Raw genomic sequence first — 72,089 nt, forward strand, 5'->3', positions numbered from 1 at the left:
AATCTGGTGTGTTTGAGGTTGGTGATGTGAGGTGTATTTTTGTGACTTTAAGACCTAAATTAGATGTTTTCTGAAGAAAAGAAGCGAATAGGCTTTCAAACAACCCCAAGAAGATTCACACAAAAATAATTACTTCCCAATAAAACAGTATGTAACAGTGTATATTAAAGTACATTGAATGAACTCGAGCGGAAAAATAACACACATAAAAAAACATTCATTTCCTTGTCGAAAAGCGCCCTCTCTAGTTTTTTATTAATTTATTAATAATTATTATTAATTAATGAGTAATATAAACATATTTTTAACATTTCATGCTGGAAGCTGATTCTACTCCAAACAAAGTTTCATACCTCCAAATTTCATCAACGTATTCAAAGCACTTCAATAAATATCACATTGAACATTAAAAATTAGGGTTATGGATAGAATTCTGCTTAAAACATATACAAAAAACATCGATAACAAATATTTTTCGTATTCAAAAACATTTGATACTTGGTATAAATGTTCAATATAGGTTGCTCCATCTTCTAAATGTCGCTTTGGATCCAGTTTGTAAACGTTTTCACTCCACCAATTCTTCTTCTTCAACAAACTCAAATAAAAAAGAGTGAAAAATTTCTAAAATAATGTTAAGAACGTATTCTTGCTAAATTCGATTTCTTGGTACCTACCCTGCCTTTTCCGGGGCTAGGTTATTTTATCAGTACACAACACTCGAACTAAATTATTGCATGCAATACAGTGCTAATCCATTATGTAATGGGCATGCGGCTAATACACACCTCACCCCTAAAGAGATTAACAATGACCTCCAATGATAAGATATATAAGTAATTCATTACTGATTAATTTCATTAGAAACATTTAGCTTAAACTCATCAGCAACATTTTCTTGAAGAAACAGTGAGTATTCTATAATTGCAATCATTTTTTATTGTTTTTAATTTTACCGATTATTTTAAACATGTATTTTACTTTTACCGTACTGTTTTGTACTGACGTAACATAATCATGGACCTATACATTCGAAAGTTCATGGTTCAATTCTTGTATGATTTTCTACAGTTTTTTCACTTATTACCTTTAAATTGTAGTTCACAATTGACCCAAACGGGTTTCGTATACAGAACTACTAGTAAGTTATAATTTAATCTAATATCTTCATCGTATTTTTTTAATCCATTGCTATGTCTTAAATGCTCGTCAATGCTTGTCAATAATACATATTATATATAATTTGTTAAAGTTGATTATGTCATAGATTTTAATCAAGCCTGAATCCTTTTTTTTTAAATAAAAACACTGAAAAAATTTAATTGGTTTTTAACCCAATTTAAAGATGTATTGTCCCTTTGACTAATTCCAAATTAGTTTAATTTATTTGAAAAAAAGGGGGTCATTTTGAAGTATCATAATAGTTATTAACTTTCACCAAAAATTAGTCGGGAAAAAAATATTTTAACCGAAATACAGATGTTTTTTTGTTCCAAAAATAACTTTGACTTCCAGTCAAAGTTTTCAATCAAAACATATCTCATAATGCAACGCGCTTGTTTGGCTACTCTGTATGCATAATCATTAAATTTAAAAAGTTTACCTTAATAACTGGTTTTGAACTGAATCGGTTGATGTCTTATCGTTGTATGATGTATGATTAGGTTTGGTTTAAAATTATGTTCGATAAAGTGCGTATGCGTATAGAATGAAATGCTCGCGTTACGATGTACGCGTGTAATGTTGTTTATATCGTATAACAGATAAAGGATGAAAATATAGAAGGTATAAATGGTAGAAAAATAAAAAGTAGTTTAGGATGTAGAAATAGGAAAAGTTTGTTAGTGCAAAAGTGTAGATTTTGAATGCGAGAAATGACTTGATGGTACAGTCCAACTAGAGTCATATGTCGGCACCTAGGCCTATATAACGTTGTGAGGTAATTTCCCGATTGATCGTAATCAAAACGGTACTGGGTATGGTCTACTAGTTTTTCTGCTCCCAACCAGTACATCCATTCATAGAAGCTTTGATGAGGTAAGCCTACCTGGTGGTGGCCATAGAACGGTCCCGAGATAACGACTATACTTCGGCTTTAGTCGATAGAAGATTGAATGAATTGTTAGAGATAGAGTATACGATGTTATGATTATGTGTAGATATGTGATTTGTTCTTTTTATTCAAATGATGTTATGTATTTAATAAATTTGTTATATCAATTAATTCAATTATCGTAGATTGCATATTATGCGATAAATATTATTTAATAAATGTTTGATATATTATTATTATTATATTAATAAAAAGATATTTGTTAGTTTAAATTAAAAATATAGATATAAGGAAGAAAAGCAAAGAGATTATGGAGCGGCTGTACCAGAATATACAACACTAAGTATTGTAAAGTTAATATTATATTAAAAATTTAGGCGATCTTGTCAAAGGTCAAGCGCCTTCAGCCTGCCACGTTTCGATATTCAATATTGAACTTCACCTGACGTGGTTCCACAATATCTTTATATTATGAATATGGTAGAGTGGATAGAAACAAAAATTAATTTAAATTTAAAAAGTGTACCTTAATAACTGGTTTTGAGCTGAATCGGTTGATGTCTTATCGTTGTATGATGTATGATTAGGTTTGGTTTAAAATTATGTTCGATAAAGTGCGTATGCGTATAGAATGAAATGCTCGCGTTACGATGTACGCGTGTAATGTTGTTTATATCGTATAACAGATAAAGGATGAAAATATAGAAGGTATGGTAGAAAAATAAAAAGTAGTTTAGGATGTAGAAATAGGAAAAGTTTGTTAGTGCAAAAGTGTAGATTTTGAATGCGAGAAATGACTTGATGGTACAGTCCAACTAGAGTCCTATGTCGGCACCTAGGCCTATATAACGTTGTGAGGTAATTTCCCGATTGATCGTAATCAAAACGGTACTGGGTATGGTCTACTAGTTTTTCTGCTCCCAACCAGTACATCCATTCATAGAAGCTTTGATGAAGTAAGCCTACCTGGTGGTGGCCATAGAACGGTCCCTAGATAACGACTATACTTCGGCTTTAGTCGATAGAAGATTGAATGAATTGTTAGAGATAGAGCAGTATACGATGTTATGATTATGTGTAGATATGTGATTTGTTCTTTTTATTCAAATGATGTTATGTATTTAATAAATTTGTTATATCAATTAATTCAATTATCGTAGATTGCATATTATGCGATAAATAATTATTTAATAAATGTTTGATATATTATTATTATTATATTAATAAAAAGATATTTGTTAGTTTAAATTAAAAATATAGATATAAGGAAGAAAAGCAAAGAGATTATGGAGCGGCTGTACCAGAATATACAACACTAAGTATTGTAAAGTTAATATTATATTAAAAATTTAGGCGATCTTGTCAAAGGTCAAGCGCCTTCAGCCTGCCACGTTTCGATATTCAATATTGAACTTGACCTGACGTGGTTCCACAATATCTTTATATGAATATGGTAGAGTGGATAGAAACAAAAATTAATTTAAATTTAAAAAGTTTACCTTAATAACTGGTTTTGAACTGAAGCGGTTGATGTCTTATCGTTGTATGATGTATGATTAGGTTTGGTTTAAAATTATGTTCGATAAAGTGCGTATGCGTATAGAATGAAATGCTCGCGTTACGATGTACGAGTGTAATGTTGTTTATATCGTATAACAGATAAAGGATGAAAATATAGAAGGTATATGGTAGAAAAATAAAAAGTAGTTTAGGATGTAGAAATAGGAAAAGTTTGTTAGTGCAAAAGTGTAGATTTTGAATGCGAGAAATGACTTGATGGTACAGTCCAACTAGAGTCCTATGTCGGCACCTAGGCCTATATAACGTTGTGAGGTAATTTCCTGATTGATCGTAATCAAAACGGTACTGGGTATGGTCTACTAGTTTTCTGCTCCCAACCAGTACATCCATTCATAGAAGCTTTGATGGAGTAAGCCTACCTGGTGGTGGCCATAGAATGGTCCCGAGATAACGACTATACTTCGGCTTTAGCCGATAGAAGATTGAATGAATTGTTAGAGATAGAGTATACGATGTTATGATTATGTGTAGATATGTGATTTGTTCTTTTTATTCAAATGATGTTATAATAAATGTGTTATATCAATATTAATTCAATTGTCGTAGATTGCATATTATGCGATAAATATTATTTAATACATGTTTGATATATTATTATTATTATATTAATAAAAAGATATATGTTAGTATATAAATTTAAAAATATAGATATAACGTCGTGAGGTAATTTCCCGATTGATCGTAATCAAAACGGTACTGGGTTTGGTCTGGTCTACTAGCGTTCCTGCTCCCAACCAGTACATCCATTCATAGAAGCCTTACCTGGTGGTGGCCATAGAACGGTCCCGAGATAACGACTATACTTCGGCTTTAGTCGATAGAAGATTGAATAAATTGTTAGAGATAGAGTATACGATGTTATGATTATGTGTAGATATGTGATTTGTTCTTTTTATTCAAATGATGTTATGTATTTAATAAATTTGTTATATCAATTAATTAAATTATCGTAGATTGCTTAGGCCTATTATGCGATAAATATTATTTAATACATTTTTTTTGATATATTATTATTATTATAATATTAATAAAAAGATATTTGTTAGTATAAATTTAAAAATATAGATATAAAGAAGAAAAGCAAAGAGATTATGGAGCGGCTGTACTTAGTGTTGTATATTCTGGTACAGCTGCTCCATAATCTCTTTGCTTTTCTTCCTTATATCTATATTTTTAAATTTATACTCTATCTCTGTATAGTTCACTATGTCGGTGGGTCGGTCTGTCTGTCGGTCTGTCGGTCTGTCTGTCGGTCTGTCTGTCGGTCTGTCGGTCTGTCTGTCGTTCCGGTATCACTATGCATTGTAGCACGCGACTTAATGGCTGTTGGCCTTGTTTTTTTATTATTCAGGCATAATTCCGGTGTTAAGTTCATAACAGCATTGACCAGGCAACATTCTGACAACTTACGTAGTTTTGAAGAAATATTATTTTCAAACACAGACATTTTAGATTTTTAGTTTTGTTTATAAACTTTTGATAACCTTTGATAATGTAAAGTATGAAAAAGAAATAGTCATACTGATGCGTTGGGTATTTACATAACGTAGTGTTCTACAGTATAACATACTTCATGATTATAAAATTTGGTACTCATAAATTTCAAGTTAGATTCTATCACTATGTCGGTCGGTCGGTAAACATTAAATTTCGGTAAACAATAACTTAAATTAATATTTTTATCGTAATTTTGACAGTGGATATTAATACTTATAGGCAAATATAAATGTTTTTAACATTGTTTCAACAATTGTTAACATTTTCAGCAATTTCGGTCGGTTGGTCGGTCGGTAAACACTAACTCATATTCATAGTTTTTCGTTATTTTGACAGTAGATATTAATACTTGGATGCAAAATAAAGGTTTTTACAAATTTTTCAACATTTTCAGCAATTTTTAACATCTATCAATGTAACTGTTTTTTTTTTGTTTTTTTAATTATTTTTCACATTTTTCAACATTTTTAACAATTTTATTTATTTTCACCTTCTTTAATCCAACATCACTCCAATTTTATGTTTTGAGTGTTGAATGCAATATTCTATTTTGCCTAAAACCTGAAAATTAATACATGTTGCTTTAATAACTCATTGATCAACAACAGTATATTGTCACTTGCATCCAGCAATACATCAACTGATTCTTCCATCTTTGAAACTAACCTTATTCAAGTTGCTTTATTTAACGCCAGAAGTGTGGTGAATAAGATCGAAGAATTCCATGCGCGTATCGCAATTGATGAATTGGACATCTTGATTGTCACAGAAACGTGGCTGGACTCCTCTATTGATAGTACGGAACTGTTTCCAGACTCATTCGTTGTGTACAGAAAAGACCGTTCAAGACACGGTGGTGGTGTTCTATTAGCTTTGAAGAACGCATTTAAATCCTCTATTGTTGACTTTCCTACTAACATTGAGGTCAAAATTATTGAAATAACTGTAAATAACAATTTTAACGTTTTAATATGTGCTGTTTATAGGCCACCGAGTTCAAATGACGATTGGCTCAATCAATTCCACGATGTCGTTGATTTTATCCTATCTATTTTACATAAGTACTGTGGTATAATTTTAACTGGTGATTTTAATTATGATTACGGTGTTGATAGTCCCTTAGTTTATAAGAAATTTAAAGAAATTATTGCTCCACTTGATACTATACAATTTGTTGATTTTTTTACTCGTGTATCTAACACCAAAAGTAGCATTATTGATCTGGTCTTGTGCAATAACCCTGACATTGTATGTAATTTCAGAAGTCATCCCGGTCTCAGTACAAGTGACCACCTTGGGGTTTATTTTAATATTAACGCTAGATGCAGTAAAGTTAAACCTGTAGATAGATATTATTATCAATATAGTAAATGTGACCATGACGATCTTTTTACAACGTTGGGGGCGGTTCATTGGGGACTGTGCCTGGAATAATCAAACTGTGAGGAAATGTGGGAAAATTTTAAAGACCTCTTTCTCGCCACTATCAACGATTGTATCCCTAAAGTCAAAAGTAAAAAAAGAAACAGGCCAGCTTGGATAACTCAAGAAATGGTTATCATGGCTCGTAAAAAGAAACGAATGCTAAAAGAGGCTTATCGTCATCTTCATAACCCAAGTAAGATGGACAAATATAGAAAGTTTAGTAATAAATTAAGAAACCTAACAAAAAAAGCTCATATACAATATATTAGGAAATTAAGTGCCGCCTGTGTAAATGGTGACTCCAAACGTTTTTTTAGTTATGTTAAGACTAGGCGTAAGACTGGACAAGTCAAAAACTTTGTTTTTAACGGTATACCCTTGGTTTCCGATATTGATGCGGTAAATGCATTTTCCACATTCTTTGCGTCAAACTTTAACGAACCTAATCGTAATTTCAATGTTAACCATGAGATCTGTAATTGTGTTCACCCAGATATTGTTCCCCTTAATAACATTAATATTACTGAAAAAACTATTTTCGAGGCTCTATTGTCATTGAAACCCAACAAATCCCCTGGACCAGACGGGATTACACCTAAAATGTTATCCATGTCAGCTCCAATTATTGCCCCAGTGTTGTGCAAAATGTTTAACAAGTTCTTAACGGATGGCTTTGTACCAAAAGATTGGAAACTCGCGAATGTCACTCCTATTTTTAAGTCAGGTAATCGGAACGATGTTAATAATTATCGACCCATATCGCTATGTTCTATTATAGGTAAGGTTTTTGAACGTATTATAGCAGATAACATTCTTTTTCATCTTCAATTTTTTGGATTTATAAGTCCCACGCAACACGGGTTTTATCCAGGTAGATCGTGTATTACACAGGCCTCAGCGTTATATCATGATTGGTCACAAACAATGGATGTTAGACAACCTCATGTAATTGATGCAATATTCCTTGATTGGGAGAAGGCCTTTGACCGTGTTCCCCATGATTTAGTAATCAAGAAACTGCACAACATGGGAGTATGTGGATCTCTCCTAAAGTGTCTTCACTCCTTTCTCAGTGACAGATTCCAACGTGTTGTTCTTAATAAGGAGCATTCTGATTGGGATAGAGTGGGCTCGGGTGTTCCTCAGGGATCCGTGTTAGGCCCGCTTCTATTTAATCTCTTTGTTTATGACCTACCTCTAAATACCTCTTCTGTTATGAAGCAGTATGCAGACGATACAGTAATTTATAAACCTGTATTCAGTCGTCATGATGCACTTACCTTACAACAGGATCTTTGTAAAATTTCCAAATGGTGTGAGGATAATAAAATGAAATTAAATGCAAAGAAGTGTAAAGTCATGCACATAACTAGGAAACGTAATTATATCCCTCATTTTATTTATACAATCGAATCCAATCCCGTTGAAGCTGTTAATTCACATAAATATCTTGGTATTAACTTCTCACGTGATTTAACATGGTCTGCTCACGTTAATGATGTATCGATGAAATCTATGAGAATGCTTGGGTTTATCAAACGGTTTGTAGGTTTCAATGACACCGAAATTTTACTACGACTTTTTAATGCACTATGTCGACCTGTTATTGAATATGGTGCTCCTGTGTGGGATCCACATCAAAAACAACATAATATAGCTATTAACAAGTCATTAAGACGGGTTACTAAATTGTGTGTTGAAGGCGATTTCACTGACAGGCTTAAGATTCTAAATTTACCAGATATGGTTCAAAGAATGAAATTTCATAGTATAATTTTTGTAGTTAAGTGTTTGCATAATTTAATTGATTTTGATATATTTGAATACCTTACAATTAATTCTCGGTATCCAGAGTCCCTCACCTTTAAACACATGTATGCTAGAACTAATGCATTTAAATACTCCCTGTTTGTTAATTTCCCTCGAATATGGGAATGTATCCCGCATGAAGTTCGTAACAAAGTCCTGTTTAACTTTGGGGGGTTTAGAAGGGATTTGAAAAAATGTATTACTGATATCGAATTCATCTAGACTATCACTGTGTTTTTATGTCTATTGCGTTTTTCATACTATTAGTTGGGAAAGCCACTCGACAGTGCAGTTCTTTTGAACTGATCCACTTTTGGTTACCCGCAGGTGCTGATAGTACTTTTGTTCTGTTTTGTTGAATGATGCCGTGCCTTGTTTATGATTTTTGTATGTTACCTGGAAATTGAATAAAATAAAAAAAAAAATAAAATAAAAAATAAAGAATGAGTAGTATAGGCTCTATGTTTGCTTATCAAATAATTATATCTGGATTTTTTTTTTATGTATAGGCTTTCACAAACTTAAAATGAAGGTAACGATTGTTGCTATGTTTCTGCTCATCGCTGCAGCACTGCCTACTGCAGAGTCATGTCAACCATGTCCTATCTTTTGGGTTCCTTACCTAGGCAATTGCTACCGAATCTTTGCGGAAACATTAACTTGGACAGCAGCTGAGAACAAATGCCAAAGTTTCACAACCTGGTTAGTATAACAAAATTATTTCGATAAAATCAGGCCTACAATTATGCCTCGACCAACAAAGGCTTCTTAAATAATTTTGTTTAAAATGGTAATATCTTGGACGCAACTTTAGATGGAAATAGACTAATAATACATGATTTAATATTTATTTATAAATATACTTTATCAATGGAAATAACTTTGCTCGTGAGTGTCACAAAACACCAATAATCTCAGTTATTTTTGAAGTTCTTTATTATTATACTTTACTTTTTAACAATTACATAGTTGTTCTTAAATTCAATCTTATAAATAAGGTGGATGAATACAAAGCTTTGCTCAATTTTGACTAGTGAATATTAATGTATTTATTTTACCGCCATCTTTCATTTTTACATTTTAATTAACATCGTATCTAAAGTTTTAAATGAAAACAAATATGTTTAATACTTAATTCAAGAATCTTATTATGTAAATATACCTGTATTTTAACTACTTTAAACACTTACTTTAATTGTCACAAATGTACATATCTACTGTATACAATATATTCCTAACTGAGAATTTATATAAACGTAAACTCACACAAGACAAAAAAAAAGTGAATATTAATGTTTAATAAAATAGTATAAACATACTTTAAATACAGTAGGAAAGTCCTGATTCAACGTTTCGATCTTTAATGGACCATTTTCAGGATGATGATCGAAGTCCAAACGGAATAAGGTTTAATTTGTATTAATGTCTACAAATAAAGTAAAATTACCTTTTTAATCAAAGGATTGCAAAGGGACATCTTGTGTCCATTCGGAGTAAGGAAGAAAACGAATTTGTTTCAAGACTTTGGAATTCAGCTACTGACGGATTGGTAACACGTGAACCGTATGCCACCTACTGGATTGGTTTGACCGATGCAAGATACGAGGGTACATGGAGATGGAGCGACACTAATCAGTTGGCAACTTATACAAACTGGGATCGAAATCAACCTGACAATCATAGTGGCAACCAAGACTGCGTTACAGTATGGAACCGAAGTGGTTTACAGACGATATGGGATGATAAACAATGTAACGCTGTACAAGGTTATGTTTGCAAACTTCCACAGAATAATTATTAGAACATGAATATAAAATTAGATTGTAGTTCATGATTTTTACAAATATTCAGTGAATTTCACCTAAAAAATAAAAAGTAATAAATGGATACGATTGCATGATAACTGTACTATCATATATTTTTGTTCGTGTTTGTATTCTTTTCAGTGGGTTTCAGATGGAATTGTGTGAATATGAACCTAGTCATAGGTTTAATTGGCCTAAAGGTCTGTTTGCACATTAAATTCATTTGAACTAAAACTCGTGTACTCGTATGGAATGCATAGACCAAAGATCCAAAACTAATGCTTTCTTTTGTAGTACGTTTATAAGATTTTCCAGGGTCTCTGAATTAATCCCGTGTGTCCAGGCCATACTTATTAAAAATATTTCCGTTAAGTTTAAAAAAGTAATCTGTGAAAAAAAAATTTAACTTGTACAAGGCTCTGTCTAGAGCCATCACATTTTATTTGACAAAAAAATGTGATGTTCCCATATGATGATGATTATGTCATATTACTACCATATTTAGATATATCGCTACCATATTTGGGCACATCGCACAATTTTTGTCTAACTAGTTTGATAGTGTAGACAGAACTTTAAAATGCTACTATATGTAAAAGGACGGCATGATGGAGAACGATGATTTACTACAGGTGAACTGTAACTTCTCTGTTTCATTTTTCAATTAGTTCATTTAAATAAACTATTTATATTTACTCGATGGAGACAGTAATCATGTAGTATATTATACTGTATACTGTATACTGTAGCGTTTATGTAAATACCCAACGCATCAGATCAGTGTGAAGGGAACTATGACTGCCTTCTTTTTTGGGAGACACGATGATTGATTCTACCATAATGAAATTTAAAGCTTACTTCTATTTTGTACAGTCTATTTTATATAGTTACCTTTTAACGGTTATTTGTAGACTACAGTATTTAACATAGACTCTTAGCATTGTACAATATTTGCGGTCATCAGTACTTGCTTTTCTAAATGTCGCTTTGGATCGATTTAGCCAACGTTTTTCACCGCCAATTGTTCTCCTGTCATCGTACTTCTTCAACAAACTATAAATAGAAAACAGAGAGGCAAATGTCTAAACTAGTTTTAAGAACGTTTTGTTGCTAAGTTCGATTGCTTACATGTCGACATGAAGAGATAGATTATCTTGCCAAGTTCACTTCACTAAAAATTTCATCCATTTTGTTTCTATTCAACTTATAACAATATTCAACAGTTTCCGTAGGACATTAGCATTTGTTTCATTGAATTGAATTTTAAAAGCCAGGTGTGGCAAAAAGTTCTATTGCTTCTCAGTGACTGTGACAGTGTCTTTTATTTGTATTTAATTTAATTATTAGGATTTGTATTTATTTAAACGCTACAAAGCTCACTAGAAAGCATTAGCAATACTATAACTTGAAAGAAAATCGACAAGATGCCGTGTTTATAAATAATAGATGGATTCTAAATAATTATAGGCCTCATTCGAATTCAAGGCCAGGTGTGGCGAAAAGTTATATTGCTTTTCAATGACATCTTTTTTTGTATTTTATTTGTTTTAATTATTATTTGTATTTATTTATATGCTATATTTATTTAATAACTATCTAGCATCTGCTAAAAATAACAGATTATAAATTATGGATAAATAAATAAATAATGGATGGATTCTAAATAATTATAGACCTATTTCGTACATATGCTTCATTCATTGCGGCAAAAATTTCTATCGCTATTCAGTGATATCTTTTATTTGTATTTATTTTGTATTTGATGTGTTTTAATTATTATATTATTTGTATTTATTTATATACTATATTCATTTAATTTTAATTAATCTAGTGTCTGTTAAATAATTATTTAATTTAAACAAATATTCTGATTTTATTAAATAAGTTCATTTGGATCTGATAATGTAATGTGATAAAAAGTTACTTCTATATGATCCAATAATAGTGTCAAGTTTGTAAGATGATATCGGTACTTACATTTCCAGAGAACTTGGAGATCTCCCTACTCGAAAAGGGTTTGAATTTTTCCGTTACAAGCTGCTAAACTAGTTCCTAATGTCGAAAAAGATATAATATGAGGGAAGATGACGTCAATAATAACGTCCACCTAGTAACATTAACAGACATGAACGAATAGCTTTGAAATCACTAAAGGAAGATAAAGACATAATAATATTGCCTGCCGACAAAGGAAGAGCAACTGTAATTTTAGATAAGAAAGAATACGAAGATAAAACGAACACAATGCTGAATGATATAACAGTATATGAAAAACTACACAATAATCCTACACAAAAGTATAAAAGGAAACTCGTTGCCATCCTAAATAGACTAAAACAAGAAGAGAAAATAACACCAAAGCAAAAAAGAATATTATTCCCTACAGCAGAAGTAACACCACGCATTTACTGCCTTCCAACAGTACACAAAATGAATGTACCGCTTCGTCTTATTGTTGACTGCATCAACTCCATATACTATGACTTAGGAAAAAGCCTTGCCGATATTTTAGAGCCTCTAGTTGGAAACACTATACATCATGTAAAGAACTCCAAAGACTTAGTAAAGTTAAACTTGCGACGTTAAATGTCCCACAGAACTACACATTTGTCTCGTACGATGTTGTATCCCTATTCACCAAGACACCCACAGAATTAGCATTAAAAATCATACGAATAAAACTAGAAAATGTTGATGACTTAAAAGAACGTACAAATCTCTCCGTCGATGACATTTTAGAATTTCTGTCCCTTCTGATAAATACCACCTATTTCAGCTTCAACGGATACTTCTATAAACAAATAGAAGGTGTTGCGATGGGAAGCCCAGTGAGCCCTATTGTGGTAAACCTGTTTTTAGAATGGCTAGAAGAGGAAGCACTCAAAACAGCTAATACAGAAATTAAGCCATTGATATGGAAAAGATACGTAGATGACGTGTTAGCAGTTGTTCCAGAAGAAGCTGCTGACAACCTTAATTATCATCTTAACTCAATTGATCCCACACACAACATTACTTTCACAACAGAACATATGACTAATAACACTATACCTTTCTTAGACGTCTCCATTTCACTCATCAGTTTACAGAAAACCTACTCATACCAACCAATATTTACACTTTCATTCATGTCACCCATTACAACATAAATTGAGTGTTGTTTCCACGCAGAAAGAGCAAGAGAATGAAGTTAAAATCATAAGAACTGCTCTATCTACATGTGAATATCCCAAGTGGTGTGTTAACAAAAATTTAAAAAACAAAAAACAGAACGACAAAGCAGAAAAGAATGAAAACATAGAAAAACAAAAAGTATTGGAATTCCATATATCCCAAATATGTCGGAAAGAATACGAAGATGCCTAAAAGAACATAACATTAACACATAATTTATTCCTGAAAACAAGTTAAGAAACCAGTTAGTACACCCAAAAGACAAAATTAAAAAAGAAGACACGTGTGGTGTTGTATATCAAGTGAACTGTCATAACTGCGATAGCATGTATGTTGGAGAAACAGGACGAGCGCTGGAGACCAGGATTAAAGAACACAAAACAGAAGTTGTAGAACAATGCAAAGGTGTTTCAACCAGATCAAGCAGAAAGTCGGCGTCAGAAAAGTTTCACAGCCCGGCTATCACGGATCATATGGCGACTCTTGGTCACACACCCAATTGGAACAACATCAAAATCTTAGCAAAAGAAACTGAATGGAACACAAGAAAAATAAAAGAAGCGATACATATAAGATTACACCCTAATAATATGAATAGAGATGAAGGAGCATATGAACTATCGCACATTCTAAAACGTAAAGATACCGACCCCCGCACATCGCTTGGATAACTCCAAGCGGTAAACTTCACAATGGCTCCTTTCAACCGTGTCACCGTCACCGCTACGTCACCAGAACGTATTCACTTATGATTATGCCTTGCTGTTAGTAGGCGAAGTCAAGTTCTCTGGAAATGTAAGTACCGATATCATCTTACAAACTTGACACTATATTGGATCATATAGAAGTAACTTTTTATCATATTCTGATTTTGTACCGCAATGAAAACAGAAATATACCATATAAAATCCACGTCCAAATTGAACTAACAGTTGTGTACTTTCATCAAAAGAATTTAGCATGGTATTATTAATTATCAATATCATTTCCAATGAGTTCAGGAAGTTCAGCAGCAAACACCGGAGAGCAGATCCGTACTGTAATTACGTTTTACCTCACCAATATCATCATCAGAAAATCGAAATTTATATTCTCTTGTTTCATATTATATTTCGGGTAGCAAGTACACCATAGACAAACACATAATAGTTATCCACATCGATCAAAAATTGGATCGAATAAATATATATTTTACCTGAAAACTGTAATTTAAATATATTATGTCGACAAAAACATGAATATTATGTCGACTTGACTAGATATTATTATTATCTTCACAAGCCGCCACGTGGATGGCACTTAGACGCCTTTTTCGTGGTTAGGTTATTTTATCAGTACACGACAACTGAAATAAATTATTACATGCAATATTCTTCTATTCCATTATTCATGTAATTTGCACATGGCATTAAATTAATCCAAACAGTAATATTAAATATAAAATAAAATAACAATGCCCTCATTGTAATGAGAAGATATATAAGTAATTAATTATTAATGAATTATTTCAGTAGTAACATTTTGCTCAACTCATCAGCAACATTTTCTTTGAAGAAGCAGTGAGTATTCAATAATTGCAATCATTTTTTACTGTTTTTTATTTTACCGATTGGTTTAAACATTTATTCTTTTACCTTTACCGTACTGTTTTGTCCTGACGTAACATAATCATTGACCTATACATTCGAAGGTCCATGGTTCAATTCTTATATGATTTTCTATAGTTTTGCCACTTATTATTACCTTTAAATTGTAGTTCCCGAACGGGTTTCGTATACAGAACTTGGGCCACTAATAAATTATAATGTAATCTAACATCTTCATCGTATTTGTTTACTACATTGCATGCTATGCCTTAAATGCTAAATTGTCAATAATAAGTGACGTATATAGTATCAAAGAGTTTTTGCACAACGTTATTAGAAGTTTTCAATTTGTTAAAGTTGATTATGTCATAGATTTTAATCAACCCTGAATTATTTTTTTAAAATAAAAACAGTGGGAAAATGCTATTGGTTTTTAACCCAATTTAAGTTTTTCAGGTTCTCAATATACGTTTTCTGTTTTCGAAAACCCGAAATAGAAACTCCCGCTAAAACGTAGAACTTATATACATTATAAAGTGCTGTTCAGAATTTGTGATGGGGTCTCTGAGACCCCTTTATAAACCGCTTTCACCATAATTTTCAGTTGAGGTCTCTTATTTCGAGTTATCTGTTTTCGTTTCCCCGGCGGATGGGATGAGAAAAATCTAAATTTACATATACGGTGATGTATCTGTAAAGTTAAAAGTGAGTAGGCCTACAGGTATTCTCATTTATAGAGAAGCAAATATTTTTTCTATAATTTATCGTAAATATTGTGAAATTTATAGGCATACATATCGACATAATGAAGAAGATGCTGTATATTGTGTTTATCGCAGCACTAATACTGCCTACTCACCCGATTCTGCTACTGTCCATAGGTGCTATCTGTAAAACTATAGCAAGTTATACACGTTGTTGTCTGCTATAAATGCTGTACTTTTAACACACGGTACACTGTCTGTAGCACAGTGTCTGTTGACAATTTACAATGATCAGGCCCGTAGCCAGGGGGTTTTTTTGGGGTTCGGGCGAACCCCACTTTTGCGCGAACCCCCCTTTTACCAGCGAACCCCCCTTGAAAAACAAAGGCCCCACTTCCAAAATCGTGCAATTAATTATCAATTATAGCAGATTTTTTGGTCATTTTACTTCTATTGACTATGTTTAAATCGATCGAATATACAGATTGTCCGATGTCAAAGTCACTGCTGAGCGTGAGATCGAGAGATTGTTGAGAGATGATGGTTATAAATATGAAAAATGGACTGACCAATCGCGTGCTTCGGCCGGGCTTTTCGGAACGCACAAGATCACGTTCAGTTCAGTTCAATCTTTTTGGGGATTTTTATTTTTTTCCTGGAAATATTTTTCATTAAACCAAAGAATTTCACTGTGTAAACTTGAATAAAAATGGTGCTGAGTTAAATTGGTATGTGTACGTAGGCCTACCGTATATTTCGGTATATAAGACGCACTTTTGACACGCAAATTTGACCTCTAAATGTTACCCTAATTAATTTAATTACCTACTAATACTTAAATTAATTAAAAATAGTGTACTACTCTGCAATGTAGGCCTAGCTAGTTACTCACTCCTGTCTAACCACAGTGTGGTAACAAGTTTATTGAATTTTTAGTTAAGGTAAATTGTCATCCTCGACTGTATTAATTAATATTACAGTACGCATTAGATATTCTAGCCAGGCCTAGTAATACTCTCTGAACTCGCGGGTGTGTATTCTAGCAGCATGCAGCATCACAGCGCAACACATTTATGGAAGAGTCCATTAATTACGGTGGTGTCACATTTTAATTACACAATAACTATTTCCCTTGATCACGGTGGTTTATTTTTATTACATCTCTATGTCAACAGTCACATAATGTTATAATCATGTAGGCAATAGTTCGTATGTCAAGCGATATCTAAAAGAGTGTGTTGTTATTGTGTTAAGTAGCTTCCCCTAATCTCATAGTGTATATGGCCAACAGTGCTGATCACAAGGAGCACATGGTTAGTGCTCTCCTCTCCTCATATTGCTGTAATGCATGCATGGAAATAGGAAAAATTTTCATATAGGCCTACCCATCCTGATATTCCTGGTTCATTATCAGCCCAAAAAACTGAACATCATTTTAATGGTCATACACACAATAAGAAGGTATATATTTAAATAATATGAAATTAAAGTTACTTAAATAGACATAGGCTAGCCCTACCCACACAGTGCATCGTAACTGAAACAATATGGGGATTTCCCTTTTCATTGAACGTTCAGTTGAAGTAGAGACTGTTACGATGTAATAAAGGCAATCAAACAAAATTATATCATTTGATTCTAATAAATATGTCTCAAATATCGTTGTTTTATTATTAAAATACCATTGTTTTGATTGTAAAATGTTTAAATTTCGGCCTAGAATAAGTGCGTCTTATGCATCGACTACATAAAAAATACTAATATTTCAGTCTCCGTTATGGGTGCGTCTTATACACAGGTGCAACTTGTACACCGAAATATACGGTACTATTTGTTTTTTATGTTTATAGGATAAGAAATTATTTAAGGGCCTAATATAATATACTTTTTTGCAACAATAAAGCTGTATTTCATGATCAGTACTACTAACTTCCATAATACTGTACTATATAATTTATCTGCATAACCTGGGGCGGATCCAGAGGGGGGGGGGGGGTCCACGGGGTCCGGACCCCCCTAAATTTTAATGGTGCCCTTTTTTAGAGGTTCAAATATTTATTCGTGTGACATATTTGTGTGTATATTAGTATGCACAGAGTAGGCTACACTAACCCCAAAAATAAAAACAGAAATTTATCACAATGAGCGCGATGTTAAGTTACGGCGGCCGATCAAAGAGCTTCGTGAGAGGTGGTGACGCGTGATGATCTCTACTTAAACTTCTAAAAATAGATCGTTTCACATACTACAGAGGGCGCATGTAAACTTTTTACGATTCAACTCCGCGTACGTTACCATGCGCGCTATGTCATTGACGCGATTATTTGTCTATTGGTAAACACATTTTTATGTATTATTATTCTGAAAATAATTGGACTGTAAACATAATTCTTTTGAGTATTTGTTCATCCTTACACTATTCAACCTTGTTTTTAGTCGCGTGGAAGCGACTCTATAGTTCACTATGTCGGTCGGTCGGTCGGTCTGTCTGTCGGTCTGTCTGTCGGTCTGTCTGTCTGTCGGTCCGGTATCACTATGCGTTTTATCGCTTTCTGACCTTATCTTGATATCAGTTTAATCTAGCTAGGTCAATTTTTCACAGTATATTCCTTATGGCCAGGAATCAATGTGGTTATGTTTTCACGGTGCGCAATAAAAAATTACTCGGTCTACGCACGATTTAACGAAATCACGTTTGTAATCATATCTTCACAACCATGAATCACAATTAAATAAAATTTGGTACTCATAAATTTTAGGGCATAAATCATCATATGGCAATACAATTACGTGCGTAGCGCATGTAACGCATGCGTACGCGCGCTTAACATTTTCAAAATTTATTTTCGATGAAATAAGAGTACATTTCAGGCAATTTTAAGCGTTTACAAAATTGCCATGAGTGCGCATATTTTTGCGCGCGCACTGCGCGTTAAATGTTATTGCGCACTCTTTTTGCCCGATTTCTGTTTTCTTGACTTACTTTTCAACTCGAAATTACGTTATACGAGCACGTCGAAAGTGACAGGCTACGCACGTGTAAATTAAAAAAAAATAAATGTTTTTAAACACTTCAACATTTTTAAACATGTTCAGTAATTTCGGTCAGTATAGTTCACTATGTCGGTCGGTCGGTCTCTCTGTCTGTCGGTCTGTCTGTTGGTCTGTCGGTCTGTCTGTCGGTCCGGTATCACTATGCATTGTAGCACGCGACTTAATGGCTGTTGGCCTTGTTGTAGTTGAGCCTCTCATGACCTGGGATTTGTTTGTCTTCCTACGCCAAGATAATATAGTTCTACAAGCCATGTGCTTTTTTCTCTGAGAAATATTTATTATAAGTGCCAAAAAAATGTTTTTTTTTCGATATGAAGCCTTTATTATTCAAATCTTTTAATGAAAAATCACACATACCATAAAGAAGGTTAATTTTTGAATCAATATTTGTGAAAATTACGTGAGGCTCAACTTCAAAACCACCATTTTGTGATATGATGTCATCGTAAGCTAATCAAAGCTGAACTTTCCCGCGATCGGCAGAGCTCACGGTTGAATGATTTTGGATTCTGGCTATTTGATTGGTGGACGCGAATCACCCACAGCGGAATGTTTTCTCTCGCGTGTACCAAGAAGTCACGTGATCTCTCTGTACTGAACGGTACTACACAAATTTAGAGCAATGAATTTGTACGAATTCCGTTAAATAAACAACTCTATATATTTTATAAACATTTAATAACATATTTTATTGATATTTCCAATGTTGATATATAAAAGAAATTACTATAAAACGTAATTATATGTAATTATTTTAGCGAAAAATGGCGCAATTTGTTTACAACGTTCGTGACTAAAAACGATCATTTTCGGAAATGTTTTAGACCCTATATTTCGAAAACCACAAGTCAGATTTTCGTAATTCTTTCTTTATTGGAATATTGAAACAAAATACCAACAGATAATGTTTAAATTGGTTGAAAAATAACAACTTTTAATTTTGCATCGTTATCCCTGCTAATAAAGTGTCATTTCCGGCGAACTAGAAAGGTGCCATTTATCATGGATTTTGCGTGCGAGAGTGCCATTTCCGGCCATCTAAGTGTGTCCTGTAACAAAATTCGCTTCGCCACAACCCCCAACCATGGGGGGGGCTGTGGCTCAAATACTCAATATCTGATGTGCCCTTTTTATCTGCGGACCCCCCCCCCCTCCCCCTCTCAAAAAATGTCTGTATCCGCCCCAGATAACTCAGATTTTAGTAGGTAAAAAATGTCTCTGTAAGCTTATTAAAACAACCGAAATTGCTCTGAGAGCCAAAGCTTCCAGGGGCCTTCTCCTCCTCGACCCCGACCGGGGGCCCTTGGCGGCCCCCTGGCCCCCAGCCTACAGTTGCTCGCAAAATACTTGGTGTCAAGAAAACCCCCCTCTGATGCATTCTGGCGGGTAGTAACAAAGTGCGAGGCAGCGAGGCACGCGTGGCAGGGAAGGCATGCGAGGCAAGTCAGAAATTTATGCGAGGCATCGTTTTACCATCATCAAAAAATGCGAGGCATCATTTTATCATTTCTCAAAATTGCAAGGCAGGAAATCACCGAAATTGAAGTAGCCTAGGCCTAGGCCCGCTAGGCTAGTTTCCTTTTGCACCTGCCTTGTATTTTAACCAACTTTATCCTGAATACCACAGCTTAGAATTAGTAGGCCTACTTTAATGAAGAAAAATCACATAAAAGTAACAATAAATCCATTAAATTGGTGATTTTACAGACGTTGTTTTTCTCGCATTTCGCACACTCAATGTTCAATATTTTGGTTTCTATGGAACGCCAAAAGAGCAAAATTAATTAGAGGGCTAAAAACTCTGTTGTTGTTGCTAAGGTTTTCCGTATTCCGACATTACGCTTTCCACAATGTAACCAACCACTTCCAATGCTACATTCTGAAAGACTGTCGTTAATTTGGTCCATTTCTCTTGTGGTTCCAGGTCCTGGATGTTTACAGATTGTATACATCTCGATACCTCTCTTTGATATGTTTGTCTGTTTTGTTGTGCTTGAAGTTTTGACACATCTATTTGTTTGGTTTTCTTAGCGTTACTATTTAATTTATACCATTGTAGTGTTAAAGTTGTCTTGACTAATCTATGATCAGTGTATGTTCTCGTACCACTGTATGCTCTTGCGTTAGTGACTAGCTTCATGTGTGAATTCTTAACTAGAATGTAATCGATCTGGTTTCTGTAGGGGTTGCGTCTGATCTCTCCACTCTTCTGATCGTTATGCTGATCGCGTCTCTGCGGGCATTCCCACGTAGTCCTATGTGACATCTTATGTTTAAACATGGTATTTGTTAGTACTAGATTATTTCTTAGTGCACATTCAACTAGCTGAGTTCCATTATTGTTCGTTTTTCCTTTACCATATCTTCCTACACATTGTGGGTAATCATGATGGCTGTCCCCCGTTTTTGCATTCATATCTCCAGCTAATATTAGGATATCTCTGTTTTTTGCTTCATTTAATGCTTCTTGTACTTCGTCATAGAACCTATCTCTATCCCAAGGTTGTTGTTTACTATGTTCTAAAGTAGGTGCATATGCGCATACGAAAAGTACATTCCTGGGTTTTGGCCTACGCCTCGACCCAGGCTTACCTCCTCTACTTTCTATGTTAATTCGGGCTGTAATTACTCTCTCCGATATTTCCTTTAAATTCTGCTTTAAAACTGCTCTCAACTAGAATTCCAACGCCATGTCTTGTGTTGTTTGCGGGTCCAGTGTAGAAGAAATCATATCTGCCTTTGTTATCGTCAGGCCTGATTTGAATGACATCGCTACCCGCCAGGTGGTGCGATTGGACCCCGAGAATGTCAAGCTTGTATTTAGCTGCATCGCTGGCTAGTTCTCGTTTCTGAAAATCGCTTCTAATACCGCGAACATTTAAACTTCCTGTGTTTAAAGACTTTCTACACCTTCCCAAACACATCCTTAAAACCTTCACATAAATATTTGGAAACAAATAAAGTGTGGAAAAAGACTATTTGATGTTATTTTCCCTGATGTTATGTAGTGCGGCGTCACCCAGCACTTCCGGATTCCGGAACTAAAAACTCTGTGGAATCCATTTATATTTAACGCATTATTTGGTAAAAATCAAGTACAATTTCAATAGATTTTGTCACTGTCAGTAAGGAAAAATGTTACTGTTGATAATGTACACGGTTTCGTTAACCTTTTAAAGAATAAAATAGAAAAATTCATCATAATATCCTTAGTAGGATGTCCTAGGTCTAGACTAGGTAGTGATGTTGATTTAGGATCGATTATTATTCTTTGAAAACAGAACAGTATCAGCAGTAACATATTACAACATTTTTATTGACAAATTAACAAATATATTGAAATGAAACGTGTTTTTCACCAATAAATGCATGAGAAATTGACGCATTCCACTGAGTTTTAGTCCTCTATTATCGTTGCTCTTTTGGCGCTCCATAGAAACAAAAATATTGAACATTGAATAAGTGAAATTCGCGAACAGTGTGCGAGAAACACGCCTGTAAAATCATTAATTTAAGGATTTATTTGTTACTTTTTATGTGATTCTTTCATTAAAGTACTCATGAGGTATACTTCTAAGGTGTGGTATTCACACGATAAAGTTAGTTATCAAATTTGGAGTAAAAATACAAGCGAAGGAAACTAGCGCCAGGTTTATTAGTACGGACAACAATAAATAAAAATCGTTCGTAATATACCTAGCTTACTAAAACAGGAATAGTGTATCATTATTAAATATTACACCAATTATTATTATATCAAAATTGATTAAATTATTTTCTACATAGGCCTCTTATCTAGGTTAGGGCTAAGCATATTAGCTAAAGTTTAATTTTAGGCCTAGTATTACAATTGTCGGACGTAAGTCTTTTTTCACACGCGCTCCAGAATTCTGTCACAATTTTTTTCTTTGCGGCATGTTATTGGATCGGCATATCAGTTACCTTTTATTCACCGCCAGTTATTGAACTTGTCCTGGCAATCGCTGTTCACCTTATTTGCGAGAGAGGTACACGTGTTGTTCCTAGAGAATGGAATGTCAAAAATGTCTTTGGCACGCCGCTCAGAGAGAAGTCTGTGCGTTGCTGCTGAAACCACGTGCTATAGGAGGGGAATGCACCACAATCCTCTGAGCTGAGGGCTGAATCATTCCGCTACCTGCTAAATAGTAAAGAGGAATTTTCCATCTCTCGGGTCAACCGGATCTAGGCGCAGGGGTGTGACAAAATATTATTTTCACTCTGCTATGTTCGAGAGACATGTGAGTGAACACGCTCGAAATGCCAACAAACATTGCAGTCATTTGATGAGTGTGTCGCTATAACAATTATTGTTTATCGAAAGTTGAAGACTGTCGTTCAGATTTTTGAACCGTAGTTTGGGCACTTTTGTAAAAGTAAAATTTGACACGATATGACTTGAATGAAAAAACAATCGTTACATAAAAATAAACAACATGATGAGTGTATACACGAATCTATTTAGATACGCTTGTATCGATTGATTATTAGGCCTATAATATAGCATAATAGCACGTTAAGATATGCCTCGCACCTTTTTGAAATTGTAAACTATATGCCCCGCATGCCTCGCACTTTTGGAAATGATAAAATGATGCCTCGCACAAATATTTGGCATGCCTCGCGTGCCTCGCTGCCTCGCACTTTGTCAACACTCCTCCTATTGTTTCCCCAACATCTAGGAGAGCAAGTCAGGACTTGCACTTCCTGTATAAATGTCTTACTTCTAAGTTTGATTGTGATCTTGTTTCGTTGTTTTATTTTAATGTTCCTGTTCGTAATCTTCGTAGTAAACCCTTTCTTCATGTTAAATATTCTCGTGTCAATGTTTGTAGACTGTAGACTCTCGTCATTGTACAATTCATGTCTTTTAAAAAATAATTCTTTAGATATTTTTAACTGTAATTTTTCTCAATTTAAATGTATTATTAATGAAATTATTTAAATTTTCTTTTTCATTTGTATATATTTATATTGGCTCATGTTTTATAGTTTAGTTTTTATTTTCAACCTGTTATTGGTGTTTTACACTGTTGGTTTGATATAAAGAATAAAGAATTTGTAGTAGAATTCATCGCACTGTTATCTACAATTTACCAAGCATTTGTAATTCTTTTTTACTACTTTTCATATCTATTAGAGGATTTAATTTTATTATAAATGTTACCATATTATTAAAACTAAACAAATTAACATATATCCCTTGAATAAGCAGCTCCCTCAAATGAATTCCGCCTCCCCAAAGGGCCCTACAAAACAATAAACACTATACTTTAAAATGTTTTAATCATCTAAAACACTGTGAAACAGAGTAGTTTAGTTTTACGAATGTCAAGCATTTTTAATAAGGGTAACTGACAGAAAACGTACAAGGAGAACATTTTTAACATTCCGAGAACCATCGTCTACACTTCCTAGATGGGGAGCAAGCAAAGCGAGCTCACCGTTAGATAATTAGTTATTGACGATTAAAACGAATTTAGGTTCAACGATTTGCCCCAAATAGGGGTGTTTTCCGATCGTGGTATACACTGTCTAATGGATGTCCATCTTGAAAATTACCCGCCACAAAAATGCGAGGAGGCTTCGCATTTCCCTATCTCCTCCTACGATAATTGTTTTTAATAGCCGAAAACCGGTTGAACAGCTAGAGTACAGCATCATAATGTTGAAGACAGGCCGATTTTCTTTAAAAAAAAACTATTTTGATAGATTTAATATATATTATACAAATGTATTGATTTGCGATGAATGGAACATCCCAATCTCTCAGTCTGTCAGAGTTTGGTTTAACACAAGTAGGTAAATTTATGAGCCCTTGGTTTAACTCATACGGTAGGTAAATATATGGGCCCTTTGAGAATAAACTTGCAATACTTTGACAATACTGTAAATACCTATTAACTATTGTTGGTCCTCATTTGAATCGAACATTTCTTACTGTGAATGTTCGTACTGTTAGATGTAATATAGAAATATATACAAATAAACTTTATTACTGAGATTGCGGATAGGCTCTACTGTTAGATATATAAACACATTATTATATACAAATAAACTTTATACTGACAGTTCTTTATCAACGTTTGTATTAATTAATAATTACCAAAAATATAAACGTCGTAGTGGTGTATCGTGACCCATGTACTTTAATATTTCAATCGATTATGACAGTGATAGTTTTATAACAAAGTATTAAATCGCAAATGTTTTACTGTTCTTAGAGGTATATTATTTATAGGCCATGAAAATGATATTTTGTTACTGAGTGGATAAAGAATAGGCCTATATTTAAAAATTGTTCCTCTTTGTACCTATCTGCTTTCCCATCCCTCAACCCTAATGTTACATACAAAACACAAATTGTGTTTCTTTAAATGAGTCCAAATCAAAAATTTGGACTCATTTTGTGATAAGTTTCTCCTTCGGAAGTAATTCCCAGGGTGTATATATATACCTATTCCCAACTTGGCTAACTCGTACCTCAACCAACTCGTACCCACACCAACTCGTACATACCTAATTTTTAAGCCTACATTTTAACGGTAACGTGCACTGTATTTTCTTTATGATTTAAGCCGTAGGCCGCTTCTACGTGTTACAATATTAGTACACAGTACCGGTAATCAGTTTTAATAATACTGTATACAAATGACCTACCTTCTGATTAATAATGGAATGCTAGTTATTGAAACTCTTGATATTCGTAAAACTAAACCTACTCTGTTTCACAGTGTCTTAGATGAGTAATAACATTTTAAAATATAGTGTTTATGGGTTGGTAGAGCCCTTGTAAGGCGGAGTTCATTTGAGGGAGGAGCTTATTCAAGAGAATTTACAATCAAATAAAATCCTCTAATAGATATGAAAAGTTGTAAGAATAACAAAATGCTTGGTAAATTGTAGATAACAGTCCGATAAAATCTACTACAAATAGTATAATAATTATTCTAAGTGATATTTTATTGGGATGGTGTTCGGCGTTCATAGAAATAAATACCATTCTAATTGGTATGATTAATACATTATTTAGTTTAAACATCTTTTAACTTCCGCGACAGAGTGGGCCGTTTCAGCTCAAGAAAGAAGACGCGTTAGACGGCTTGGAACATTGGCAGAAGTATCTCATGGTCCTAACGGAACACAGATAGGCCACAGTTATTCCTGCCAGCCTACTCAATAACTCGGCTATCGGGGTTTCATCATCAGTTCTCCCTATGTAATTTATATATACTATTCCCCACAATATACTCCGATTCTTTATGGTGTATATTTAATTTGATCTTTATTAATTTGCAGTATAATTATTATTTTGCCACTGCACCTTTCACACGCGTGGTCCGAAAATAAACAATAAACTTAAATGGCTGTCGCCACCAACGACCAACTTAGTTGAAACCAGGAAGTTGCAAGGTAAAAACGTGGACTCACCGTGAACCCGAAAAATACTTCTAGTTGAACTAAATTATGTACAAAATATATTGTTTTTTAAGCATTAACAAAGTAATTCAAGATTTTATAAAACAGGGCATTTTCATTGTTTCTTTCAATTCTCTTTTTCTATACCCGTTTGGTGAAACCTTTACAAAATAATCGAATGCACAGGCTAACCAAGAACATACATTAATTTTTGGTCTATTGTTCCATTATTAAATTAAATTGGTTCCAAACATGAATTGCATTCGATAGACTTTGCAATTCATCCAGTCTACTATTCTGGAACGCAGGACATGAAAATGTTTGATGTATTAGATCGCAATTTGAATTTTATACATAATAATTATTACACTGAAAACATCACTGATTTTCTAATAATATTCAATGAGAACGATAATTCAGACTTACTTAATATTTAAGTCAAAAGTATTTAGTATTTGTGCTTATGTATGTTTCTTTATTTTAATAGAAATGTGAAGAAAAGAAGAAGCTAGTAAACTTATCTTTAAAACAATTTATTTATTTATTATTTATTATTATTTAAGTTATAAGATTATAATAGAATTGTAAAAACAAAATAAACTGAGTAATGTTATATCTAAAATATTAATACATAAGCAGTAACAATGCGAATACAACAAGGAAATTAGTATTCAAAAACCTAAACAAATAGTTAATGAGTTTAAAAAGAAACAAAGATTAGCGAAACCAGATGAACATTCATCAAATATTATGTTGGCTATTTATTTAGCTGATTACATTTAAACCTATAGTATGATTTTATTTCAAACTTTTTTGAATGTGAGCAAACGTCTTCTGGTCGTCAAGATCGTTGCTACTCAATACAACAATATTTGAATTCAGACTATTTGCTACCCAATCGAATTGGAACTTGTGGGTTTTTCTTATACTCACAGATTTTTCCTCTAAATTGTTTTTGATTAATTACATTTTTTTGTAGTTTAAAATGCATTCCGTGCCTGTTAATGCATAGCCTACAGTATCTCTTCGGAGATCTCGATTTGTGAACTAATAACTGAAAGTGGAAAAAGGTGATAAATCTCTGTTGCGCGTGTGTACAATTGAGAAACAATACTGTTCCGCCGTATCACACTGGGGGTGTTAAAGAGTCGCTATCCAATGGAAAAAAATAATAACCAACGAATGACAAAAACAACTCTTATATAAGTTGAAAGACTTTCACTTGTTACCAAGCAGGTAAAAAGAAACCCACAAAAAGGGAGCGATAAATAAACTGATATTATATAATATTATTTTCATCAATCTGGGATTCTTCTGGGTCATCATCATCATCGATTCGAAGGAACCTTATCCCACTCTCTTGAAGACAGAAGTCGGTTTTAAGTTTCTTAACAAAATCAACTAAAAAGAAAAACAAAGATAATACAGTACGTACGCACGTTTTTTAACTATGCTTTTTACCCTGGACGCATTATTTTTTTCCAATGCAATTAAGGTAGAAATCATGAATAATTCATTAGAATAATTATGACATAATATGGGACATTATAGAGGGCGCTATATAAGCATGCAGAGAGATTAAATAAATTGTGTAAACACCGTTTGCCAACCGAAATGTTTGGTCTAGTGGTAAAAAGCTTTAACCTATTACACTGAAGCACTCGGTTCGAGGTCTTTCAAGAACATATTATTTTTTTTAATAGTTGAGAGAAATTATTTAGAGGGTTAGGCTTAGAATAGTTAGGAAGTAGATCAGCTATCTTCCAATTCTTTATAATAGAAAATAATTAAGGTAATGTAATAATAATATATTAATAAAAAAATACTGCACCCTGGACATACATTAAATAGAGCAGTATATATAATATACAATAATTACATTATTCTTACCAATTACAGCGAGCATGATAGACACGTTCAACATTATTAGAATGACAGGGGTAATCTTGTGAAGTAAACCAATGACGTCATCTTCACTGGAACTTTCATCCATATTTACGATCGCCCCAATGGATAAATTGACAACGATGAAAACAAGAGTCAACAATTGGAATCTCTGCTCTGACTTCTCTTTCATTGGTTGAAGGTACAAATGCAATACAATAAAGATGACGGTAGAAAACAGAGAGTATGACATGCTTGAGGACACGTCATCTTTTAAGTTTGCAATAAGTGCCAACAGAGCCTTGCTGTACAGTTCAAATGATTCCCAAAACCAATATGCTTGTTTATATTGTCCACAAAAGAATCGCACTCCAATCATCCATCCTTGACCATTGTTTTGTTCACGCTGAGTACAACGTACATGTTGACAGTATAGCATAATCACTATGACCAATGGGAAGCCAATGATGTATGTTAAAGCAACGTAAACAAGTGTTTTGTTAGTTTGATATGTAGATCCACCATGTTGGTCCATATCAATTGAGTAGTCTGACGTTAGTACTGGTTTATTGATCTTGCCGTCTGATGTGACGTTAAATACCCGAATTGACCACGGCCCCACTGCCATGATATCAGCACATGTATTTGCATACGTAAGATAAAGAAGTAACATTGACATAACAATACATCTGTCACGTATCCAGCTCTGAGTTATTGCTCCATGACATTTATTCCAGATACAACGAATAAAGTAAACTGTAAACATTGTTAAAACTATGAAAAGGGGTGTAGCCATAGCAATGCGAAGTGAGTAATAAGCATTCCAAGTTTCATGCAAGCATCTTGGACTTAACATACTAATATATCTTATGACGTCAAAATATTGAAGTATTCGTCCAGCATACTCAAAGTTTTTAGGCCAATGGATTTCGGTTACTTCTGATAGTATACCTAAAACCTGATAGAAATTAATAGCAATTTTTAAATATGTTACAAATGAATCTAGGTTGATGTTTCGGTTATCTACATTTCGTTGCTGCGTTCTCCATATAAGAAAAATCACTCCAATCACTGCAAAGCAAACACTAACAAATATGATTACAGTTACAGCTGGCCCTTGGCATTTGTGACATTCATTGAATAAGTCATAATATCCACTTGAACATGCTGCACAGAACCAGCCTGTATATCCTTCGGCACAGGTGTCATTCAAATTCCGTCCAATATTACAACTCTTTTCTCCAAATGGACACGGATATACTTTTGGTAACGGACCTTTGTATACAGCATCTTTTAGTTCGTTTGGGTTATCAATTGGAAATGTGTCAGTTTGTAGTTTAGTTATAAATGCTGTGTATTCAGATAAACATGGGGTTTCGTTTTGTTCTTCAACTACACTACAATTTTCTTTGAACTCCCATGACCACCAATAACCCTTTGTTAGATTTTGGTATCCTCCTTCACAGTTAACACCTTCCGGGCAGGGAAAGCATTGACCATACCGATTCGTTCGATAGAAATTGTCAAGACAATAGCAAGCATTTAAATTGGCAAATGTGCTAGTATTAGTTCCGGATGGACATGTCTGGCAATCGGCAATAGACACTGCTCCTGCATTATCTGAAAAACTTCCAATAGGACATTTCTGACAGGTTTCTGTATAATTATTTCTTTCAATAACTCCTCTTCTATCTTGATAGAAGCCACCTATAAGAAGCCATTATTTCGATAATAAGATAAAATCATTTCTAAAATAGTTAGATATATCAACATTTAATTATTCATTTATTCAAGTATAAAAAACAAAATATTGCAAGTTTGGAGCCGAAGATAAACTGAGTTGCAATACAGTACAAGTTTTAAAAAAATACATAAAACACAGAGCAGGGAGTTGTAATTAGATGGAGTCACATCGATTTTATCAACTCTAATTACAACTCCCTGCACAGAGTTTACAATAAAACATAAATTACTTAGTTAAATGATTTAAATATTAAAATTATTGCATAGTTTTAATACCATTTAGTTGATTTACTTTAAATGGTAAAATGGTATTGCTTTACTTAGAGAAATTCAATTTGAAAACCACGGTAAACTTCCAAAGATTATTTCAATATTATAAAAGAAAACATCACATTACAAAAAAAAAAAAAATGACTTTTCATATTGTATTTACAAGTCCCATCACGTTTCGCTTTTGAACACACCGTACGGTTCATCAACTTTCATTTCATCAACTCCAGAAATGCCGCAAAAACAATACATTCAAGAAATCTCAAATATTTATTTCCGATTATGTTTCTACGTATGTACAGATGCAGAGAAAAAAGCTACGAGAGAAAGACCTCCTACGCTACGAGACGACCCAGTTGTGTATTCCGATACAAGCTACGAGAGAAAGACCTCCTACGCTACGAGACGACCCAGTTGTGTATTCCGATACAAGCTACGAGAGAAAGACCTCCTACGCTACGAGACGACCAAGTTGTGTATTCCGATACAAGCTACGAGAGAAAGACCTCCTACGCTACGAGACGACCCAGTTGTGTATTCCGATACAAGCTACGAGAGAAAGACCTTCTACGCTACGAGACGACCCAGTTGTGTATTCCGATACAAGCTACGAGAGAAAGACCTCCTACGCTACGAGACGACCAAGTTGTGTATTCCGATACAAGCTACGAGAGAAAGACCTCCTACGCTACGAGACAACCCAGTTGTGTATTCCGATACAAGCTACGAGAGAAAGACCTCCTACGCTACGAGACGACCCAGTTGTGTATTCCGATACAAGCTACGAGAGAAAGACCTCCTACGCTACGAGACGACCCAGTTGTGTATTCCGATACAAGCTACGAGAGAAAGACCTCCTACGCTACGAGACGACCCAGTTGTGTATTCCGATACAAGCTTACAACCCATGAGTTCAAATAAATAAATCCAAAGGAGTTGATAGCAAAAATTAACAACTCGGGTTCATGGGTGCATACGACTACACACTATCACCGTAACAGCGGTGTAACCCCGCAGTTGTTAGTACACCAGGCCGTTAAACTCCGGTGTTGTGGTTTTTATTGACTGGTGTAAATGGGAAAATCCAACCACCCCGGTGTGCTCTCTCCGGGGTGAAACGAAGCTGAATGTTTTCCGGTGTAGTCGAATCTACACCGGAGACACGAAGTGTAAACGGTTTTTGTGGTTCAACACCGAGCTTTTAAAGGGCATTGACGTGAAAATTTAACATGTTGTCACAGAAATACAATATATTATGCAAACAAAATAGTTTCTTTTTGCTTAAAATACACTTTTTTGCTTAAAACAATAATTGTACGATATGTTGTGCTGTTCGTTATTTTCTTTTAAAGGCACAAACAAATTTATGACTTTTCTTTTCTGCTGAAAATATTGAAATGTTCGTGTGCATTCTACCTTACTAGAAAGCCTAAAATAATGTAATATTGGTGTAACTCTACCCTGGTGGCCGATTCTATGTAGGCCTAGAATTATTGAAAAAGGGAAAAATATATATAATACTGACGTCTCAATGGATAAAAATGATATCTTTTTTAGGAACTGAAAAAGTACTATATAATAATTTTCCTTCATTGATACATTGTTATGCTAATTAACAAATACATTTTTTATTTTAAATACTTACGGTACCGCAACTACCCTATTTTTACGGCAACCTAACAATTTAGGGCCTATTTAATGTACGTACAGTCTACAAGGCGGAAATGCAGTCATTTTAAAAAGAAAAATAATTGTTAGGCCCTAATTTTTAAAATAATAAATAATAACCTTAATAGCCACAAAGAAAATATAACACTGGACTATATTCAAAATTAAATAAATTTTGTGTAAATTCGGATTATTATGTTTTTATATGAGATTTGTCGATATGTTTCAGTTTTTAAACGTTTAAACCATATAGTCAGTTAAGTTCCACGTGTGCGCTTGCAATAGTAATTTGATTGACAGCACCGAGGTGATCTATGTAGTGTAAATGGGCGCAACTCGAGTTCATCTCGCAGTTTTTTTGGCTAATGTAAATGGAAATTGCCTCCGAGTTCAACTCGTGTTCCTCTCTAACGTACATAACGCACAGCAAAGATAGTGTAGTAGGAAGATATCACACATTCTATTCGATCAATGCAAATAAACGCGAGACACTATGGGCGCATATTTCAAGGGCGCCTCGCACGTCGAGTAGGGATACGAAAAGTAAGAAAGAAGAAATAGGCTATAACAGCAGAATAATATGACTGTAAAATTAAGATTTAATATGAATTAACATATAAAATGTAATGTTATCTTTATAGAAAGTGCAAATGAATCATATTTTTAGGCTTTGGAATAAAAATGTGTGTTTCAATTACATGGAATTGTTTAGTTACTGGAATATTTACCATATTTTATTTCTTTTATTTTAATGTTTTTGCTTGCAAATCAACTGAACTTTTTGTATCATTATTATTTACATTGAATTGTTGGACAGGGATAGAGAATTTAATACCTATCTTTAGAAACACTTTTTCTTCATCAGAGTAAATAAATATATTCTAGTATTAATAGCAATACAATGTGTATGCCTATATTCCGGCTTTACCACGTTGAAACACCGGTTCTCGTCAGATCACCGAAGTTAAGCGACGTTGGGCCTGATTAGAGCTTGGATGAGAGACCATCTGGGAATAACGGGTGCTGTATACGGAGCTGGGGTCCCGTTGGGCATTTGAAATCAGCACTGCTGACTCTAATGGCAGCCCCTGCATCTAGTATCTGCCTCAGACCTGTGGTCAAGATGGGCACTGGACGAGAGAAGCGCTTGATCAATGTTAGGACCAATCAAGGTGCTTTGAACAGTCCTGGCTTTGTTTGTATCAAACCTGTTAGTACGAATACGAATACGAATAGAACTTTATTGCAATCGAAAGATTGAAGTTTAACAAAAGCGTTTCACTCAGAAAAATAACATGCAAAATAAAAATATAAAAAACATTAAAAAAGGTAGTACAAACAATCAAAAAATTAAAACAAAATTTCAATTAAATATTAATTAATTAATTAATGTTAAAAACAAGTTTAACTGAAAACATCAGAAAAATGTTATAGGCCTGTAGTATAAAAATTTAAAAATTTTAAAAAATTCTTATAAATTTCAAAAATTTCAAAAATTTTCAATAATATTTACACACAATGGTACGGAAGGTCGCGGAAACAGAACACTAAATGTTTACCAATTTTGGAATAGTCCGTGATTAATAATAAACGTTTTTGAACGGTTAGTTTTAACTCTAGGGATGCAGAACTCACGGAGTCTTCTAAGATTATAAGCAGCAGAAGGAGCCTCCGGTAACAAATGATTTCATCTGTGACTGGGGTCTTTGATTTTAACGAAAAAATCCTTGCACAGTCGAACACGGCGGTCTTCTAAGGTAGAAAACCCAAGGAAGCTGCGGGCATCGAGATAAGTAGCATGCGGAAAAATACATTTAAAGGCCCTTCTCTGAATTTGTTCAAGTTGTTGACTCTGTTGCTTCGTAATATTTGATCCCCAAACTGGGGCCGCATATTCTTATATTGGTCTAATGATACTAGTATAAAATTGGTGTGGCGGTGGCGGTAATTATCGCTGTTGGTTTCGATTAAATAAAATAAAAAAATTATGGTTCCTCTTTGTACTCACCATCAACCCAAATGTTACATACAAAACACATAATGGGTTTGTTTACATTTGATTCATTTTGTGACAAGTGTACTAATTTTAGTTGACTACATAAACCACCGTGTCTATTTATTCGTTCTTTTTGATATTTTATAATCTATATATAAATTTACGTAAGGGCAACATTCGGTAAATCGCGCGTTATTTCTAGAATGTTTACTCGATGGTATATAAAGTTGTAACCACCTGATGTAACCCTGTTTACTAATTAAATTTAGTTAGTGTAAAGTTTGACTTTATATCTTGTTTAATGGTTTAGCGCCCTCTCTAGTTCTAGATAATAAGAGTGGGTCAGAGGTCATGTTGACCATGTGAATCTTTGAATTGGTGATTGATACGCACATCTTATGAGAATTCCCGTGAAATATAACCTTAATGTAGACGTAATAGTGTAAGTTCTTTGAGTAGTGCATTCACTGTATTGTACTTTGATATTATTATATACTGTAGCTCTAATGAGTTTTTTGTCTAGTTTGCTTTTGGGAGCTTTATACAGTGGTCTAGGCCTAGCTTTATGCATGTGTTTATGTAATTTGTTATTGTTGTTGCAGATTTCGAACATCTGATCATTGTTGAATTAAAGTTGTTTGGAAACGTTAACGTGTGACACGGGTCTTCTTTACATTCGAAATACTGTGTTCTACGTGCACAGTGAGAAGTGACAGCACTCTGCTGACCTGTTTATGAACCTGCTCATCACGCACTCAAGTTACCGTTCTTTCGGTGTGATACCAATATTTGACTGCGCCAGGAGCTACATCCTTGCATTACTGTATACACAGAACTGTATTCACTTGAATCACCGACTTTAATTTTATTCTATAAAACATGGCTGACCCCGATTATAAGAAATTGAGACGTATTGCCAAGGGACGTTTTACAAGAATTTGTAATTCTATCGTCGCCGCAATTGACCAGAATAAAACAATAGAATATGTACATATGCTGAATGCTGACTTGAAGGAAGCCTGGAAATCAGTAAACGATCGACATGAATCAGTAGTTTTACAGTCTGCAAAGGACGAAGAGGAGAATGAGAATTGGATTGGCCAACTAGAGAAGACATATGATGAAGTAAGAGAAATGATACTTAGACACAAAACACGCATTAATGAACAGCACATAGATTCTGAGGCAATTGACAGAAGGCATCTGCAGGAGGAAGAAGTCCAAATATCAGCAATGAGAGCGAAAAACGTTCGTAGCATACAACATGATGATTTTCAACAACTTTGCGATCAGATAATCCAATTGATTAACAAGAATTCTGTTGAGGGTGTTAAAGCTGCAAGGGCTGACCTTGTAAAATTGATGGAAGACGTAAAAACTGCACATATGCAATACGTTTCCATGCTTCCCAATGAAGAGGCAATAAATGAAAATCTGTGGCTCCAGTCAGTACGTGATAAGTACGGCGAGACCAGTAGTGCTGTTGCTATATTTTTGGAGCACCTCGACAAAAGCAAAACTCAGAAGACAGTAGATGAAAAGAGAAAAGGCGGTATACAATTGGAAAAAATGCGATTGCCAACCTTTGACGGAGATGTAAGGGCCTACCCTAGATTCAAAACAGACTTTCTAAAATTCATTTTGCCTGAGACCACAAGGGATCAAGCAGCATTCGTTTTGCGGAAATCTCTTGGAGAGAAACCTCTACAAGTTGTAGGCGCCGTAGATGATGATATCAACGAAATATGGAAGCGATTGGATGAGCGGTATGGCGACCCAATAAAATTAGCAGATGCCGTTATGCATGACTTTGAAAGTATCGACTCACTCAAAGACGGAGACGACAAAAGATTTGTTGAGTTTGTCGACATCATCGAGAGAGGTCATAATGACCTACGGAAATTAGGAATGGAGAAGGAAATGTCCAACACCAGAGTGGTTAGTGACATTGAGAGGAGATTGCCACCTGCTATTCGAAGAGAATGGTCACGGTCATTATATGATGAAAAAGCAGTAATTGATAGAACTGACAGATTTCCTGCGCTTCTTAAATTTTTAGTGAGGGAAAAGAAAAGTGTAGAATACGAAGTGTCGGGAGTGAGATCGAAGCCGTCTTCGTGCTTTACCATTAACACCACAAACATTGAAGAGAGAAACGACGCACCCAAATCTGAAAACAACAAGAACTGCTTAGTCCATGACATGGGCCAGCATACCACGCCTGAATGCCGGGCTTACATTGCAATGAACCTATCTGACAAAACACAACTTGTTAGGGCCAAGGGTGCATGTTTTGGCTGCCTAGTAAGAGGGCATCGTATAGCTGAATGCAAAAACAAACGACAATGTGGTGTATCTGAATGTTCACGCTTACACCACTCAAGCCTACATGACGATACTGTTGGAGACAATAGTCAACCCAAAACAACATTAAATCACCACACGGGGGTCGCCACTTCTAAACAAACTGGAGCCTGCCTTTTGCAGTTGATGAGCATAAAGGTGGGAGCTGGGCATATGAATGTCTTGTTTGATGGCTGTGCAACGGCATCTCTCGTAACAAACAAATCGGCAAGGGCAGCCAAGCTTAAGGGTCAGCCTCTGAAAATTGCCATTACGAAGATTGGAGGACTAACAGAGGAAATAGACAGTTTCCATTATATTGTACCTCTAATCGACAAACAGGGATCCGTGATCAACATATCTGCATACGGTATTGACCAGATTACGTCAAATATAGAATGCATAGCAGTGCAGCATGTAGTGGGACTATTCAGTAAAGTCCGATTTGAAGAGATCAAGCGACCAACTGGCCAAGTTGACTTGCTTGTAGGATACGAGTACGCAGGTTATCACCCAATAAGAATGGAAGCTGCGGAACATCTACTTTTGCTCGAGAACCGATTTGGAAAATGCTTGGGCGGTTCACATCCAACCCTAAAAGAAAATACAACAACGCTTGTAAAGACTGCAGCATTAATACATCATGTTACAACTTGCAGTTTGGATTCATTTATTAAGATGGCAGGAATGGGTGTTCAGTGCAACCCTCAATGTGGTAGCTGTCGTTGTGGGAGATGTCCCGTTGGCGCAAAGGAATACACACTGAAGGAAGAAAGGGAATTGGCGTTGATCGAGAAAAATCTCAAATTTTGTGGTTCTCATGGGATTGCAGAATATCCCTGGATTAAAGACCCAGCTGAATTGCCAAATAATCGAAACGCCGCACTTTTCGCTCTAAAATCTCTTGAGAATAGGTTAAAAAAGGATCCAGAGAAGGCTGTTGCATACAACACGAAAATGAAAAACATGTATAAAATGAAAAAAATTGCCGGCGCTTTAAATGTTCTAACAGCAAATGACATCAATGAAGCCGAACTCTTGTGGATTATCGAGTGCCAAAAACCAATAATGGACATGCTCATAAACAATGAAAAACGATTCGATGACCAGTATGCTAAACTATCACCTAGAGTACAAGATGATGGTGTGATTGTAGTAGGAGCTCGTGCGCAGAGGCATATTAACTTTAGCTACAACAACCAAGAAGTACCGCTATTGACAGCAAACCATCGATTTTCGAAACTATATGTTACACATGCACATAATAGGAGTCATTGTGGTGTACAGTCTACCGTATCCCTTGTTCGTTTGAGGTATTGGATTCTGAATTTACAGAGATTAGCCAAAAGCATCAGACACCATTGTGTTCCTTGTAGGAAGAGAGAGAAAGACATGTCCGGACAACAGATGGGACAATTACCTATTGAGCGATTGAAGCCCTCTCCACCATGGTCATTCATCGGTGTTGACTTGTTTGGTCCATTTATAACTCGTGGCGAAGTAAACAAGAGAGCAAGAGGAAAAGCTTATGGAATCATATTCACCTGTTTTGTTACTCAAGCCGTATATCTAGACCTTGCCACGGACTACAGCACAACTGGATTTCTACAAGCATTTCGTAGATTTGTGTCCATAAGAGGATACCCCACTGAGATATACAATCAATTAGTTTCTGCTTCGAAGGAGTTAAAAGGGGTAATTGACGGATGGCAGGAGAGTGATCTTCATGATTTCGGCATCACCAAAGGTACTACTTGGAAGTTTTCAGCCGCGGATTTTCCCTGGCAAAATGGAGTAACAGAGATACTGAACAAAGGTATAAAGAAAGGTATACATCATGCCATTGGTGGACAAGTTCTTCCATTTAACGAATTACAAACCGTGCTATTTGAGGTAGCCAACTTGGTTAACGAAAGGCCAATTGGGAGACATCCAACCGATCCCGAAGATGGGGCATACTTATGTCCAAATACGATTTTATTGGGACGTGCTACAACCAGAGTACCGAGTGGACCATGGAGAGCTACCAATAACATTAGAAACCGTATCGAATTTGTACAAAGCTTAATAAAGTCTTTCTGGGTTAAATGGAACAGAGATTACTTCCCATCATTAATAGTTAGACAAAAATGGCATCATGAGAAGAGAAATATGCAGATCGGAGATGTCGTGTTGGTGCAGGATAGCAACACCGCCCGTGGGAAATGGAGGATGGGATTGGGTTCCAGTGTGTATCCAGACATAAACGGAAAAGTGAGAACGGTGCAAGTTGAATTAAGAAATGAAGATAGAAATGCGAAGCAGACTGTAACTCGTGCAGACGGCATTAATGAATAGTTTGTTTCGTGGGGCGGAATGTAAAGTTTGACTTTATATCTTGTTTAATGGTTTAGCGCCCTCTCTAGTTCTAGATAATAAGAGTGGGTCAGAGGTCATGTTGACCATGTGAATCTTTGAATTGGTGATTGATACGCACATCTTATGAGAATTCCCGTGAAATATAACCTTAATGTAGACGTAATAGTGTAAGTTCTTTGAGTAGTGCATTCACTGTATTGTACTTTGATATTATTATATACTGTAGCTCTAATGAGTTTTTTGTCTAGTTTGCTTTTGGGAGCTTTATACAGTGGTCTAGGCCTAGCTTTATGCATGTGTTTATGTAATTTGTTATTGTTGTTGCAGATTTCGAACATCTGATCATTGTTGAATTAAAGTTGTTTGGAAACGTTAACGTGTGACACGGGTCTTCTTTACAGTTAGGTAATTAGTTATTGACGATTAAAACGAATTTAGGTTCAACGATTTGCCCCAAATAGGGGTGTTTTCCGATCGTGGTATACACTGTCTAATGCATGTCCATCGTGAAAAATACCCGCATACAATAATACGAGGATGCTTCGCATTTTCCTATCTCCTCCTGTCTCCCTACGATAACTGTTTTTAATGGCTGAAAACCGGTTGAACAGCTCGAGTACAGCATCATAATGTTGAAGACAGGCCGATTTTCTTTAAAAAATACTATTTTGATAGATTTAATATACGTTTATACAAATGTATTGATTTGCAATGAATGGAACATTCCAAATTATTTGGTTTAACAATACTTGCATACCTCCATGGTTTAACACAAGTAGGTACATTTATAGACCCTTGGAGAATAAACAGAAATAGTATTGTAATGCTATACAATACTGCAAATAGGTATTAACCACTTTTGATCTCCATTTGAATCAAAAGTGTTTTGGTACTGTTGATATAATATAAACAAATATACTAATAAACTTTATCACTGTGAGTGTGGGTAGCCCTTACTTTTAGATTATAAACACATAATAATATAATACTTTATTACTGACAGTTGCTTCTCAACGTTTGTATTAATTAATAATTACAAAAATATAAACGTGGCAGTGGTCTTTAAATCTACTTTACTATTAATTCAATCGACAATGAGACAGTGACAGTTTTAATAAAGCATTAAATCGGAAATGTTTTACTCTATTTAGTGGTATATTATTTATAGGCCTATAAAAAAATGTATTTTGTTACTGAGTGGATAATTAAGAAATATACAGAATAATTTAATATAAAGAATATATTAAAAAATTGTTCCTCTTTGTACTTATCCTCATCCCCAACGCTCAACTCTAATGTTAGATACAAAACCCTAAACTCTAATAGATACAAAATTGGGTTTGTTTAAAATGAGTCCAAATAACAAATTTGAACACATTTTGTGACAAGTTTGTAGGTGCTAATTTTGGTTGACTACATAAATCATTGTGTCTATTTATTTGTTTCTGTAAACGACAATGTTTTATAGTCCTGCCGTACGTACATTGGAAATCGCAAGTTTTTTTACGCTGAAATTACTATGTATTCGAGAACCATCTAGTAATCTATATATAAATTTACGTAAGGGCAAAAATCGGTAAATCGCGCGTTATTTCTAGAATGTTTACTCGATGGTATATACAGTTGGTTCATACTTTCGGTACTGATTTTAACCAGCTGATGTAACCCTGTTTACTAATTAAATTGAGTTCGATAATTAGTTATTGACGATTAAAACGAATTTAGGTTCAACGATTTGCCCTAAATAGGGGTGTTTTCTGATCGTGGTATACACTGTCTAATGGATGTCAATTTGAAAAATACCTGCACACGATAATACGAGGACACTTCGCATTTTCCTATCTCCTCCTACGATAATTGTTTTTAATAGCTGAAAACCGGTTGAACAGTTCGAGTACAGTATCATAATGTTGTTGATTTTTCTTAAAAAATGCTATTTTGATAGATTTAATATAGGTTTATACAAATGTATTGATTTGCGATGAATGGAACATTCCAATCTCTGTTCCACAAGTGTCTATTCCCTCAGGCGTCGTAACGGCAAGTACTGTATTCTCATAACAGAAATTCGATCAATTTTTTTTTCAATCTGTGCTGCTGCAGAGGTTGGATATAGATTTTTTTAACGGATAATGAGCTAGCGTTTTCAGTCGCCGTATATTATGTACAGATCTTTATTATTGCAGTTAAACCACCCCGGGAACCACCCACATCATCACCCTTCCCTCACTGGCATGAGTAGCGTTGTTGTAAAGCCAGTAGAGGATAGGCCTACGGTGGTACGAAGGAGCAACAACAACTTTGGTGGGTAGGGTAGGAACCAACTTAAGTATGAATTGGCTCTAGAAACAATTGAAAACCATTAGGCCTACTAATTAAGTTGAGTTAGATAATTTAATATTTATTAACGATTAAATCAAATTTATGATTTGCCCCGAATAGAGGTGGTTTTCACAAATTGTTTAACATTATATAAACATATATACGTCGTAGTGTATCGTTACATTACTGTACTATTTCAATCGACTAGGACGGTGATAGTTTCAACAAAGTAATTACATCGCAATGTTTTACTGTGTTTAGTGGTATATTATTTGTAAAACATGAAAACAATTAATATTTCGTTACTAAATGGATAAAAGAATATATTTAAAAATTGTTCCTCTTTGCACCCATTCTCTTCCCCATCCCTCAACCCATAATGTTACATACAAAACACAAATTAAGTTTGTTTAAATTTGACTTAAACAATTGGTTTCATTTTGTGACAATTTTTCTCTTTCGGAAGTAATTCCCAGGGTGCTAATTTTAGTTGAGCACATAAATCACAGTGTCTATTTATTTATTCGTTCCTGTAAACGACATGTATTATTGTCCTGCATTATTGTACATTTGAAATCACCAGTTTTTTAACGCTGAAATTATAATGTATTCGAGAACTATCTGTGGGCACGACCTAGATGATACGCGAGCGAAGCGAGCGTACCATCTAGTCTATATATAAATTTACGTAAGGGCAAAATTCGGTAAATCGCGCGTTATTTCTAGAATGTTTACTCGATGGTATATAAAGTTGGTTCGTACTTTCGGTACTGATTTTAACCGCCTGATGTAACCCTGTTTACTAATTAAATTGAGTTTGATAATTAGTTATTGACGATTAAAACGAATTTAGGTTCAACGATTTGCCCCAAATAGGGGTGTTTTTCGATCGTGGTATACACTGTCTAATGGATGTCCGTCTTGAAAAATACCCGCAGACGATAATACGAGGATGCTTCGCATTTTCCTATCTCCTCCTACGATAATTGTTTTTAATGGCTGAAAACCGGTTGAACAGCTCGAGTACAGCTGAAGACAGGCCGATTTTCTTAAAAAAATACTATTTTGATAGATTTAATATACGTTTATACAAATGTATAGATTTGCGATGAATGGAACATTCCAATCTCTGTTCCACAAGTGTCTATTCCCTCAGGCGTCGTAAAGGCAAGTTCTGTATACTCATAACAGAAATTCGATCCATTTTTTTTTCAATCTGTGCTGCAGAGGTTGGATATAAATTTTTTTTAAACGGATAAAGAGCTAGCGTTTTCACTCGCCGTATATTATGTATAAATCTTTATTATTGCAGTTGAACCACCCACATCATAACCCTTCCCTTACTGGCATGAGTAGCGTTGTAAAACCAGTAGAGGATAGGCCTACGGTACATCACATGCCCTAAACGCAGAACAACTTTGGTGGGTAGGGTAGGAACCAACTTAAGTATGAATTGGCTCTAGGAAACAATTGAAAACCATTAGGCCTACTAATTAAGTTGAGTTAGATAATTTAATATTTATTGACGATTAAATCGAATTTATGATTTTCCCCGAATAGAGGTGGTTTTCACAAATTGTTTTACATTATATAAACATATACACGTCGTAGTGATGTATCGTTACATGTAGGGGCTACTGTACTATTTCAATCGACTAGGACGGTGATAGTTTCAACAAAGTATTACATCGCAATGTTTTACTGTGTTTAGTGGTATATTATTTGTTGTAAAACATGAAAACAATAATAATAATAATAATAATAATAACTGGTACTTGATATAGCGCATTATGCTGAAAGCCTCAATGCGCTTTACAAAGACAGAACAATTTAGAAATTTACAAATTAAAAAGTGGGTTTTGAGGAGAGATTTGAAGACGCTGGTGGAAGTAGCCTGACGGATTTCAATAGGCAACGCATTCCATAGAGAAACGGATGCCGAAGAAAATGAACGATTTCCATAAAACTTAGTGGAAGGATGAAATATATGGGCAAGAAGAGACTCAGATCTAGATCTCAGAGACCGCTTAGGAACATAAGGTTGAATAAGTTCAATTAATATTTCGTTACTAAATGGATAAAGAATATTATTTTAAAATTGTTCTTCTTTGCATCCATCCTCTTCCCCATCCCTCAACCCTAATGTTACATACAAAACACAAATCAAGTTTGTTTAAATTTGACTTAAACAATTGGTCTCATTTTGTGACAAGTTTCTCTTTCGGAAGTAATTCCCATGGTGCTAATTTTAGTTGAGTACATAAATTACAGTGTCTATTTATTCGTTCCTGTAGGCTGTAAACGACATGTATTATTGTCCTGCGGTACGTACATTTGAAATCGCCAGTTTTTTAACGCTGAAATTATTATGTATTCGAGAACCATCTGTGGGCACGACCTAGATGGTACGCGAGCGTACCATCTAGTAATTATCAATTTAAGTTGCGCCATTACTTTATATACGTTAAGCTACCGCACGTTTAAATCCTCAGCATATGAAAGGTTAATAGCAATAGCAAGGATTAAACACAATTTAAATAATACAATGATTTACCTGGAGGGCACATTTCACATTTGTTTTTATACTTATTGAATATCTGGTATGTCCCTTCCTTACAAGGACTACACTTCCTAGTTTTGGAATTGCACGTCAATCCAGTTTCTCCACGAATAAATTTTAACAAATCCCCTTCAATGTCTATATCGATTTCGGTATTTTCTCTTACACAAATGCTGTAAAGAAAACTTCTCTATTATTAATTATTGTAGGATGATACAGCTAAACTTTACATCCAGTGGATTGATACTGTCTAGGTCATGGACTTGGTTGTTGTTATAATTTTAAAAATGAGTAAAATAACGTAATCAAAATTCTTCTGATCTTGCAATGGTTAAAATGATTAAGTTGTCTCATGTTGGTTACATGCGTGCCTTCATTGATGCAAAGCTCATGTCCTTTATATAGTTCATTAATTATAAATGTCTCTATGTTACTTCTAATTTAAATGCCTTCACAATCCGGTTACAGCTTTATCTAAAAATGCATCATTTATCCTCATGTGGTTTTACATGATTTTATTTGGTATTCTTCGTTTCTTGTATTGTAATGCTGTATATCGTTAATAATTGTTCATTATTGGTAAGATAGGTCAAGCAATGAAGATACCTAATATTTTGTAAAGCTAGTGAACAATTAAATCTAGAATACAAAATCAATTATGTGTTGCTAAGTAACGTAATGAAATTGGTACCTCAAACTCACTCTACGAAGATTTACTTACGTTTTAATAGGTTTTCCTATATCAGTAAGAATTGACCGGAGTCCACCACAGTTAAGATATCTAAAATAATGAATAAAACATAAATGCATGAGACTATTATTATTATTATTATTATTATTATTACATCGAATTAAAAATATAAAGTAAATGTACTAGTCATGTTTACGTACATTGTTCCGTTTTCTACCATGTGTGACAGAGCATTTGTTCCTATCTGTTCCAACTTATTGTCAAACAAGTATCTGAAATAAAAAGGGTATAAATAATTTATCGATTAGTTTGACAAAATAAATGTTATGAATTACTTTAGCTTCTATTCATGTACTAATAACAAGTCTTACATGTATTCAAGTGTTGATCCAATGGTTTTAAACGTCTCATACGTAATGTTTGTAATTCCATTACCATACAAGAAGCTGCAAAACAATGAGGAGAAAGAAAATCATTATTTATGTAGATGGTTCCGTTTTTTGGCTTATCGTGTTTTTTTCTATTTAACTACAGTATTATAAATGACCTTACTATCTGGCGACAGACGGCTATTATTCCTAGATTTTGGATCTTTAAGAAGAAACCAAAGCATAATGAGAGAAATGATAAAGATGATTATATTGTATTGTAATCATGGTTGATCATTACATATCTTAAAACTGTAAACAAGTTTAAGTCTAGGGTAAAGAAATAGTTTGATTTGTGTAATACTTGTCCAGTCATGACAGGCAGAAGCACTGGTTACGTAAAGAAGAGCTGTGTATGTTCACATCTTGTTATGACAGTTTGTATTGCTATGCCTACCTCTTTGTGGATACTACCAGTTTGCCTTTTTGAAGACACTTTGGCAGAATTGCTATCATGTTTTAGAAAACCTGACAATGTATTATAGTAATGTTAAGTTAATGATAACCGACTGGTAGCTTTTGAAATTGGCAATGAATGTCAGAAAACGTTATTAGTGAATTGTTATCTATACCATCAATTTATGTTGATCATTTTGAAGAGTATTTACAATACCTTGATTAATTTCAAAATATTATTGAACTATTATGGGCATAATGTTCTTTTTGTTGGTGATTTTAATGCTGACTCTTTTAAAAAGCATATTTCTGCAGGGAATATAACTTCTATGTTTCAGATAGAGTAGACAAATTAGGCATAAATTCTTATACATTTTTTAGTGAAGCTCATGGTTCAACTAGCTGGTTAGACACCATATTGCAACCCTTAGTTCTAATAATAAATGACATAATACTGAATCCAACGACTTTCTTTTTTATTTTCATACTCATTTATTTATTTCATAGAATCTAATATTTGAGAGTTTAGAGTTATTGTTAACAAGCACTCTGTCAATTGGAGTAGGCCTAAAGACTACTGATGCGATAGCATTATACAAACATGATAATTATCCATGATTCATAGTCGGATTAGATATAATTCTTAATTTGTTTTAAAGATAATTGTGATGATCCGGACAATTTGGCTGCAGGTATTGATGAATTTATAATAAAATAAAACAGTTTGAAAGAAAGTTCTGAATTGTTTTTAGAGTAATAAAAGCACAGTAATGTTAAGATTGTTCCTGGATAGAATGAGAAGTGCAATGAGTTGCATAATATTGCTCGGGAAGCTTTTCTTTTTCTGGTGGGACAGTGATTTCCCGAGGTTCGCTCTTTTTTTAGGCAATGCATGAGGTCAACATTGACGACCTGAATATTATTCAAAACCAAATTTTAAAGCTGAATTTTAGCTTAATAACTTTAAGTTAAACTGCCTATAGCTTCTGGTTTACAGACTCACATGGGTTCATACCAAGTAATTGCATACTAATTATATTCTTTTTAATATAAACAAATACCGTGTATGTTGATTGTTCCGGAAGCTACAGGGTAATACTAGGACTTTTAATTTCTTTGAAGTAATCTACATCTGTGACATATTTTGGCCCCATAATTTTTATTAATCTTAAGGATGATGGTGACATCACACGCCAATACAAATTGTTATATTCGAGCAAATACACTAGCACGAAAATTCAGCAAATGCTCTGTTGGTGTTAAATACCAAACTGTTCTTATTAGGAGTGTATGTATTGCTCTTCTCTGTGGTCTAATCACACCAAAAGTGCAATTAATGCCTTAAGGGTATGTTACAACAATGCGCTTCGATTATTGTTAAGATTGCCTAGACACGGCAGGCGGCAGTGCTAGTAATATGTTAGTTAATAATGGATTCCCGTCTTTTGAGGAGTATTTAATAAAATCTGTCTTTTCATTGTTGCAGAAAATGTCTGCTAGCTAAAATGAAATCATAAATTGTATTATCATCATTTAATTCATTAAATATATCGACATCGCTGTTTAGCTTGATATATATTTTGCTATGTTCATTGAATATTACAGTCAGCAACATTATACAAAACAAACAATCTATAACTTACAGAAAATGAAGATTCGTTCCATTAAATGCTCCATTTTCGATAACTGTAATGTTGTTACGTACGAGCATTCTGGAAACATAATATTATGCTTTTAGGTTGATGTGAAAAGATAATATACAGTACTATGGGTTAAATTGTATTGCAAACTAACAGACTAAAAAGAAATTGATATATAACATCGATTCGACGAGGCAAGTAAGAGTTATTAGTATGATCCTTACATATGTTAATGGTTTATGAGAGATCCTTTTACAATGACATAAACATGAGCTTGAAATGGAAACATTTAGATCTGGTATAGTAATTATGTATCATTCTATTAACACAAACATAAAAAAACACACAAGACCAAAGTAGGCCTGAGTGTCATTTTTTACGTCACTATTTACTATTTATACTAGTTTATACTTACAACATTTCAAGGGATGACATATTAGCGAAGACAATCTTTGAGATACGTTGTATATTATTTTTGTTGACTATCAATGTCTTAACTGAAGGTAGTTGACCGCCTTCTAGTGATGTTATATAGTTCCAACTCAAATCACTAAAATTAATTGTTTAAATAGAAAACACATAATAGTCAGGTTCCTCATGTATGGAAATAGGGGTTCCGTAGGATTTTAATGCCCAAAGTGAGATTTCACTTGATTTTACTTTATCATGGTGCTACGATACCAAAAATGCTAGGTAACAAATTTTCACGATCCCGTAACCATGGTAACAGCCCCAAATTCAAAATGGCGACCAAATGGCCATATCTCCATAACCCTTTGGTCTATTGACAAGGTATTAGTATCAAAATACTCGGAATATATATATATATTTATATTCGTTGTAATAGAACATTTTTACTAAATGCAACCGGAAATGCTTTTTTCTGTATTATTGAAGTATGATGTAATGATGTATTCTTGGTAAAAGTGAAAATTACGTCAGAGTAGGGCCAACATATCTGACCAATATTTATCCATCCTTGTAATGTAAATAGCTATTCTCTATGTCAATGGTGAATAACTTTACTTCTGGTCATTTTCTTACAAAATATTGCATTACAATAAATATAAATATGTATAGTCTGAACAATTTGAGACCATTTTTAAATTTCCATGACCAGCCGTTTTTTAGATACAGTGCGAGTCAAGGTCAAGGGTCAATAGTACAGAAAATAGCATTTCCGGTTGCATTTAGTAAAAATGTTCTATTACAACGAATATAAATATATATATTCCGAGTATTTTGATGCCAATATCTTGTCAATAGACCAAAGGGTTATGGAGTTATGGTCATTTGGTCGCCATTTTGAATTTGGGGCTGTTACCATGGTTACGGGATCGTGAAAATTTGTTACCTAGCATTTTTGGTATCCTAGCACCATAACAAAGTGAAATCAAGTGAAATCTCACTTTGGGCATTAAAATCCTACCGAAATACACGAGGACCCTGACTATAAGAACACGCATTAGAATATTATTTAATTCTTGTGAAAAAAGGACTTTAAAGAAACAGAAATATCAATACATTATGTAAATGTGTAATTGTTTTTATAGAACTCACAATTCAAAGACTGACAATTATACTGATAATAAGGATAATGGTAATTGTATTATCGCCCTCAAGCATCTTGAAACTGAGGAAATTCAGATTAGAAGATAGAATTTGCAGGTAAATCAAAGGGATAATTTGTTGTTATTTATCATATTCAAAAGTATTTTTAAGAAAATTGATTTTTTGTAATTAGATTTGGGTTTTTTTTTTAAACTTTATTTATACAATTTAAATCAGTTTTAATGTCATTTTTATTTCTTAACTTTTTGCGCAATAAAATTTATTGAATTTACACACGTCACACAGCCAACACAAATAATGTATGTAACATTATATATTAATTGCAGTAAATAATACAATTGTACTATTTTTTGCTGTATCTTTCATTTGTTGATGCCATGTATGCATTTGGTAAACGCTTGTATATATATATATATAATTATATTTATTACACTCACATTATATCCAAGTTGTTGTTCAAGATTGGTACTTCAGTAAAACGATTATTAGCAAGTCGTCTTCATTGTTAAAAGGTAATAGAATATTTAAATAAATATATCACTAACAAAAATGTCCAATCATAACATATTTTTAATTACAAGATTTAGTTCATTTGGCCACGAAAAACAAATTTCATTTGAAACAACGCCAATGACTTACAATATGACGTTATGTAAACTGTCTTCATGATATTAAGTGGTGGCACCAAGATTTGCCTACGCAGGAAGATAGCATCCGTAGATAGGGGCCAGCCGGGGAGAGATATTAGACACTTATGGATAGTTTTAGTCACTTTTAAAGATGAAAATCCTTGATTGGGCACACTCAGTAGGGTATTTTATCAGAGGAAAGCACTCCCCCCGACGGCGCCACCACCGCTACTTTAGGCATCCAAATTCGTAGGAGTACATTTTTAAATTTAAATAAACAAATACTTTCAAAATGTGCAAAGAGAAATAATTTACAATGATACTTCAAACACTTCTTTACTTTTTTATTTTTGGTAATTTTTAAGTTAAATTCCTTACGATTTTTATATCTAATTTACACAAATTACATTTAATGTAAACATAAATACTATATGATTCTATTGAAATAACATTTTCGTCTTTAAACGGTTTAAAATAAGTCGATTCTAATAATTTAAACAGCCCGATATAAGTCCCAACTTGCATTGCGCGTGGATTTAGCGTTTCGTTGTTCTTCTGTGATTCATTCACGCACTTTTCCATAGATCGTGAAGCCCAAAAACAAATGCAAGAGTCGTAACTTTTCACGGAAATACCGAGGTTTCCCCAATGTTTTCAAACAGATTCTGGCAAAAACAGAAAGACAATTAATGCAGCAACTAGACGACGTCAGGCTACGTCTATAGCTAACGCACGGTGTTCGTACGTTACTGCTATTTACCAGCTAGACCTACAAAACTAAGCCTAGCTAGGATAGGTATACCGTACCTAGTTTTAAGAAGTATGGATACGGTACCGTATCTTTAGCCACGGCGTTTTTTTAAATCATAATTTACCATAACACGTACATTTAAAAAAAGGAATGAACTGGTTTGATGTTTTAAAAGTACTATTCATTATTTTTAAAATCGAAAATTATAGGGAATGGGACTTTAAGAATTAACACACACGTATTTATAGGCTTTATGCTTATAGTGTACCAATTACATACTCACAGAATATGAATACTGTCCAGTGCAACGAAGGCGTCCTTGTGTATAAAACTAATCTTGTTTTCTTCAAGATTGCTAAAAAGACAGGACACACGTTTGTAAGGTAACGAATTCGTTTATAGCGTTATAAATATATTGGTATTTAAAAAAAAAAGTTAACAAAAATAATAGGCTACGGATAGTAAATAAACGTTTACGTATATTTCGACCAAAACAAATGTCTTATGTTTTCAGATCATGGTTATAAATTATTTTCAATTTATACTCGGAAACTGACGATATATATGATAACTTTTTTTAAAGACAACATACATAATTATCTATATAAGTTGTATTAATGTAAATTGTCAGATTTTTTATTTACTGACATGATCAAGGCAAACAATACTTACATTAGGTGTGTATTTCCACCCTGAAATGCTCTTGATGGTATGTTTCGTAAGCTGTTTCCGCTTAAAAATCTAGTACATTTGGAACAATACTAATTAAGGTAGTCTAAAATAATGTCACATAAAAACTCAAAAGGCTTCTAAAATGAAAGTAGAAAGCAAAACCCCATGAAAAGGAACGAAGTAGAATTAAGCAAGATCGACCCCATGAAAAGGAACGAAGATTCTATTTAGATTATGTATATATACATTAGTTTTATATGAAAATATGATGCACACATTAATTGATGCATGCAATTTTAAACTCTATAGTTTGATTGCTATCAAGCCTAGCATCATTACTTTGCGATTTCCGGGTTGCAAACATCATTTCAGCTACCAACTTCAACTCCGTTACCTCTAAATAATCACACTAGCTATAATTACTCGGATATTTATGTCTCAGTACATAGGTTGAGGACCCCTCAGCATGCATAATTCATGCATAGGTCTCACCCGGGTCTCCAGGGGCGTGGTCTTCTTTTTGAGAACCATCCATGTACACTCACTAGAGGGTGAGCAAGCAAACCCCCTAGTAACTTACTAATTGTCATACATCGACTCTTTTACTTACATTACACTTGCGCCTGTAACGTTTTTGAAAGTTCCAGTAGAAATGTGTACAATGTTATTGTTTGCAATAACTCTATTGAAAGAAGAAGATATCATAATAATGATAGAACAGAAGCTTATCATTTAATGGACTTTTTTGGTATCTCATTATTCTTGTTAAATGTAGTTCTACTAGAGAGGCACGCATTACAAAATACAGCTCAATCAACACACAATGTATTATCTGGTACAATGTATGTCTAATAAAGTATGTTAGTATATTTTCCATCAGTAGCTTTCTGATTACTTACATTCCATAGTTAAGCCTTGTAGTCAATGCAAATGAATTTTCACAAAGCCTTTGAAGGTTGTGGTTATACTGAATATCTCTAAATATATAAACCAAAAAAGATAAAGAGAGGTCGACATTGACTATTAATAACGATTAAAACACATTTCTGCGATTATAAACTCAATGGTAAGTTAGATTTATTTATTTATTTATAAACTTTTTTTTTATATGGATGACATTTTCATTAGAAAATAATGTTCTTACAAATGGTCCATGATTAAAGAAATGCTAGACTTGCCCCAAGTCTGTATTATCTTTTTTTTTTATTTATTTGTTTTTATTTCGACCGCGATTTTTGTCTGAAAATACAGACTTGTGAAACACGTATAGAAATCGATTTGCAGACCGCAAACATACGATAAGAATGACGTAGGTTATCATACCGTATTTGGCTATATGGGGCGGGCGGTATGTAAATATGGATTTCGAATCAACCAATGATCATTTTGTTTCAAAATGAAAGAGATCGAGTACGTAGGCCTACCAGTGCTTAATGTACAATCGAGACTGTTGAAATATAAAATAGTAATGCCAAGTTGTTTTGTTTATTAATTGTTTAGTCCTTGGCCTCTTTCGTAGGTCCTACTCAACTCGCACGTATGACCTGCCAAATAAAACGCCAATGAAGTAGGCCTACATACCACCGGCACACAACAGGGCTACACCACCACACAGAACAGGACAGGGTCTGGGTGGGAATTAAATCAAAATTATCTCCGCGTAATAATAAATGATCCATTCAATGTTTGATTTGCGGAGAAGCTAGCCTATCATATATCAAGACGAGTTTTCATGTTTCAAAGATCCCATCAAATGTTTACCAGACTACTAGGCATATAAAATAATTTCTAGCCTTCAGAACTTTCATAAATGTACCCAAGTACACATTGTCTAAACGTAACATAGCGCATGCGCATCATCTTAGTTGTTGAGTCTTTGAAATTCTGAAATATGAATATTTAAACAGTGTACGAGAGAGTAGCCAATCGCATGCAGCTGAAACTAGTCAACCGGATAATCGTATGCACCAAGAATTCTTGGTGTCAAACCACGTGACTTGTGCGTGTTTCCCCAGACGGAGTATCCAAAATCAAGTAGTATACGTATGAAACGCCATATGTGCCAAAATATTTATCTTTTAACTAATATTAAGACAAAACTCCGTCTGGAACCCAGACTAAAGAAATGCATGCATAATAGTGAATAGTCATAAGTTACAAAATTTACAAAAAGATTATAGATTATCGAAAAACATACAAGTACAATTACATTTTAAATACAGATACAGAATTAATAATAATAAACAGTTAAGTAAGTACATCGCAATTACACAGGTTCTCAAGTTGAAGTTTGTATTTAAATACATCATTTTTGTTGTGTTTTGTACTTATATTTAAATGCATTGTAAGAGGTCGCTTCTTGCAATGATATAGGAAGGTTATTCCATACTTTCCCACCAGTCACTTGAAGTGACATATTCAATTTGCTAACATTTATCTTGAGTATAACTACATGTAAGGGTTTTGCCAATCGAGTATTATAACCATGTCTATCAATGATTAATTCAACTTAATCTACCAAACGTTGAGGGGCTAGGCCATGAATGCATTTGTACATCATACAAGATATTGAAAATTCACGCCTCTGTTCAAAGGACTTCCAACCCAGGTCATTGATAATGTCATCCCCTCTGAATTTTATAAAATCATAGTTTCCTGACGTGATTCTAGCAGCACGTCTTTGTTGTTTCTTTGCAATATCAATGAAACAATATGAGGTATTTCCCCATACTGTAATTCCATAATCAATACAAGGTTCAATAGTAGTTTTGTACAGTATTTCAATTAGTGGTTTAAATAAAAATGTACTCATTTTCCCCAACATTGTTATCTTGTAACCAACGGATATTTGGTTTATATTAAGTACCGTACATGTTGTTCCAGCTTAGGTTATCATCGATTTGCAATCCAAGATATCGCACATTGTTAACTTGTGTTGTTAAATTTGATACCATTAATATTTATATTTAGAGTTGTTATATTAGTTTCCTCTATTTTTAATAATCATTACTTTTGTTTTATCAGCATTAATAGTAAGATGATTTTGTTTATACCATTCGGTAATAGAGTTTACTATTTTTGGTAGATCATTATTTATATATAGGCCTAATTACCTTTTTTCCCGTAACATATATACAAGTACCATCAGCAAATACATAGTATACCTAGATACCATACTCAATTATGCCATTTATATTATAAACCCAGTACCTAAATAAGGGTATTTGATCGAATCAGCACACTTCAATTGATTGACTTAGTTTACCAACATTCATTTTAGAAATCTACAATTATTGTACCAGAATACTTACATTACTGATAATTGGAGCTTTGCAAAAGTAAAAGGTTCAATAGTATGTATTTGGTTGAACGATATGTCTCTGAAAAATAAAATATTGTAGTGATCTTTAGTAATGTAAGTATTGGATTGCGTTTAGCCGTTATCCTCTCTAGAATTAAACAATGTCAATTGTATAGTTTTTGGTTAGTGGTGTTGTGTCGTCGGAGGTCATACAGTAACACTCATATCAATTGTAATAACATACTTACAATTTATTTATGGACGGTGAATCCTTAAAGAGAGTATTGTCTAGCGATGTGATGCTGTTATGTTGAATATATCTATTAAAACAAATAAACGAAAGTAATATGCATTTAATAAGACAAAATCGTTAAAAAGCGACGACAACGACTGAAATGAAAATTTACTCCACTAGTCCAGTTCCCTATGTCAAAAAGTGCCTCTTTGAAAAAAAGATTAATATTATTGTTGTTGATACTGAAAAAAAACCACATATTTATAAACAGACATTCATTCATTTAGAACTGAGATTAATTATTAGGACTAGGCATCAGTGGCTAGTATTGGGCGCACCCAATACAGCCATTCCAGGAAATGCCGCTCTCTGGCGCGTTCGTACCAAATCGAGGTGTTTAAACTTTTGAATTTTACAAAATATTTAACAAGCAAGTCAAAAGAAAGCTAAGATAAATTGATTTTCATTATAATTGATTTTTACCTGACGTATTTTCAGGTAAAATAAAGGCAAAGAATGAGTCAGTGAACGCGGGAGTTGTTTATTTCATTTAAAAATCAAGGGCTCAGTGAGCCCGTGACACGCGCAAAGTGTGTACTGACAACAATGGGACATGCCATCCGATAACATCGAGGGCGAATGACTTTACTATGTAAAGTGTGTTTTTTCAGGGTCCGGTTTCTATAATAATATGACAAGTTTGTTACCAAATACGATGACATATTACAAATATACGTTCTAATCTATTAGGTAAAAGTAAAGGCAATAAATGTAGCTGCTATAGTAGTTAGGAACTACACTGTTACGTATTGTTTAGTTCAATGAATCAATAATGAATAATATGAAAAGTTCGTTACCAAATACGATGACATATATTACAAACATACGTTCTAATCTATTAGGTAAAAGTAAAGACAATAAATGTAGCTGCTATAGTATTTAGGAACTACACTGTTAACGTATTGTTTAGTTCAATGAATCAATAATGAAATAATATGACAAGTTTGTTACCAAATACGATGACATATATTACAAACATACGTTCTAATCTATTAGGTAAAAGTAAAGACAATAAATGTAGCTGCTATAGTAGTTAGGAACTACAAACGTATTGTTTAGTTCAATGAATCAAACACATTTTAAATAGAAAATTAAAGTATGACTATTAAACAGGAATGAAAAAAATAATGCTTCTGATCTGAGATTATTTCACTATCTATTGTAATATATAACATCAATAACATTAAACATTGAAATAATATCATTGTAACGTACACATTAGAAAGTTTTGGAAGATCATTAAATGCTGTTGAAATGTCTGTCAGCAAGTTGTATGCTGCATATCTGAAAGATTATTAATGTTTAGATTGATTAACATCTATACTCTAATAAAATCAATTATTATGTAAATGTTATGTAAATCGAATTAGTAAAATGTATTGCCCCAAAAAACTTAAACAATTAAGATTATTAAAATCCGACTTTGACTTTGTTTTGCTTTAAATTACAGTTTTTCCAGGTAAATATATATTTTGGGTCAAAGTGAATAACTGTCTGAATGTGACATTAAAAATGGCATATTCATCAAACAATTTTTTTAAAGGAAAATAGGCCTATATATTTAAGTACTAACATCGATGCATGCTTAAAAACCATGATAGAAAAATTAAAATTGTATGGTCAGATTATGACATTATAGACAATAAAATATTACAATGGAATTAAGTTATACACAATAATGTTTATAAGCTGAATAAAGATACGGCTTGGTTTGAATGGTTGACTGTTCTATTTAACAAGGCGGAACCAAGGCAGTTCTCAGATTTTGACAAAAGAGTCGCAAGTCTCAATATTTAAAAATAATCTGAGGATGCAAAAAACATTTTAACAGAACGTGATACAAATTAAACCAATCAAATGACGAGGGCACTCAACAATAATTACTGATGACTTTAAAATTAATATCATAATACTTAGGCTACAGAATATCTTTTTCAAAAATAATACTTACACACTTTGGATTGACTTCGGAAACGAGGGTAGTCTTCTAAGTGAATTGTTATTAATTCCTCTGAAAATAACATGTTATGATACAATGTTTTAAAAACAGATTATATATTGATAAATAACCGCCGAAAATGTTTTAAAATCATGCAACAATACCTACTAATTAATATTACAATTGCAGTGAATGCTAATTAAATTGTTATGAAACTTACATAACTCTAAGCTCCGGTAATTTTAACAACGTATCGTCATTAATTGCTCTCAGATTGTTGTCACTCATGTATCTATATAAATTAAAATTAAAGAGAATGAAACAACTCTTCTTTGCGTCATATACAATTTAGATTTTTAAAGATTATAAAGTTGTTAGTAATTAACTTTACACCACGGTCTCCACCTTTAGGTCTCATTGTACGACACATGAAAACTACATCGGTATAAAGTAACAATCCTACAGTCCTTCTAACCTTAGTCCCACATTCCACTTGATTTCATGAATATTTTATGTAATAATTGATTAAGATAAGTAACTGCTTTGTCATGAATTATTAAAACACAAATATTAAGCAAACTAGTAACTTCAATAACTTACAGATAGTACGTATTTATTGGAATTCCAACTGGCCATTCATTTAGTCCTCGGTTGCTACAATTCACGGTTCGTGTTCTTTCTGTACATTCACAAACTGTCTCAAAACTGGCATCGTTACTTGTTCTACATGCAACCTTAACACCAATTGACCAATTCACATATAAAAACAAAAATACCATCAAGAAGTTATAAGACATCATTGTAACAAAAGGTACAGAGTAGTTACATACGATTTACACTGTTTAACCGTCTTGACTGGTTAAGGTGATCATTATCAAGGTTCATATATGTTACAGAATAAGGAAACACCGTTTATATTTCTCAGGTGAATAATCATTGTAAACATTGCAATTAAACTGTATTCAATTCTGGTATTGTACTCACACTCATTGTTTAAAATGGAAAGTATAGCTGATACTTATTTCTCCTTGATTTAATCAAATATGAGGTATTACAGAATAAAAACACATAATAATACTCTCTTGGTGTCCGCTTCCTACCGATCCAGTATCAGAGGAATAGTCAGTGTAGTTTTCAGCTTTAACAACGTTTAACCATTAAAAAAAAACACATTTCTCAATGTTTAAGGATTTCAATGTATACTATATTTAATTAGTTGTACCAGGCGAATTAAGAATAACTATGATAATCGATTTTTGTTTATAACAAATACAAAAATATTATATATATATATATATAAATTCATAATATCAAACTGCTACTGTGGATATGACGAGGTAATTTCGTGAATCAAATCAGTACGGTACTGAGGGTACTTGGTAGATAAGCTTCTACACCCAACCAGTCATACATCGACTTTAGTTAAACATTGGAATTATATTCTAAACATTTTTAAATTGATGTATAAAATGAACTATTGAATTTAGAAATAGGCCCTACACACATGTAGAATCACGGTTACAGTTTCGTGTAAATGATCATCGCTCAAAAGGAAAATAAAACGGTTTACATCTGTTTTAGCGAATTGACGTTTGTTTAGCAAATATAATGTCCTTTAAATTATAGGAATGATTAGCTAATGGTATTGTCTAATATTTTGAATACCACTATCAGGTATAAAAAGTACTCTAATAACAACGAAGTGTAAACAGTACATTTTTATTATTAAGCCTAATACTAATTTTAGTCGTCAAAGTTTATCCATTTTAAACGAGAAAGCATCGAAAAATAGCCACTGTACAAAAAACAGAAATATATTCTAGTTAGTGTGGTCGGAACTAGACCAATCACGTACGATTTAGGGTATAATTATAGATAATATCTACGATATGATAATATGTTAGATAAACAATATGATTGTTTTCCAGCCCAATTGATACTCACAAAAGAAGATCTGGGGTTGAGACGCTATTTACTACTTCCTCATCTTTACTAGAATATCTTGTTATCATAAACCAATCAGTTTGTTATGTATTGTATTTACCATTATTATATCGAACTTCAGGCTAAAATACACGACGCCGCTGACTAGATGGGGAGCCGAGTGGGGAATTCCCAATGACAAAATAATTGATGTACTTTGTTTGCATTTGGAATAACAACCGTAAATAAACAATTATAATTCATTTTAACTAGATGGCACGCTCGCTTCGCTCGCGTACCATCTAGGGGTGCTCACAGATGGTTCTCGAATACAGTAGAATAGAATAGAGACAACAAAACCAATACTGGATTCCATAAAGGACAATTAATGTATGTGGACTAAAGAAATTAGGGAGAAATGGAAATGTATGTACCGGGGAATTGGGCGGCACGTGGTGGTGGTGATGGAACCGCAGTAATAAAGTTGATTGTATTTATATATTATAAGAACCAAACTAAATAAATAGACCTAGACATTCTGCGAAATGGAAATCGGAAATTCAAGCTCCTATTCAGTGAAAAATTAAACTGTAGTCTACCTAAATATTTAGGGCAAATCATCGGTTGTGGTGGTTGAAATTCCTGTAAACATTTGTGTGAACCAAACTGGGTCGAATTTCTGTCATGAGTACTGATTTGTTGGCCTGTGATTTATGACGCCTAAGGGATCTATCTAGACTTATTTTTTAGAATAATGTACGTACCTGTCAGATACAATTGTCTTGTGTCGTATAATAAATAAGTACTGTAATAGTTACTGAAGTTACTATTACAATCTCGTCAATGAAAACACGAAAATGTATATGCACTTACTTATGAAAACGTATACAGTATTATACTCAGTTATTGAAACAGTAGGTTTAAAAAAGTTTCGTTTGTCTGTAAAATGATGTAATCAAGCTGTTTACATGAGTCTTAATTTATAAGCACATCAATAATAAAATAGTTTATCTATCCTGTAATTGGCGAGATTATGGTCGCTGTTGAATGAAATAAAGCCAATCGGTATCATATTTGTACAGAAACGTTTTCGCGGCCGAAGGGTGTAACCTAAATTCGTTGTATTATCGTCAAGAACTAACTGTAACTAAACTTACATAGAAAGTAGGGTATCATAAATTTGGCCTTAGCACTCGGGGGAGTGGCTAAGATGAAGTCCGTGGGACTACTAAATATAAATTGTAATGAACCTCGAGGGACATAAATATGAATATTTCATGTTTCATTATCAATGTATAATAAATGGAAACTGTTTACCGATTCAAATAATATAAATTGGTTTTTAACATTTTCCGAACCTATTGCAAGTTTATTCTCAAAGGGCCCATATATTTACCTACCGTATGTGTTAAACCAAGGGCTCATAAATTTACCTACAGTACTTGTGTTAAACCAAACTCTGGCAGACTGAGAGATTGGGATGTTCCATTCATCGCAAATCAATACATTTGTATAATCGTATATTAAATCTATCAAAATAGTATTTTTTAAAGAAAATCGGCCTGTCTTCAACATTATGATGGTGTACTCTAGCTGTTCAACCGGTTTTCAGCTATTAAAAACAATTATCGTAGGAGGAGATAGAAAAATGCGAAGCCTCCTCGCATTTTTTTGGCGGGTATTTTTCAAGATGGACATCCATTAGACAGTGTATACCACGATCGGAAAACACCCCTATTTGGGGCAAATCGTTGAACCTAAATTCGTTTTAATCGTCAATAACTAATTATCTAACTCAATTTAATTAGTAAACAGGGTTACATCAGGCGGTTAAAATCAGTACCGAAAGTACGAACCAACTTTACATACCATCGAGTGAAAATTCTAGAAGTAAGGCGCGATTTACCGAATTTTGCCCTTACGTAAATTTATTCATTTTAATACAATTATTTAAAGGTAATTTGTAATCGATAGTTAAGAAATATTAAGTATAATCGGTTAAAGTTTCAGTAGTAATTAGTAATGGCTATCTAAACCAACTCAAATACAACGTACTTTACAATGACAATGGCAAACAAAGTGAAAGTTCCTTCAGAGGTGCAAAAACACTTGAAGTATTCATCAATACTATTCAGTTATGGGAGAAGGGGATTCAATTATAAAATAGGTCTATGGTTAGATAATATACAGATAATGAATGTTTAGGAGTTGAAGTATAACCTTTCATCATTCACCTAATGCCATTATTTGTACCATTATACGAATAAAACATTTATCATTTGTTTTATATAACATCTAAATAGATTCATGTCATTTTAATCAAATTGAATACAAGGTACAAGGCCTACTAATTCAATTTGAAACAGTAAAATGTATTTGTAATATAATATTTATTTGGATTTTATAAACACACCTAAGAAGAAAGGCAGAGATAGATTACGAAACTTCGACAGGCAAGCAACTGGAATTCATCTAGGCTAATTCTGGTTTTTTTTATCGATTCCAAATCTTGTAGAAATGTTCCCATTAAATAATCAAAATATAAAAAAGATCTAAATGCTTTATTTGGTATAAATTAGTACATATCTCTCCGTTGCGGTATGTCAACAAACTGAATATTCGCGGGGAAGTACAAAATAGGCGGTGCTGTTGTATTTCAAAAGCAATAGTTTAAAATAAATATTTTCAAAACTCGATAAGATTTTTCTTTGCGTACACGAAAAAAAAGTACTGTTGTACGATCGTTCAAAAGTGCGTACTATTGCACGCCAATTGACCAACAATCGTCCAATCAAATGACAGGAATTTAATTGGGTGTTCTATAATAAGTAATACCTTCCTTATCTCGATGTAGTTATGTGATAAATATGTTAATAATTACTTGATATAATGTAGAATTAAATATTTAAGATAAACCGATTATTTTTGAATCAAATTAGGTTGATGTTTTACAACATTTCTAGAGGTAATACCTCGGATATATACAATTTAGACATACACATATATACAGTTACAATGTATCATATACCAATAACTTTAAAATCCCATATTTATGAAAATTTGTATAACATAAATAATGTTTTTTTAATTTGTATATACCTATTTACTTAACCATTAAGGGTTCAATATTTAGTAATTTTACTAGTAATAATAGTATTTCACAAAGGTTTTACAGATAACATTCTTGTTTACTGTAATTCCAACAACCATCTAGTGAGTATTTAGTTTATACAATTTACGTGTTCTATACATTCACAAACTCAAAGATTAAAATCACCCATGATTTCTCGAGGTTTCAGATAGTTAAACTTCACAGAGCCTGTGTTCCAGTTGACGTTGAGTTGCGTTGAATTTACATAACGATGAAGATGGTAGACTTAATCGGACCGCTAATAGTTATACATTTTAAAGCTATCGTTTATGGTTTTCTTAGTTCTCTCAAACCTCAAACGTTGCTGGGAGACACTCAGCGTTAAAAATGAACTAATAAAAACATAAAAAATACGTGACTTAATTTAATTTGATTTTGTTAAAATATATATTTTATATATAAGTTTTATAAAAAAAAAGAGACAGCAGAGTAGAAACTTTAAAATTAACAGTAACATAAAAAACAACTGGTAAGTTTTAATATTTTATTCCTACTACTATGTTTAATTTCAGATACCCGTTATTTATAATTAATTTTTGTAAAGTGTATAAAATAGAAAAAGGCCTACATTTTACCAATCCGCGTCTTCATCCGAGTCTGCATTATTAATTTGAAGGATTCTTACGGGTTCTTCGTGGCGATAACATTCATTTTTAACTTTCTTCACAAAATCAACTAAAATTAAGAAATGTATTAGTTGATAAACAGTACTCAATTTGATTGATTTTTGATGCAATATTAACTACCGCTTTTCAATATACAATTGATTATCAAGCAAAAGTTTGGATTTTAATCTGTATGTACACGCATAACATTTTTCAATGTGTAAATGTAAAATTAAAATACTAACGAGCATCTAAACAACAATGAAACTTAATCTTTAGATTAGTGCAAGTTTTACAAAATGTCTGCCTGTCAACTTATAAAATTGATAATCAATATCGTAAAGCAGGGCCGTAGCCAGGATCTGTCAAGGGGGGTTCGGACACTAAGTATTTGGGTCACTGTCCCACTGTCACTGTGTTTCCCTTGTGGCCCGGGCAACAGCCTTAATTTCATACTAAATGTTGTTTCTGCCACTAAATTGAAATTGAGTTCCATTTCATCGTATACCATCCGGACACGTAACTTGATAGGCTTAGTCATAAAGTAGTTACAGAGTTGCAGGGCATTTTATCATTGTTGAATGTTTTGATATTAGCCTAATTGTTAAAACGACCTTCACAACCAAAATATTTCTTTGTAATAAAATCTATTTTAAATGGAACGCTACAAAAATAATCCTCTGCTTTATCAGAGCATGCATACCTAATAACCAGACAAGAACGTGTCTTTATTACATTTTACTATCAATCTATTTTCAAGTCACGCAATCCATTTTTCAACAATATAGTAGTATAATAACATTTTGATTGAATAGTGAGGGATTAGGTACAGTTTGACTTTGAATAAACAATTGGTAATTTACTGAAAATCCAAAATGAACTTGTGTTATAATACAAAAAAAATTATTCAATCAAAGAAACGCTCTACTACACATGAGAAATAGATGTCGGTCGATAAACTTCTGACGACGAATAAAACAACGACAATCAGCTAAATGTTAGTAATTTTATTTCATCTCTGGCTTGTTACATTTTTCATGACACATTACCGGACTTCCCCCTCCTCTCGCAATGAACGACAGTACAGATCCTCCCTATCTAGGCTCGTGTATGTAGAATACTACTACGTTATTCACAAATTACACACGCATAGCAGTGTTACTAGAACCATCACAGATTACCTCTAATGGATCAATCATTCACACATGATTTAAAAAATTCATCGACAAACGAAATATAGCCTATATTCATTCCTTTTAAATATTAGGCATATTGCCAAGGCTAATAATCGATTTGTCCATAATTATTGCGTTTTGCCGGGGGTTTTCCATAATCTAAGGCCAATTTTTAGGCCAAATCATAATTGTGCGTATAGTGTTGTATTTCCGATGCGTGTAGTACCCTATTTATCTTCATTTCCGTACGTTCGTCGTAAATAGGCCGAATTTCCGTAGTAATTTATAGACGTTCCAAAATTTGAACCGTGTTATACCGGTAACAGAGCAAAGTTTGCTTCTTTCTGCAAATTTCCTATCATTATTTTCTTTGTTTTATTTGGAGTGTGGTTTAAAACAACACTTTTGTAAAGTTTATAGTGGATAAATGAAAATGAATTTTTGGAAAATGTGGTTTTAACATCTGACTTTATTTAGCATTTTTAATTGAATTAAAATTCCAAATTATACAATTTAACCTTTTGCTCAATATATTTATAGCAACTGCTTCATATTTTTTGTACAACTTTTTAAAATTATTAATTGATAATTAATTTACATTAATTGAGTACAGTTATTAGAATGTATTACCGTACCAAAAGTACCTTAATCGGAGACTTCCCCGCGACGTTTGCATTGAACGAAAAAAAATTATCATAAATTTACGTGCGAGAGTACTATTTGCGGCCATTTAGGGGGGTGTCATTTAACAATTTGCTTGCTCAAATACTCAGTGTCTACAGCCCTGGAGTCTTTGGGCAACCCTCTTCTTAAAATAGTCCTGCGACCGCCCCTGATAGCTCTATCTATATTTATTTACAGCAATTTGTTGAGGAAACTAAATATATCAATGTAAATAGGTGGTATTGATACAGTTGAGTAGGCCTACGTATCGGCTGGTGGTCTAGACAAAAATAATCGAATGCCATAGGCCTAATGTAAACTACAGTACATGATACCATAGATATTATAGTGTAATATATTAAATTCACTATAATCCTCTATGATGATGATACACTATACTTCATAGCCACACATAAATATTGTAGGTAACCGCAGCGTTCCATTTTTTGATGTACGTCGGAAGGCTATATACTTTATGCATGCTGACTGCCAGTGATCGAAACAATAGGTACGCGGTTGTCTAGCGGTGTTCTTTGTACGATTCGTTCGTGGCCAAGCTCGCGTCAATATCATGTTACATCCTGGGACCAAAAATTCGTATTATTTTTCAGGTGAAAATCGGCAACCAATTCATTTGTTTAACAATAAGGTATGATTTATTCACGAACGAGTTTACAAATTTTTCAATTTACAAACAACCTTTTGTATTGTGGGGCACGTATTTGGAGGATTTTCAGAGATGAGGGTGTGGTGAGGTATTGTGGATGTCGGGGATAGGGGTTCGCAGTCGGTTAAGGGGGGGGGGAGGGGGGGGGGGGGGGGGGTCGCTGTAAAGGGGGGTTCGCCCGAACCATAAAAACCCCCCCTGGCTACGGGCCTGTAAAGATGTGAATAGACAAGTAAAATGTAATGATTGTAATCACCACGGAATCTGTGACACAGTTAGAATTGTACTCGAAAAAGAACCTACACTTTAAATTAAAACCATCAAAGTTATCTAAAACTCTTAGTGAAGGCGTTTTGTGTGTATATTATTTTTGGGGGTTATTGTGATTTCAATGCATCTCTCTATTTATGGAGATTATTTTGAATAAATTGAAATAGAAATATTATTATATAATATATCTTACCGATTACGACAAACATGATCGACACATTCAGCATAAGTAGAATGATTGGAGTAATCTTGTGAAGTAATTCGATGACATCATCTCTATTGCCAGTCTGGTCCAAGTTTACAATCGCTCCAATAGATAAGTTTACAACTATGAAGGTAAGTGTCAATTTTTGGAATCTCTGTTCAGATTTCTCCTTCATTGGTTCAAGGTATAAATGTAATACAATAGAAATTACCGTAAAAAAACAGAGAGTAAGACAGGCTTGAAGACACGTCGTCTCTCAAGTTTGCAATTAATGCCAACAGAGCCTTGTTGTACAGCTCAAATGATTCCCAAAACCAAAATGTACACCCATCATCCATCCGTTTTCCTGGGGTTCGTTATGCTGATAACAACGTACATGTATACAGTATAGAATACAAACTGTGGCCACTGGAAAGCCAATGATATATGTTAAAGCAACGTAAACAAATGTTTTGTTAATTTGATACGTATATCAATCATTTTCATCCAGGTCAATTGAATAGTCTGAGGTTAGTATTTTTTTACTGACATTACCATCTTCTGTTACATAATATGAACGGATTGACCATGGCCCAACCGCCATGATGCCAGCACATGTGTTTGCATACGTAAGGTAAAGAAGCAACATTGATAAAATGATACATTTTTCACGTACGCGGCTCTCAGTTACTATTCCATGATACTTATTCCAGATGTATAAACTAACATAAACGATTGACATGGTTGTCACTATAACAAGTGGCGTAACCATTGCAATATGAAGCGAGGAATATGCGTTCCATCCAAGTTTCGTGTAAACATCTTGAACTTAACATATTTATGTATTTTATGACGTCAAAATATTGAATTATTTGGCCGGCATACTCTAAATTTTTAGGCCAATGAATTTCCGTTACTTCTGATAGAATTCCTAAGACCTGATACAAATTAATAGCAATTTTCAAATACGTCAGAAATGAATCTACCTTGATGTGTCGGTTTTCCGTGTGTCTTTGCTGCATCCTCCATAAAAAGAAAAGCACTCCAACTATTGCCAAGGCAACACTAACCGATATAATTACAGTTACAGCGGGCTCATGACATTTATAACATTCGTTAAATAGCTCATAATGTCCATTAGAACATGCCGTACAAAGCCAACCAGTGTATCCTTCTGCACAGGTGTCGTTCAATTTTCTTCCAATATTACAACTTTTGTTTCCTAATGGACACAAAGGTCTGTTACCAAAAGTATATCGGTGTCACCGATATACTTTTGGTAACAGACCTTTGTATACAGCATCTTTCAGTTGATTTGGGTTGGTAATAGGAAACGTGTCGTTTTTTAATTTAGTTACAAATGCCGTGTAAGCCAATAAACAATTGTTTTTATTTTGTTCTTCGACTACACTACAGTCACCATTAAATTATATAATGTTAAACAATAAACTAGACATGTAACTCGTCACTTTGACGAGTTTGGTTATCCGCCGCGCAAGTGGTGCAACATTAACATTAAGGGGATAGGTTGAGGACAAAAGGAAGTGTTCACGTTGGCATTATGACCTGAACTGAAGAATATGATCTGTTGTTATTGCTGAATTTTATTATTTAAATTCATATACAGTATACACAGTATAATCTGTATCCATATCACATACAGTGTAGAATAGGTGAAATTACGGGACCCGCTATTTATTGCAATTTTTAACATGTTGACGGTTTTAAAATGAAACGCGAAGGTAGCAATTCCGAAAGGAAATTATCTCAGCAACAACGTATTAGCGTGTAGAAGAAATTTGAATACGTTAAATATTGATGCGCGCTCTTTTAAATGTAATGAATTATGACGCAAAAGATGAAAATACGACCTTTTTTATTTAACTGGCCATATGATGACGTCACAACATCCGATTGGCAACATTTTTACATAATTTCATATCTGCAATCCAATAGCTTCCAGAAAAAGTTGTAATCGTGATTATCACATTTTATTCTTACGAGCTATAACAGATTAAAATTTACTGTAAAGATGAAATTGATGCCATACGTGATTTAAATTTTTAGGCATGATGACGTCAAAAAAATTAAAATATTTTTAACTCATGCGAAAGATAGTTGATTGATCTAGACAATATCAAAATCGGGATGAAAATGGAAAACGGATAAGTGGAGATGCGCTCTATTCAATGTGATGAGCTATGACGAAAGATACAAAAATCCTAAATTTTATATTCGCGTGGCCATACGATGACGTCACAATGTCCGGTTAGCCATATTAATACCTGATCCGATATCTACAACTCATCTACTTCCAGAATATGTCATCCACAAAAATTTGACCGTCTAGTTTAGAAATTACGACTGTTTAAAAAAAGGCATATTTTAAACGAATTTTTTAACCTTTTCATAAAAAACGCGCGCAAATTGTCCAATTCGACGTGCTCGTATGACGTATCTTTAAGTCGAAATTGTTAAAAATTTGGTAAAATTACATGAAAAGGCTGGAAAAACATAAATCACGCGAAAAAAATACGTTTTCAATGCTACGTGCGCACCGCACACGTAAAAAGGTGCGCACGCGTGGGAATTTTTGACATGCTTAAAACGACATGAAACGCGTAGAAAGTTGATTATAAATTAATTTCGCGCATTTTGAAATTTTAAATGCGCGTGCGCGCGTAACTTTGTGTAAAACACGCAATTTTTTTTCAACAGAAAGTTAGCGCATGATATAAATTAAACTTTTGCAAAGTTTCAAGTTGAAATGTTATTTGGTTTTCGACATATGTTAAATACGAGAAAATCGTTAAATCGCGCGTACGTCACGTTGCGCAATTGTAAACATCATGAAAAGCTTCGCTTGACGACGTTACATAAATGTCAAAATGTTAACATAGTTAACAAAATGTTATGTTTGCAAGTTTCAGAGAAAAGCGTTACACAAAAATCATACAGAAAGAAAGAAGAAGAATAAAAAGATGATGATGATGATGATTTCGTACAATCACAAGAGGTTATCCTGCAACTTCGTTGCGGATAACCAACAAGAAAGAACACCTTGGTATCAAATGAATGCAAATGAAATATAATTAAATTACCAGAATATTCATTTTTGTTTATAAACATAATAAAATTATGCACATTTTCCAAGAAATTAGCTTAATAAAATAAACATTTTATTTCAATACAAGTTTGGTATCAGTATATTACATAGGCTTTTATTTGATACCATACAGGTTGTCTATTGACTTAAGGAAATTTAACCAGAAAATGTATCTTATATTTTTGTGGTCAAATGTCAGTAAGAGCATTTCAGATGGTTTTCCGTAATTGCTGTGTTGAACCAAATGTAAATATTTATTTCAATTTGACACCAAAATTAATTCTTTATGACAAGTGGTTGTCAATATAAGAACAAAACCGTTTAATCTTTTGGACATGTTCGTCCCAGATAGTAATTTCGAACACATGCACATTGTTCCTAAGGGTCCTATCCTATAAATTATGAAGAAGAAGAAAATACATTGAATTTGAATTCATTTAATTTTATTTAGGCATTTCTTTTTATACTCACAACATCTCAAGTGATGACATATTAGTAAAGATATCTTTTGAGATGTGCTGAATATTATTTTTGTCCAACACTAAATTCTCAACAGAAGGTATCCGGGCATTTTCTAATGATGTCAGGTTGTTCCAGCTTAAATCTCTAAATATATAAAATCAAAAACATGCTATATTTTATAAATTATGTATGCTAAACATTGTCCAAGAAGAAATTAAAACATAAAAAACCTAAACATTGTGTTTATTTTATAAGCTGAAAATATATAAAAATAACAACAACAAAAACAAAATACCGGGTGCTGTATTATGATAATTAACAAAATAAACGACCTTCATGGTTGAGTTTTTAATGCAACAGTTATGGAGTTACAATTTAGTCAGATATTTAAGAATGATTAATCTATTTTTATATTAGGTTAATTTGATATCTATATCAATGTATAGCCAGTCGTTTAAACTCGACTTAAAGCCCGACTTCATTAAGTCGAGCTGCAAACTCCAACAAATGTCATATAAAGTCGAAGTTCGAACTTTTAGAACACGAGCGCAAGCTGTACGTACGTGTTTTTAGTTAGAATGTTTGTATGTGTTGGGATAATGAGATAACTAAATATGTACTCACAGTATATAATGTAGGCGTAATTTACCAAAGGTCGGTAGTTTTGTAAGTTTGTTGTGAGAAAGCCACCTGAAGTTAAAGTATTGATTTAAGAGTAATAATTTGATAGCATAATTTACAATCATAATCGTTATTTTTCTAATATAAAAGCTCAGGTTCCACTATTATTTTTCATCTGCCTGTTTTCATTCACCTTTTTTTTCTAGCTTAATTTTAACTTTCCCCTTGTGTATAAAAAAAGCGAAAATAAATGACTGAAGAGATTTTACTGAATGTTCTATTTAAGGAATCTGACACAATGTCTTTACATCAACAGTCAATCAGATGGGCAGAAATTAGGCTAGGTATGGATCAACCTCAGACTATCGTAGCATAAGCCTATAGATATGCTATTAAATTCACTATACCATATCTATGAATATAGATACTTTAAACAACTTTAATTTGCAGTTGAATGGAATACAAACATTGTACTATATACAGTGTTAGTTAACAGTTTATAATTAATTTAATTAATTAAGCACCAATACACTAATTGAGATGATCCAGAATTTAAAAACATATTTTGTATTTGTTATTGTTAATCCCATTGGTGCTAATCACCACAGCAGGACAATTAGTAATTACCATTCTTGATTTTGGTGACCAAATACACTTGATTTAGTTACAACAAGTTACAATATCAAAAGTCTGAATATACAGGAAAAATGGTAAAACTAACATCTATATATAAATTATGGTTAATTCTGACATAGGCGAGCACAATAGAACAACTTCTAGACAAATCTCTGCATTGAATACCTACCTGATCTACCTCATATGTCTGCGAAATGTAAATTTGATAACATTAGTTTTCACTATTTCGATATTGTCCCATATTTCTATCTTAGAAAGATATTATAAAGAGTTTTACAACACCGGTAGATTTTCCATTCAATGGCAATTGTACGCCGTCAAAGTAATTTCCGGGTTCACGATGAGTTCACGAGTTCACCTTGCAACTAACTAAGTTGGCCGTTAGTGGCTATAGCCATTTTAGTTTTTTGTCTATTTTCGGATCGGACCGCGCGTGTGAAGGTACAGTAGTAAAGAAATAAAAATTATACTGCAAATAAATAAAGATCTAATTAAATATACGCCATAAAGCATCGGAGTATATTGTGGGGAATATTATTATAAAATTACAAGACATTTAGTTTTTTGTCTATTTTCGGATCGGACCGCACGTGTGAAGATACAGTAGTAAAGAAATAAAAATTATACTGCAAATAAATAAAGATCAAATTAAATATACGCCATAAAGCATCGGGGTATATTGTGAGGAATATTATTATAAAATTACAAGACATTTTGTTTAAAATTGAGTGAAATCCCGATAGCCGAGATTTATTGAGTAAGCTGGCAGGAATAACTGTAGGCTATCTGTGTCCCGTTAGGACCGGGATCTCTGCCCGAAACGGCCCACTTTGTCGCGAAAGTTAGTTTCAAAAGATGTTTAAATTAAATAATGTATTAATTATTAGGATGGTATTTATTTGAATAAACGCCTCCCCAATAAAACATCCCTTTGAATAATAAACGCCCATCCACATTTATACACACAATATTGTATTATTTTCAATAATGGTAATCGACAGAAAACGTACAATTACAAGGAGAACGTCCTTCTAAAACCTTTTTACCCGAGTCATTATCATTCCAAGAACCATCGTCTACACTTCCTAAAGGGAACCCTCTAGTTATACATAATTGATTTTTATCGAAAAAAGAAGTATAATGGAATATTTACACGAGTGTATATAGAATTGAACATTGCTATTGGTTGATAATAGTGTACATTTTCTGGACAATTCCCTAAATTTTCTATTTAAAAGAAGGTCATTTTCCTGTCATCCTATCAATAAATACAAGTCACTTTGGAAGATGAAACAAAAATGATAGTGGGATTGGAGTTTAACTTAAAGATGTAGGCCTATTGTCCCTTTGACTAATTCCAAAAAAAATATATATAAAAAAAAAACAGATTTCGAAAAAAAGTGGATCATTTTGAGGTAACATAATAGTTATTAACTTTCACCAAATTAGTCGAAAAAATAATTTAACTGAAATACAGACGTATTTGTTCAAAAATAACTTTGACTTCCAAAAACGATCAAAACATATCTCATAATGAGCTTGTTGGCTACTCTGTATGCATAATCAAAAATGATAGTGGGATTGGAGTTTCTCTTTGACTCTAATTCCAAAAAAAAAATTATATAAAAAAAACAGAATTCAAAAAAATGTGGATCCTTTTGAGGTAACATAGGCCTAATAGTTATTAACTTTCACCAAATTAGTCGAAAAAAATAATTTAACTGAAATACAGACATTTTTGTTCAAAAAATAACTTTGACTTCCAGTAAAAGTTTTCGATAAAAACATATCTCATAATGAGCTTGTTGGCTACTCTGTATGCATAATCATAAAACTTTCTTGCGATCTATGTGAAAACACCTTATCAACAGTGACGAGTTGTAAACAATCCTAATTAGCATCATGCATAATGCATACTCGTGGTTTGAAATCTTTGTTTACTTTTGCTCGCGACGACTTTCCAGACGAAATGTAATCAAATTAATTTACCGTAAATTGTGGTTTTTGGCTCGAATTTTCGACTTAAAGTGATTAACTTTAATATTACTTTGATATGGCCAATTTAAATTTAGAATATTTTGACCTTCATTTGTTGTGTTTCAAGGGACAATACATCTTTAAGATAAACTTTGCGAGGAATTCTGATCTTGTAGAAACAAAAATCATGTGTACACTCTAGTGTGTACCAACAAGTGCAACATATGCAAGGGCGCTTCACTGATGCCGTTTGAAATTTAAATTGGCTCTCCTTTTCACCTAACATTTTATCATTTTTAATGTCTTTTTTTTCGTATCGTGCTGAGTATTGTGCAAGTTGGTTGTTTGGTGTCTATTATTATTTGTCATTTGATGGTATTTTGCTAGTTTTGCCTGTATTAACAGAACTTTGGAGTTAGTCCTGATCACCAAGTCAGTTGTAGGAGCAGGTGTACCTTTTTGTGCGCAGTACACACAGCTAGCCCGTCTCGGTACCGGCTACTGCTACTGCTACTGCTAACCTAAAGTCTTTCAAACAGGTAAATGTTTCTATGATAATCCATGTTTCTTCAACATTACTAAGGAGCTCCTGATATTGAGAAACCGAGAAGTTCTCGTGGTGGCAGAAATAAAATTGTAAGATTAAAGTCGTTATTGGTAATGGGCATAGGCATAGGCCTACCATGGCAGCCCTCAACAAAAGTGGCTCTTCTCGAAATAATCTGGTCACAATTAAACTACGTAGATCAAGAGTTTCCTGTCCTAGACTTTACCTTGATAATGCCCGCTCTGTGAAAAATAAGATTGATAAATTTGAAACCACCATTTCAAAATTCAAAGTCGATATAGCTGTGTTAACAGAAACTTGGCTAAATGATTTTTGTTGGTGTGAATCTTGCAATGCACATGGTAGCTGTAATTTCGAATGCTTTAGGATAAAGACAACTATTCCAGGCAAGTCAAATCAAGGTACTTTATATTGGAGCTATTTATTATCCACCGTGTGCCGCTAATGCGGATTTGTTGATTGTCGTGCTGATCTTTACCATCTTCCGAAACGCTTAGC

The 72,089-nt window shown here is 33.6% G+C and overlaps 3 protein-coding genes and 1 pseudogene across 3 annotated transcripts; 3 read left to right on the forward strand and 1 right to left on the reverse strand.

The window, feature by feature from the left end:
• The first annotated feature begins 3,726 nt into the window (after positions 1–3,726).
• On the forward strand, positions 3,727–10,243 carry LOC140049096 (echinoidin-like). The gene is made up of 3 exons (XM_072093925.1): positions 3,727–3,734; positions 8,875–9,067; positions 9,827–10,243. The coding sequence occupies exons 2-3, from the start codon at positions 8,892–8,894 to the stop codon at positions 10,164–10,166; spliced, it is 516 nt and encodes a 171-aa protein (XP_071950026.1). The 5' UTR covers positions 3,727–3,734; positions 8,875–8,891; the 3' UTR covers positions 10,167–10,243.
• Positions 10,244–26,861: 16,618 nt separating this feature from the next.
• Positions 26,862–56,380, reverse strand: LOC140044102 (uncharacterized). The gene is made up of 17 exons (XM_072088585.1): positions 56,184–56,380; positions 55,804–55,875; positions 54,860–54,928; positions 53,598–53,669; positions 53,360–53,428; positions 50,948–51,025; positions 50,659–50,730; positions 50,049–50,117; positions 49,660–49,731; positions 48,434–48,493; positions 46,840–46,974; positions 44,332–44,406; positions 44,161–44,232; positions 43,991–44,050; positions 43,264–43,442; positions 28,016–29,716; positions 26,862–27,526 (listed from the first exon to the last, which is right to left on the reverse strand). The coding sequence occupies exons 1-17, from the start codon at positions 56,378–56,380 to the stop codon at positions 27,405–27,407; spliced, it is 3,174 nt and encodes a 1,057-aa protein (XP_071944686.1). The 3' UTR covers positions 26,862–27,404.
• LOC140063730 (5S ribosomal RNA) lies at positions 32,605–32,721 on the forward strand (annotated as a pseudogene).
• Positions 33,965–38,366, forward strand: LOC140050640 (uncharacterized). Its single transcript, XM_072095803.1, has 2 exons — positions 33,965–34,128; positions 34,289–38,366. The coding sequence occupies exon 2, from the start codon at positions 34,566–34,568 to the stop codon at positions 38,364–38,366; it is 3,801 nt and encodes a 1,266-aa protein (XP_071951904.1). The 5' UTR covers positions 33,965–34,128; positions 34,289–34,565.
• Positions 56,381–72,089: the final 15,709 nt, after the last annotated feature.

Source organism: Antedon mediterranea, chromosome 1 (genome assembly GCF_964355755.1).
Source record: "Antedon mediterranea chromosome 1, ecAntMedi1.1, whole genome shotgun sequence".
Classification (NCBI taxonomy): Eukaryota; Metazoa; Echinodermata; class Crinoidea; order Comatulida; family Antedonidae; genus Antedon; species Antedon mediterranea.

Coding starts and splice junctions, on each gene's coding strand:
- LOC140050640 (XM_072095803.1), top strand. CDS start 34,566: ATGGCTGACCCCGATTATAAGAAATTGAGACGTATTGCCAAGGGACGT.
- LOC140049096 (XM_072093925.1), top strand. CDS start 8,892: ATGAAGGTAACGATTGTTGCTATGTTTCTGCTCATCGCTGCAGCACTG. Junction 9,068..9,826: donor TGCCAAAGTTTCACAACCTG/GTTAGTATAACA, acceptor TTTTAATCAAAG/GATTGCAAAGGGACATCTTG.
- LOC140044102 (XM_072088585.1), bottom strand. CDS start 56,380: ATGTCTTATAACTTCTTGATGGTATTTTTGTTTTTATATGTGAATTGG. Junction 49,732..50,048: donor GGTGGAAATACACACCTAAT/GTAAGTATTGTT, acceptor CTGTCTTTTTAG/CAATCTTGAAGAAAACAAGA. Junction 44,233..44,331: donor GGATCAACACTTGAATACAT/GTAAGACTTGTT, acceptor TTTTTATTTCAG/ATACTTGTTTGACAATAAGT.